Raw genomic sequence first — 72,089 nt, 5'->3', positions numbered from 1 at the left:
AAGTGAAACAAAGACATAAGTGACAAAGTGGAGAGATAGTGCACAAAGATAAGTGAAAAGACAACATAAAGGGGAAGAGAAATAAAGATACAAGTGATAGGGGGAGAACTTGACATAAGAGGAGAGATATGATAAAAGGAAAGGGATCAATGAAAACTTTGAGCACACAAGTAGGGGGAGCAAGCTCATGAACTTGTATGGTGCATTTGAATGTGCATTTCATATGTTTTCTTGCATGGCATAAGTTCTAAATTTAAAATATCCATGCTTGCGTGATGAATGCTAGTTGTAAGATTGAATGATGAAATGAGATCACTAGATAACTTTCATTTCCAAGTAAGTTTTTACAAGTGGTATCTTTTCAAAGTATGTTTCCAAGTGTTATAAAGCTAACCATGGTGCTAAGGACGGTATAATGGTGCACTCCGATTGGTATCACGCTTCAAAGGTCCATCTTTTATACCTTAGCATCATTTGGTAGACATTGTCTCCTACATTTCCTATCTAAGCATATGTGCAAGCTTCAATCCAAACTCTTAGCACATATGTAGGGGGAGCAATAGCTACCATTTGGGGTTCATGAAACTTGTCCATATTCTTTTACACATGGTAAATATGCTTGGGCAAGCAACATGGATTCAATTGAATTTCAATTCATATCTTTGTGAAAGGGTTGTCATCAATTACCAAAAAGGGGGAGATTGAAAGCTCTAGTTTAGTTTTGGTGAATTGATGAAACCCTAAGTGCTAACCTAGTTTATCAAGTGATCATGAGATAGGTAGCACACTCCAAGTGGTGAAGCAAATGAAGATCATAGCATGATGATGATGCCATGGTGATGATCAGGTGCATGGACTTGGAAAGAAGAAAGAGAAAAACAAAAAGCTCAAGGCAAAGGTATAAACCATAGGAGCTATTTTGTTTTGGTGATCAAGACACTTAGAGAGTGTGATCACATTTAGGTTTGATAGTTGTACTATTAAGAGGGGTGAAACTCGTATCGGAATGCGGTTGTCAAAGTGCCACTAGATGCTCTAACTCATTGCATATGCATTTAGGATCTAGTGGAATGCTAACACCCTTGAAAATGTTTGTGCAAATATGCTAACACATGTGCACAAGGTGATACACTTGGTGGTTGGCACATTTGAGCAAGGGTGAAGAAGTTAGAGGTGAAAAGGAGTTAGTCTTGCTGGTCACTGAGTGACCGGACGCTGGTCTCAGAGGGACTAGCGCGTCTGGTCAAGTGTGGCAGCGAAGATGCTAGCATCGGTCAAACAACCAGATGCTGGGTCTTGGACTGACCGGACGTTGAGGTCCAGGGTCCGGTCCTGTTGTCGAGTAGTGCAGAGAAAAGTCACTGAGTGATCGGAAGCTTGCAGGGTCCGGTCAAGCATGACCGGACGCGTCCGGTTGAAGAAAATTGTTTCTAGAACCTTACTAGAAATGACCGGACGTTGGAGGCTGAGCATCTGGTCAGTTTGTGTGCTGCGTCCGGTCAGCTGATGACTGTTGAAATCTAATGAATAGTATTTGAAGCAGGGGACACGTGGCGTGAATCATGTGACCGGACACTGAGGGCCAGCGTCCGGACAATCCGACCGGAGCATCCGGTCACCCCGCATTGTGCCCAGTGAAGGGGTACAACGGCTCTATTTCGTGGGGGCTTCTATTTAAGCCCCATGGCCGGTTGAACCTCATACCTTTGGCAATTTTCATTGACATAGCAACCTTGTGAGCTTAGCCAAAGCCCTCCCACTCATCTCCATCATTGATTCATCATCTTTGTGAGATTGGGAGAGAATCTAAGTGCATTGCTTGAGTGATTGCATCTAGAGGCACTTGGTGTTCGTGTTTCGCTGTGGATTTCACTTGTTACTTTTGGTGGTTGCCGCCACCTAGATGGCTTGGAGCAGCGAGGATCGTTGAGCGAAGGGTGGTGATTGTCTCCGGCTCCGATCGTGGTGATTGTGAGGGGTTCTTGACCTTTCCTCGGTGGAGAGCCAAAAGGTACTCTAGTGGATTGCTCATGGCTTGTGTGATCCTCATCTTGTGTTGGTTGTGCGGCACCCTATTGAGGGTTTGGCGTGTGAAGCCAATTAGCGCGTGAACCTCCAAGTGAGTGAATCGCTACAACGAGGACTAGCTTGCCGGCAATCAAGTGAACCTCGGTAAAAATCATTGTGTTCATCATTGATTCTGAGGTGATTGGTCTTTATTGTTATTCATCCTAGCGATTGATTGGTTCCTTCATCTACACGGTGGTATAACCCTCCTGATCACTCTCTTTACATTACCGCAAACTAGTTGTCAAGCTCTTTAGTGTAGCTAGTTGTGAGAGCTTGCTTGCTTGATTGGTGTGGCTCTTTAGTTAGCCTTTGAGAGCACACTAACATAGGGTAGTGTCATAGCTATTGTGTGAATAGATACTATCTAAACTAGAATTGTGGTAGGTGGCTTGCATTTTGAGTAGGCTAGCGCAACACTTGCTTCGCCTCATAATTGTCTAACCATTTTATTAAGTGTTGTTGTAGAAATTTTTATTAGGCTATTCACCCCCCCCCTCTAGCCATTAGGACATTTCACAAGGCTTGGTGCAAGTGTTCCCAGAAGCAAGCTATAAACTATGGCCCCCCATCTGAGATGATGGCCCTTGGTACTGCATGTAGTCTCACGATCTAAGAAACGTATAGCTCAGCGTACTTCCCAGCTAGATACCTTGTGTTAACTGGTACAAAATGTGCTGACTTAGTGAGGCGATCTACAATGACCCATATGGAATCGTGACCTTGTTATGTCAGCGGGAGGCCTATAATAAAGTCCATACTTATTTCTTCCCATTTCTAGCCTAGAATAGGAAACGGCTAAAGTAATCCAATAGATTTCAAATGAATGGCCTTGACTCTACTACAATTATCACACCTAGCAACATAGGCGGCGATCTCTTTCTTCATCTTGGTCCACCAAAAATGGGTTTTCAAATCTTGATGCATTTTGCTACTACCCGGATGGACAGAAGATCTGGATGAATGAGCTTCATCTAAAATTTGATTTCTAAGTTCTCGATCTTTTGGTACCACAAGCCGGTCCTCAAACCATAGCACACCTCTTTCATCCAACCTAAAATGCTTGGTTTCCTGTTCTTTCATCTTTCACTTGATGTGGAACACACCCACATCTGTCTTCTGTGGTTCTATGATTTTGCTCTCAAGTGAGCAACTAACAGTGATATTGTGTAGCACAACCGGATGTAACAAATTAAATCCATCTTCCAATAAGGCTTCTAAGGTGTTACAATGAGATTTCTAACTAAGTGCATCTGCTACAACATTAGCTTTTCCTGGATGGTAGTGCACTTCCAAATTATAGTCCTAGATTAGCTCTAACCACCTATGTTGTCTCATGTTTAGCTCAGGTTGAGTGAATATGTATTTGAGATTTTTGTGGTTAGTGTACATGTGACATATGTTTCCTAGCAAATAATGTCTCCATATCTTCAAGGCATGAACAACTGCTGCGAGCTCTAAATCATATGTAGGATAATTGACTTCATGCTTTCACAATTGTCGGGAAGCGTAGGCAATAACTCTTCCTTCTTGCATGAGCACACACCCCAAACCTATACCTGATGCATCATAGAACACATCGAAAGGCTTTTCAATGTCGGGTTGTGCTAGAACAGGAGCTGTAGTTAGCAAGGTCTATAGGGTGTGAAAAGTGGCTTCACACTCCGGAGTCCAATTGAACTTTTCATCCTTCTAGAGTAGTCTGGTCATGGGCTTAGCTATCTTGGAAAAATCTAGAATAAAACAACGATAGTAGCCTGCTAATCCTAGAAAACTCTGAACTTCATGAACCGAAGTCGGGGCCTTCCAATTCATGACCTCTTGTACTTTAGTCGGGTCTACAAAGATTCCATCTTTAGATAAGATATGACCCAAGAAAGGTACTTTTCTCAACCAGAATTCACACTTGCTAAATTTGGCATATAATATATTTAGGCCCTTGATGTTGCTAGTGGGCGTTAACGGTGTTCTGCGCAATGAGGCATAGTGTATCCTCCATTGCTCTCTGATTTCCCAAGAACTGTGTGAAAAACTCATTCGCAGACGATGACGGCGGTGGTGGTAAGTCACCGTCGTTGCCACCTTGGCTAGTGCCTGCCCCTGCGCGAGTGCGAGTCATCTACCAAATTGCAACAATAAGTGGTTATTGGATGCTATCAAGAGATTGCAGATGAATTGTGTAATCATGCCAACTAAAATTACTGGAGAGAATCTTAAATTCATACAATAAAATAGAGGCACAATAATTCATTCTCGCAACATACATCACCAATTTGGTCACTTATCGTACTCGCAACGCGTTAACTTGCATGTCATATTTCACCAGTAAAACGAAACTAGAATTTCATCAAAGTTCAACCCATCACGGATTAACATGCAAAGTACCAATATTACACCGAAGTTACATCACGAGTACCAAAGTTCAAACTACAAATCCGTTACATAAATAGCAGGGATACAAGTAGCGCTTTGAACCAGTCACTAAACGGCTCTACTCTTTAGCGTGCTCACAATCGACGTCGGCAATAGCATCATCTTCATCCTCTAGCTCCACTTCTTCCACCCAACCATGATCTTCAACAAACATTTTTGGATCTTCTTCTTCCTCATCTAGGATCAGGTGTAGTTGGTTGTTCAAAAAATGCACCTCATGCTGAAGATCAACCACCATGTTCTAGGTCTACACAAGTGCTGGTGTAAGTCCCTTTTGACACGGTCCTGCTGCACGGCTAAGGCTTCGGCTCTGTTTCGTTCTGCTTCTGCCAGGGCTACACGATTGTTTGCTTGGATCCACTGGCGCGTAGCTATGAGTGCCTTGGCATGAGCGGCCTCTAGCTGCTCCCATAGACCTACTAGCACTGCCTGATCATCAGCTCTTGCCACTTGGGTGATAGCTCTCTACTGATCAACTTGCTCCATCTGAGTGTGGAGATCTCCCAATGCTACATATGCCTGATCAATTTCCCATCGAGCCTCACTTGCTGCCTTCTTGTGCTTGCGAGCATGCTTCCTTAGCTTCCACTAGGCAGCTTCAGCTCTCATGAGCCTATCCATGCAAGTGGTATAGGACTCCTACTAGAAGTCTCAAGTATCTAGACGAGTAAAGAATATCTTCATCATGACAAACATTGCACTCATAGCGGGACTACAACTATCTGCCCGCTCATCCTGGTCTTGGATCAATGCATTGCGGTTGCACTATGCCCAAACTTCTATGGATGGATCCACCTGAGGAAAAGTACCAGCGGCACTGCCGGTAAGCTCATCCCCGTGCTGCTGACATATCTGGCTTAGCACCTCAAAAGCCACTACTTGGGCAGCCTCCCAAGGAGTTTTTCCTTTAAATTCTGCCTTCCACTCCTGCCACAGGGGTGCTTGGGTATGAACTGGTATGGTTAGCTGCACCTCATACCATGGTTGTCCTTCAAGGTATACCTCATTCCAAGAATATAGAGGCAGTTCGGTATATCCCAAAAAATGCAGGACCCTCCAAAGAAGGGTAGGGGTACCAAACATTTCTAGGAAAGTCTCATTCCTAGCTGATGCTGCCATCTATACCAACAAAATGGTGCAACTCTCATGAGAACAATGTTATAATAGAAAAGAATTACTTATAAGGGGAGGAACAATGCAAGTGTGTAATGAATGATTGATCATCATGCATGCACATTTCGTACATCCTTACAAACTTAGGAAAATTAAACTTCTAATGACATACATGGTGGCATACATGTGTTCTCTCATATATAACGTAGCTAGTTAGGCTACATGTTTCACTGTTAGTGTACCTGCACAAGAATTTCATTTCAACCCAACCCCACAATTATATATGCAGAAATAAAAATCTGGGCTCTAGGTTGTAAGCTAAATACTTCCATATATATACTCATATATATACTTCTGTATCAAAGCTACCTGAAAGTAAATACATCCTATATATACATATAAATATGCATATATAGCCATATCAAAGCTAATCCACAATTAAATACCTCCGTATTATATGAGACACATATATACTTTAGTATCAAAGCTAACTCTCCCCATTAGACCGCACTCTCACATCTTGCGGTCATGCCACTATGATGATGAGTGTCATCTTACCTTGGGCATAGAGGCATTTGATCCATACATTACCACTCAAGTGAATGGCATCCATACAATAGCACACCGTATGGACGACGAAAATAAACCCCCCCCAAGTTAGTACTTAATTAGCCACTTGAAATCGTTAACTAGGCATAAAGGAAGTGATCACTGGTACGCTCTAGATTCAAACTTGAGGATTAAACACCTATATATATAATCAGTTGCCAAAACTAGTTTTGGAAAAACAAAAACATTTGTTTTAAATACACATGTGGCAATTAATGTTGAATCTTGCTCTGATACCAGCTGTAGCAGAACCATCCAATTTCTAAGAACACAAGTACAATAGCAGCCCACAAGCGGTCGCACTATCATACTTGAGCTCATATAAACCCTATAGTCCATCGAGTACCACGAGGGTTTCGATTCAACCAACATACAACCAAGATCGTACATGATTCAACATACATGTCACACATTACATAAAGTTCACAAATAGAGTTCCATACATCCTAGTACGATTAAAAGTTATTATGAACCAAGTTCAGGTAAAATAGTAGCAGAAGCAAATAGAGTTTGAAACCAACGTCTCCATCATTGTTCAAATATGGTGCCAGCTCATGATCACATTTCCACAAAAGCATAAGAGAGGGATTAACAAGAGATGCCTTGCCTAGGGCCCTACTCCTCATCCACGGCAGGACAGAAGCAGTTCTTACATTAGCCATGATACATCGTATTATCTGCAATAATGGGAAATAAACCCTGAGTACAAGAAGGTACTCAGCTAGACTTACCCATCATAAACCAAAATAAAGTGACTCCAAGGATCATGCAAGGCTTTATAAGTGGAGCTAGCTTGACAACATTTTGCATAAAAAGCCACTAATTCGACTATACCTTTTATAATTTGGTCATCAAGTTAATTATAGTTATTCATTTATAGATTAGCAACTAAGATGTGCCAAACATGTGGTATATCATTTAGTAGCATACAGTAGTAACCATAGCTGGTGTAATAATTCCATGTTCATCATAACTATCATTCCATAATATATTTACTACGATGTTGGGACTAGCTAAGTTTCTCACTGTCCGAGAGAGACAGCGATTCGAATCGATTTCAACCAGCTAGGAATTTATTCCTAACACAAACCCAGGCAGAGCAGATTAACGGTCACCTTTGGTATAACTCAGGTCCACATTTTGTGGGTTCGATCAGTGCCGCATAGTCAGGGACGACCAGCTGCCAGGATGTCCTGGCCTGGCCTACCCTTGGGCTCACATCTGGCTCCCCGCACATCCTTACTACCATTCAGAGTGTGCACTCTTATAGAATGGGGCATAGCCTGAGTTGAGCTACTCGACTTTGCGATCGAAACGAGTTATCTAGCCAGCTAAGTGAGAGGCATGCGTTCAATCTCGATAGAAGTGCCAACAATGGTACGGTCCTTAATCGGCACAAATAGAATCACATGAGCCAACCTACACATACTCCATCTGACCTCCAGTCACATTACCCCATAGTTCTTTTCCATGATAGCAAATATAGCCAACCGTACTCCAGTATACACCTATATCTCGCAAGTGACAGGAAATCACCCAACTTCTACCGGTCTAAGCATGGCTAAGCATATATTTGATCCTGGACCTAGATAGGGTTAAATGTATATTTATCTAGATAAGGTAGTTCTATGCATCAAGTGTTTCCAATTCAACTCTTATAACCTAATCCATCAAACATAAAGGACTCAAGTGATATTTTGTAAAACATAGAAGGCTTAAAATGCTCTGGGGCTTGCCTTTGATAAAAGAAGATGGCCTAATGTCTAGGCACTTGTGTAAGTCTTCAAGAGTATGCTCCTCTCCTTCTAGAGCTATGGCCTAAGGTGCCTCCTATTGTTCCTCTAGCTCTTCGTCGAACTCCAACAGGGTTATCCCTTCGGCCGATCCTATATGCATGAGCAGGAAATAAGATATCACGGATGCATATATAATGACATGTATAATATGATATGATGTGATGAATGCATCCTCATAAGTGTTCTCAGTAGCATTGCACTAAGGGGACAACAAGTTATATTTTCTTTTACTAAGTAGGTGCATATCTCTTCTCTTGTAACTTAAACAAACACTTATGTAGATCATTTTCTAGACTATAAGATAGCAACCACTTGTTTTGACCATAATTGGAGTTATACACATCAAAACAATATGGTTTTGGACATTCTGCAAATATTATGAAATTTCCTACAACTTTATTTTAATCATCTTAAAGTGATTCAGCAGTTATCTAGGTCAAACAATTCAATCTTTCAGATCAGTCTAGAGAGCAAGTATTTTTGACAGCAGAATTCTAATAGCTATAATTCCCAAACCATAAGTCCTATGACTATGAAATTTAAACACAAGGTAGATAAGTAAGTTATCTACAACTTTGTTATTAACCATCTTTACAGAAAAGATCATTATCATCATGAAATCATCACCACAACAGAAACTACACATATAGTCATCTAGTTGAATTATAAAGCAATAATGAACTAGTTGCCTATAAACAAATACTTCTAAGCCTCACTAATAGTGAAACAGATTATATGCATCACACACATCATATAAAACATCATGATTAAGCATAAATAATTTGTTTATATTCATTTATTTAATTTCCTTAGATAATAAGGTGATTTACAGAGTAAATATTTCTAGTGCTCAATAAATTCCGAGAAAATTATAGTAGGCTACACAGGACCCTAAGTGTCAAACAATAGATTTAATATTTTTCTTACTTTTCTCCTAGCATGATAATACTATGTAAAAAATTTTATGATCATATGTTATGTATTTTTATCCCAATTAATTTCACTAGAATCTAGCAATTAATTAAGATTAAATAGGAAGACCATATTACAAGTATGTTGACTGTAATTTTAATATTTTTCCTAGCTAGAGCATGTCAACACAAGACTAGCAAAATTGGAATCACAATTTCATCACTTTCCTAGCTCAAGTTATGCATTTTACAAGATATAAACTACTTTCAAAGCACTTATCTTATTCAATTTAATTCTCTTAGGAAAATACCCTAAACAGTAGATTTCATATTTTTATCAGATAGTACACTTCAAGATGAATCCAACAAAATGTGGTTCACCTAATTTGGATACTCCTAGCTCTAGATATATTTTTTGCAATTTAGCAACAAAATCTGTGAAATAAACAAACAAAAATCAAATTTACTCGGGCGCTATAGTTAGGTGCACCCGGTCTATATACCCATGTGATGGCTGACAGTGGGGGCCCATAGGTCAACCCAGCCCCATGCGTAGTGAGACCGAGGCAGATGTGGCGGTTGGCCAGTGAAAAGCTCACCGACTACGAGGTGCCCTTGGTTGGCTCAGAGGCTTGCCCTTAGTTGGCTCAGAGGCTTGCCGGAGCTAGCTCAACGGCGGCCATGGTAGGCGGTGATGCTATGCTTCGGCGGGCTCATCGTCTCTAGCGATGGCAAGCCACTGTGAGCATTCTTGCGGCTTCAGGGATACCTAGTGAAGACATTGGGTTAGGTGAGGGCAACGGTGGAGCGGAGGTAAAGCTTGGCTGCGTGCAGGGCATGGCGGCGGCGAGAGCACGGCGGTGAGCAGTCGTGTTCCGGCGTTGGCTCGACGGCCAGCGGCTGTAACACCCTAAAAATTTCAATTTTGAAAATAGGTTTAAAATGATTTATTTATGAATTTTTGTGCTCATGAAATATAGGAAAATAATTTTTTTATTAAATTAAAATTCTTCATAAGGTAGCAACATGTTTGAGCATGCATGCTTCTGCATTTGGATTTTTGTACTAAGTGGTTGAATCCAATATTCAAAATGAATTCAAATTCTTTGGAAATAAAGTAGAAAATAAAAGAGTTTAAAAAGTTGCAAAATTTAGTTTTCTAAGCCTACCAAAATTGCTCATTTTTATTTGAATTGATTAGTGTATTTGAAACCATATTCAAATTCAATTTGTATTTGAATTAGGTTTTGAAATATGAAAAGAAAATAGAAAAGGAAAATGGAAAACAAACCCTCCCTTCTCCCTTTAGGCCCGAAGGCCTGCTCCTCTTTCTCTCCCGCGGCCCGCTCTCTCCTCCTCTCACTTAGGCCTGCTCTGATGTCCCTCATTCCCCGTGGCCCATTTCTTTCGCCGCGTGGCCCACACCAGGCCGGCCTAGCACCACGCCGCTCCTTTCCCTCTTCTCGGTCGCCGACCGTTGGGCCCCAGCTGTTAGTCGCTTCCCTGACCTCACGCTCGTCTTTGCGCCGGACTCCACTGTGCCATAGAAGTCCACGCTGCCCACGCCACCATGCCTTGCCGTGCAGACCAAGCCTCCTGGCCACCATAAATAGTGGGACATGTCCGCCGCATCCACCCGAGCACCCGCCGCCCCTCACATAACCCTAGCATAGCTGTCGCCTTGAGCTCGTAATGCCGCTGTCAATGCCGTCCGCCCTGCTGTGCCACGCACCACCTCGGTTCGCTCCACGCAGCGGTAATCGATCGTGGTGAGTTTGCCTTGCTCTCCTCTACCTCCCGTGCTATCGGTTCACTCTGTCGTGGCCCGTAGGCCGTTTTATGTGAACTTTGGCAAGGTTGGCCAGGTTCGGCCATGGCAACCACCGCGCGGCCACCATTCCGGTGGCCAAATCTTCCCCAACACATCGCGGCCGTCCGATCTGAGATTCATGCCCCAGATTAGAAGATATCGATTCACTTGGCAGTTATACTAAAGAGTCCCTCCCTTTTCTAGTATTAGAACCTGTCGTCCCTGATTTTATTCTAAAGATCCCCTACCCTTTCTTCTATTCATGCCCGTAGTCCCTAGCCTGAATTCAAAATCTAATTTTATTTATTTTAAATCAAAATCGAGTTCTGTTTATTTACAAAATTGTCACTATCTTCATTAGGCCATATCTTCTCCATTTTAACTCCGATTTGACCCGTTCAAGTTGCGTTAGATTCGTAATTGTGTAATCTACATGTTTATACCACTGTTAAATATATTTGCAACTTTTGAAATTCAAGATTAGATTTAATCTATTATTTTATTAAAGGAAATCTTGTTTAATCCATAACTTTTTTGTTATAGCTCCGATTAGCGTGCATTTCGTGTCTGTGTGTTCATAGCAACGTGTAGGACATCTTTAAAACCTTTTATTTGCTATTTATTATGGTTGGTGTACTGTTCTGATTTAGTTCTATTGTTTGCTTCGTGTATGATTGCATGGATGATTGTGTGGTGCTTTATGATCATGTCTAGTCGGTGAGCTTTGCATTGGTGATATAAAAGAAGTTGGTGATCCAAAAGAAGTCCTTTGGAGGTTACAATTCAATAGAAGAAGGATCGGTGTTTTAAGGCAAGTATAGCATGGGATCTTCCTTGTTGTCCTATACACCTTTAATCATTTAATTCATACTGCATGTGTCTACCTTGATTACCACTAAGGATTTCCTTGTACTTTGTACCTTGTGCCCTGTTACCTATGGGGTATTACATTGGGTAGTATGATGCTAGTGCGCAACCAAAGCCATGATCTTGTAACTTGACTAATGGTATATGAAATAAACACTGAAAGATGCTTTTTAGCAACATGGAATCAGGGGCTAGAGCATTAGGCTATTTTTATTGTGCTCTAGATTCCTCACCCTAAGGACTTATTTGTAAGTGATCATCTGAGACTTATAGTATGGCTGTGAGGGCTATATGGCTCTAGCTTTAGCTCAGTATGAGGACCTTTTCTAGCTTGTTAGTGGTTACATTTGTTGGCATAAGAATGGCTTGACGAATCGGGTAAAGGATAGCCTCTGTCCCCTTGTGTATAGGCTACGTGCCATTGTGCCATCAGGAAGGGGGGTTCCTATATCTGTTTGCTGAGTGAATCTAATGGCCCTAACTTGTTAGATGAACCTTTGAAAGGCTTCATAGTGAACCCTGCCAACCTTCCTTAGTAGTGGGTCAAGAGGATGATCACCTTGGGCAAAAGGGTAAATCACAACTCACAGTGAAAGTGTACAACCTCTACAGAGTGTAAAACTGGTATATCAGTCGTGCTCATGGTCACGAGCGGCCTTGGAACATTTATGGAATAGATGATGAACACTGATGATACGGATGATGAATATGCTCAATAATGATTACTGTTTATGCTATTCATTATTCATGTTTACTTAATCATATGTTTATATGGGCTTATGATAAACTTGTTGCTACTCCTATGCTAAAATTGTGATAATTAAAAGCTAATCACAGTTAAACTAGTGTCAACCTTTTGAGCCTTATGCACCCCATGTTATATTTGTTGAGTACGACATGTACTTTTGCTTGCTTTATTTTTCAATTATTTGGATAAAAAACCTAGATGGGTACCAGATTGCTAGAGTTTGGAGAAATTAGGCTTGTGATCAACCAGTCAGTTGTTCCTATGGAATTGGAGTCTTCACCTGAAGATCAGAGTTATCTTTCTACTATTTGTTGTCTAAGGTTAGATCCTTTATACTAAGTACGTTATATATTGAGCATTGTCTTTCGATATTACCCTTATTTGTAGCTATATGTGAGATTTGACTTCCTAGGCCCACATATGGTGTGTATCTGGTTTTGTTCTTAAAACCAGGTGCTACAAAGTGGTATCAGAGCAATGCTGACTATAGGATGCAAGCCTAGTAGAAACTGGTCGTTCTAAGGTTTAGAAGTTGCTACAAAAACCCTTGCTCTTTGAACCTTGATATTTTCTTCTCTACTATATCTCTACCTTGGTGCTTATTTTAAAGTATTTGTTCTCATCTTCACTCCTTGATTTGATATGCTTTTAGAACTATTTCTCACCACCTTCTTGCACAATCTGAAGATGAGTCTTAGGATTGTTACCCCTAGTATAATAAGGACGATAGTATCACAAGTTGAGTCAATGATTGAATTGTGCACCTTTAGTGCTTTATTGAATTGTCATTATGCTTATGATTGTTTTGCATCTTTGTAATGACTACAACGGTCTTGTTTGGTGTTCCCACAATTTCATTTAGTTTATAGGCCTAAGGTATAATGATCAGTGCAATAAATAGTTTGGTTATGGTTTTCTTATGTTCTCCCTATCCTGCCTTTCAGAGCAGCCTGCCCTCTTTAGCTTTTATCTCTTATTCTGGATGATAAAAAATCATCAAGAAATTCTGGACAATAGTAGACTTCAATATCTTTTTCCGACCACAAGAATCACCCTGATAGCTATTTTCGTAATGGAGTTATAAAAATCACAAGACGATACACATGTCTAAAATCTAGAATAGTTTCTATTGTGCACTGCTTTCGACTACCTGAACTATAGAATTTGGAAAAGTGGTCTATAAGGAAGTTGTGGATGATTCATTAAGCTTCCCAATGGTATAAGCTACAACTTCATTGGATTAATAGAATGAGAGTTACAGCTATTTTACTGTGCTATTGTTTTTCTGCTCGCGAGGAATTTTAGATTTCTTGTTCTTGCCCATATACAAGAGTACCATTGGGATGACAGAATGTCTTGATACTAGTTAGCTCATTTGGAAGGAGGTGCAAGTTACCTTTTTGTGTCCCCTAGTTTAATTGTTCTTAAGGGGGTAGCCATGTGGAAGAATTTGTAAGATGAAGTATCATACGTTTTAGTTTGCGCAGCGGAAGCGTGGTGGGCCCATAACCCACAGGTTCTAGGATCAAAACCTTTGGAGGAACAAATACCTTTGGAGGAGATCAATCAGATAGACAAACATGCTTATGCCAACTATCTAACTAAGAAGGGTCCGAATGCTCAAGGTGTCGTAAGAAGTTCAGTTATGCTCCCTAGCTCTCACTTGGAAGAATCGGTTAATCTAATAAGAAAGGTGGTACCCAGAGGATGTATATCACTTAAGGGTTTCATCATCCAGAGTAAGTATCCTTTGCTTAGTTGATAAGTTATTGGATCATCTACGAGGAATGGATGCATTCATCAATATGGCTCTGCAATTCGAGCTATCCTCAGCTAGGAGTCCAATCTTCAACATACCTAGGACAAGTAGGCGTTGATGACATAGGAATGAGATATCTGATAACTATAGATGGTTCTATGGAGTCTTAGAAAATTCCAATTATATACTAAGCATGACAAGAAGGTTTGGATTGAAGAGAGTTAATTAGAATCTACTCAAAGATGTGAGAGAAACTCAGAGTTTTTTTTGCAATGAGGTTTGGTTAGAGGTTCATGGGAGGTTTAACCAAAATTATCAAGATACTGATAATGCTACTGGAGAAGATGTCAAGTCCGTTTGGATCGAGAAACCTCAGCTAAGTATTTGAAGGAGTAAAAAAAAGAGGTTGAGGTAAAACCTATGTATTAGCTTTGCCAGATCAGGACAAGAGCTTTACATCCACTAGGATGCACCATGTTAAGGTGTGGGATGTGTCCTTATGCAAGAAGAAAAAGTAGTACCTTGTTCATTAAGTCAACTAAGGAAGCGTGAGTTGGATTACCCAACATATTATGTAGAGTTATCCATTGTGGAGCATGGAAGTGCTATCTTTTGGGCGCAAAAGTGACATCTAGGAGGATCACAAGAATCTACAGGACATCTTCACTAGGTTGGTCTTGAGCTTGTGACATCCTCGTTGGAATGAAATTGATTATGACTTGGAAAAGTGCTATCACTTCGAGGAGCAAAGTCATGGCTGATGACCTTAGCAACGGAGAATTATGCTAAGAAGGTTCGGGTGACACCAAGGACTAAGAATTGTATTCCAAGTTCGAGCAACTTGACCAAAATCATTATTGTTTTAAAGTTGATAATAGAATCTACTTTAGACCAAGAAAGTAAGGAAGCTCCGTTGGAAGGTGAACATTTTAAGAAAAATAATTGATATTATGGAGTAAAAAGGAAAGGTGGCCTAGTGATTGGAATTACCGGACTATTTTTTGGAGTACCTTTTAGAATCTTGGAATCAGTTTGACAAGTTACTTGGAGTAAGGTTAATAGGTATGCAAAGTAAAGTGGGATCCTTATCAAGATGATGGAACTACATGAGGAAGTAAAGAAGAATCTAAAGATGGAGTATCCCTATCTCCTGGTTGACATCATCCGAATCTCGAGGACGAGATTCATCTTAAGGGGGTAGAATTGTAACACCCTAAAAATTTCAATTTTGAAAATAGATTTAAAATAATGTATTTATGAATTTTTGTGCTCATGAAATATAGGAAAATAAATATTTTTCGTTAAATTAAAATTCATCATAAGGTAGCAACATGTTTGATCATACATGCTTCTGCATTTGGATTTTTGTACTAAGTGGTTGAATCCAAAATTCAAAATGATTTCAAATTCTTTGGAAATAAATTGGGAAATAAAAGAGTTTAAAAAGTTGCAAAATTTAGTTTTGAAAGCATACCAAAATTGCTCTTTTTTATTTGAATTGAAAAGTGTATTTGAAGCCATATTCAAATTCTATTTGTATTTGAATTGCGTTTTGAAATATGAATAGAAAATAGAAAAGGAAAATGGAAAAAAACCTTGGGCCTGAAGGCCTGCTCCTCTTTCTCTCCCGCGGCCCGCTCTCTCCTCCTCTCCCTTAGGCCTGCTCCATTGTCCCTCATTCCCCGCCGCCCATTTCTTTCCCTGCGCGGCCCACACTAGGCCGGCCCAGCACCGCGCCACTCCTTTCCCCCTCTCTCGGTCGCTGGCCGGTGGGCCCCAGCTATCAGTCGCTTCCCTTACCTCGTGCTTGTCTTTGCACCGGACTCCACCGCGCCATAGAAGTCTGCACTGCCCATGCCACCGTGCCTTGCCATGCGGACCAAGCCTCCTAGCCCCCATAAATAGTGGGCCATGTTCGCCGCATCCACCCGAGCACCCGCCGCCCCTCGCATAACCCTAGCACAGCCACCGCTGTCGATGTCGTCCACCCTGCTATGCCACACGCCACCTCCATTTGCTCTACGCTGCGGTAATCGATCGTGGTGAGTTTGCCCTGCTCTTCTCTACCTCCCGGTGCTATCGGTTCACTCCGCCATGGCCCGTAGGCCGTTTTACATGAACTCTGGCAAGGTTGGCCAAGTCCAGCCATGGCAACCGCCATGCGGCCACCGTTCCAGCGGCCAAATCTTCCCCAACACATCGCGGTCATCCGATATGAGATTCATGGCCGAGATTAGATGATATTGATTCACCTGGCGGTTTTACTAAAGAGTCCCTCCCTTTTCCGGTATTAGAACCCATCGTCCTTGATTTTATTCTAAAGAGCCCCTGCCCTTTCTTCTATTCATGCCCATAGTCCCTAGCCCGAATTCGAAATCTGATTTTATTTATTTTAAATCAAAATTGAGTTCTGTTTATGTACAAAATTGTCACTATCTTCATTAGGCCATATCTTCTCCATTTTAACTTCGATTTGACCCATTCAAGTTGTGTTAGATTCGTAATTGTGTAATCTACATGTTTATTCTACTATTAAATATATTTTCAACTTTTGAAATTCGAGGTTAGATTTAATCTATTATTTTCTTAAAGGAAATCTTGTTTAATCTATAACTTTTTCGTTATAGCTCCGATTAGGGTGCTTTTCGTGTCTGTGTGTTCGTAGCAACATGTAGAACATCTTTAAAACCTTTTAATTGCTATTTATTATGGTTGGTGTACTGTTCTGATTTAGTTCTATTGTTTGCTTCGTGTATGATTGCATGGATGCTTATGTGGTGCTTTATGATCATGTCTAGTCGGTGAGCTTTGCGTTGGTGATATAAAAGAAGTTGGTGATCCAAAAGAAGTCCTTTGGAGGTTACGATTCAATAGAAGAAGGATCGGTGTTTTAAGGTAAGTATAGCATGGGATCTTCTTTATTGTCCTATACACCTTTAATCATTTAATTCATAATACATGTGTCTACCTTGATTACCACTAAGGATTTCCTAGTACTTTGTACCTTCTGCCATATTACCTATGGGGTATTGCATTGGGTAGTATGATGCTAGTGCTCAACTAAAGCCATGATCTTGTAACTTGACTAATGGTATATGCAATAAACACTAAAAGATGCTTTTTAGCAACATGAAATCAGGGGGCTAGAGCATTGGGTTGTTTTTATGGTGCTCTAGATTCCTCTCCCTAAGGCTTATTTATAAGTGATCATCCGGGACTTACAGTACAACTGTAAGGGCTACATGGCTCTGGCTTTAGCTCAGTATGAGGACCTTTTCTAGCTTGTTAGTGGTTACCTTTATTGGCGTAACAATGGCTTGATGAATCGGGTATAGGACAGCCTCTATCCCCTTGTGTATAGGCTGCATGTCATTGTGCCATCGGGAAGGGGGGTTCCTACATCTGTTTGCCGTGTGAATCTAATGGCCCTAACTTGTTAGACGAACCTTTGAAAGGCTTCATAGTGAACCCTGCCGACCTTCCTTGGTAGTGGATCAAGAGGCTGATCACCTCGAGCAAAAGGGTAAATCACGACTCATAGTGAAAGTGTACAACCTCTGCAGAGTATAAAACTGGTATATCAGTCGTGCTCATGGTCATGAGCGGCCTTAGAACATTTATAGAATAGATGATGAACACTAATGATACGGATGATGAAGATGCTCACCTGATCATGTGTTTATATGGGCTTATGATAAACTTGTTGCTACTCCTATGCTAAAATTGTGATAATTAAAAGCTAATCATAGTTAATCTAGTGTTAGCCTTGTGAGCCTCATGAACCCCATGTTATATTTGTTGAGTACAACATGTACTTATGCTTGCTTTTTTCAATTTTTTGGATAAAAATCCCGGATGGGTACCAGATTGCTAAAGTTTGGAGAAATTAGGCTTGTGATCAACCAGTCAGTTGTCCCTATGGAATTGGAGTCTTCACCCGAAGATTGGAGTTGTCTTTTTGCTGTTTGTTGTCTAAGGTTATATCCTTTATACTAAGTATGTTATATATTGAGCATTATCTTTCAATATTACCCTTATTTGTAGCTATATGCGAGATTTGACTTCCTAGTCTCACTTATGGTGTGTATCTAGTTTTGTTCTTAAAACTAGGTACTACAATGGCGTGAGCTAGACGTGACCCTAGGCTAACCCTAATGAGAGAAAAGCATGAGCAAGATGGCTCGGTGGAGCATGGCCACGGCGAGCGCAAGGTCATCGGCGCTCCGGCGAGGGCACGGCTATGGCGAACTCGCCCTTAGGCGTTTACCTTGGCTTGGGTTAAGGCAATGGGTGGTTGGTAAGGTGGAGGAGGTGATGGCCGAGTGGTGGGCGAGATATGATGGATGGCAGTGCTGTGATGGTAGTGAGTGAGCACGGTGGAGGTGGGGCGGCGATGGCATGGTGCTTGACTTGCTCTGGCAGGTGAAGGAGAGGCAGAGAGAGGATGAGAGAGCGAGAGTGAGTGAGCATGGTGGCTTCGCCTCCCTTTTCTCCACCTACTAGCCCGACCAGCTGGGCCGATGCCGGTGTGCTGCCGCCACATGGCGCATGCGGTGAAGTCGATTTAGTCGACTAAAACGCCATCTTTGCTCTCCTCTATCTCCTAATCTATGGCAAATTTTTGAAAACTTCAGTAATACACAGTGTAGAGCTATGTGAGAACTACAACTTTGCTATAATGATCATGGCCTAATTTGAGATAGTTTTCAAATTATAGTGCTCCAAAGTGGGGTGCTCTAAAACTGTAAACTGGTTTAGGACTTAGCAAAATTTCCAAGTCTAGAAACAACATTTCATTGCTACTTTGGAGCTATTTTTGACCATGTTATGCACTAATTCAGCTCATGGCCCTTAAATAAAGTTTGTTACCCATAAGAAGAACTACAACTTTTATTTAGGTCACACAGCAATGCAAGCCCTCTAAACTACTGTTCAACTTTAGTCAATCTAGCATCATGAAAATGGCATTTCAAAGTAAACCAACACTTAGAAGCAAAATTGGTTCATGTCATGAATACAAAAATTGTTCCATTTACCATCCTAGATGCGTCTAAGGTGTTCTCAAGACCTCACAACCATTTCATACATTGGTCATACATTTTTACAAGCATATGCATATATAATCAACATCACATGTGATAATGTATAAAGAATGAAATGAAATTTCATATGCTCATGCTCATGAATGAATGGATGATGCTTGTGCTCATGAAATGCAAGTGTCAAATGCAATGCTTAACACTAGGGTATTACAGTATCGAAGAGGGACAGATGCGTGGGGCCAATGGGCCGGTTGGCCTACAGGTGGGGCCAGCCGGCCCCACTTATCTTGCTCTCTAGGTCTGTCGTGGAGGATTGTCTTCTAGTGTCTTCTGAGTCTTCTGAAGTTGTTTTCATCATGGATAAACATAATGAAGTCTGATGATTAGGTTTACCTTGACTGTTTTCTGGATAAACCCTACTGAAAACATAGATTCACTATAACTCATGAAATTTGTTAGTTTAAACCCCTAAACCTATGTTGGTGATCATATTTTTTCATTTATCCATGTTTTATTGATGGTTTATGATGGATGATAACTACCGTCAACAAGAAGGTATTGAGCTGCTTTGGCTATACGGATAGCAAGCCTTCTCCAACACCCTATGATTCTAGTCTAATACTTCGAAAGAATCAAAGGCTAGGAAAGGATCATCTGAGATACTCCTAGATTATTGGCTCCCTGATGTACCTAGCTAGCACAACCTGCCCTAACATCTCATTTGTAGTAAGCAAGTTGAGTAGATTCACCTCTAATCCAGGAAAAGATCATTGGTGTGGTATTGATGGGGTAATGCGCTATATGAAGGGTACAATGAGTTATGGAATTCACTATTCAAGGTACCTAGGGGTACTTGAAGGATATAGTGATTCAAATTGGATTACAGATGCTAATGAACTAAAGGCCACTAGTGGATATATATTCACATTAGGTGGTGGTGTTGTCTCTTGGAGATCTTGTAAGTAGACAATACTTACAAAATCTACCATGGAGGCAGAGCTCACGGCTCTGGATATAGCATCTACTGAAGCTGAATGGTTAAGAGAATTGTTGACGGACTTACCTGTGGTTGAGAAACCAATTCCTGCTATTCTCATAAACTGTGATAATCAAATGGTTATCACGAAGGTGAAGAATAGTTAGGATAATATGAAGTCCACCAAAAATGTGAAGTGAAGGCCAAAGTCTGTCAGGAAATTGAGAAGCTCTAGAGTAATAGCTGTGGACTACATCCAAAAACCTGGCAGATCCCTTTACTAAGGGACTATCATGTACTGTGATTAATAATGCATCGAAGGAGATGGGATTGAGACCCATGTGAGTTAACCTCAGTAGTAACCCAACCTATGTGATCAGAGATCCCATGAATTAGGACTTGGGAAGAACAAGTTGTTGGTTGACGGGAGAGTACAATCTACCTTTAACCCACTCCGTTGGAGATGTAGTACTCTCATTTTCTATAAGGAAGGCTGACTTTGTCTTAATGTGTTCTGAGGCTTTATAGCAAGATACTGTCCAACAGAGTATTCTTCTAAGAACACACCTATATGAGCCCAACTGTTAATCGCAGTTTGTAAGAATTAGGTATTCTATAAGAAGCTCATGAAGTGAGACAGGAGTATGACTTATACGCTCCGCCCACGGGGCAGGCATATGGTAGCCTACCATCAGTCAAGACATCAAGTGAAGCTCATTCGCACCAAACTACCAATTCAAGGCCTAGTCCATTGTGCAGTTGTGGATGAGTCTATCTTGTTGTTCTAGGTGGATGTTCAACCTTAATCGGTCTCCACTAAAAAGCTGGTATATTAATAGTACTTTGGTACAAGGAGGATGAAGCATGCATCTAGGATCAAGAGGGGGATTATTAAAAGATTTGGGCTAGCCCAAATAATATTCCTAAATAAATCCCAAAGGCCCACTCACACATGCATGGTATGGCGACTTTAGTCCCACATTGCTACTCTAGAAGGAGTGAGGCCAACTTAAATGACTGAGTTGTCTCCTACTTGTTGAAGCTATTGGGGAGAGAAAAAGGAAGAAATACACGCGCACGCTCGCTTGCCTCGCCTCGCTGGGCCTCAGGGCAGGGCGGAGCGATGGGCGTGGGCCCGCAACATGCGCGTGAATGGCCCCCTGATTTCTTGTCTCAACTTTGCGGGTGCGCGGCTTCCTTTCGCTACTTGATATTTTTGCATACATGGAGAAAATTGCACTGGCCTATTTTCACAGGCAATTATTCTTGCATTAATGGTGATTGCTCTAGTCGACTAACAGTAGGTCAATCACGTTAATGTTGTGATTGCGCAGATAATTACTTACCTTAGCTATGATGCGACGCGTGTATATATTGGGACGAGATGTCGTCCTCAGAACACAGAATTCATCTCTTCCGTTTGCCACTATCCTACGCTGCCACTGTCTTCCCCATCCCATCATCAACATGACATCGACACCGGGAGAGCAGGTCTCTGATGCCTACGTCTCCTGATGTTTATTGATACTTCTTAACGATTAGTGAAGGAATTCTGCAAGCACATAGAACTATCGCATAGCACTTTGCTCGGTGAGTACCGAGTGTCGAATTTATGTTTTTCCCATAGGAAGGCGGAAGTCTAGAACTTATATTTAGGTTAGGTTTGCTAAAGGAAAGCCTAAGTGTATCTTAGGTAGGTAACGATAATGGTAGGTTGTGTGTAAACTACCTACTAAACTACCAAACAAGCTACACTAAAGATTGCTAGGTGGGAGAGCGAGCAATATATCTTTTAGTAACAAAAGGTAAACTAATGACTAGGAGAAATGCGCTAGTACTTTAGGGCATAGCCTACCTACCAACTAGGAAAGTTAAATAGACAAGGTCTACCATGAGCCCTATGATTTAATAACTAGACCTAACATGGTGGAATACAAAGGATGGACAAGGCTGTCATCACTTGCCAACTACCACAACCTATCCGGAGGCCTAGCTGTATCCACAAGTAATCTATAGCCTAAGCACCTTGCTTAATCTATAGGCTTACTACTTCGATCCGAGCTTCGATGAAATGAGATCAAAGTACCCTAACTAGATAGTGGAACTAGTACTGACAAAAGACTACTAATTAAAAGATAACCTATGCTACTAGAACTCACTAAAATTACCCTAACAAGCACCTAAACTCACTAATGAAGATCAGTAATGAACTAGAACTTGAACTAAGCAGAGCAATAATACTAAATAAAGTACTAAAAGTAAAGTACTGAATGAAGTAAAAGCTAAATGAAAGAATTACAAAAGAGCTTTACCAGACCCAAAAGACTCTTCTGGACTATGAGAGAAGCTCCACTCTTGCTCTACTTCCACTACTAGACTACTACTCTAAAGCAAAGCTAAGCTAGAAAGCTTGGAGAAGCTTGGATAGCTTGGAATTGATTGGGGCACTTCTCCACTAAGCTCCACACCTCATATTTATAGTGTAGAGTGAGGGGGTACTCGTAGGTAGCTAGGAGGTCGGTGGCCACCCCTGTAACACCCCAGTGTTAAGCATTGCATTTGGCATTTGCATTTCATCAGCACAATCATCATCTAAGCATTCACGAGCATGAACATATGAAATTTCATTTCATTCTTATACCTTATCACATGAAATGTTGATTTTATATATATGTTTATGCTTGTAATCATAAGTGACCAATGTACGAAATGGTTCTGAGGTCATGAAAACACCTTAGACACATCTAGAATGATAATTGGAACAATGTTTATATTCATGACACAGACCAAATTTGTTTCTAAGTGTTGGTTTCATTTGAAATGTCATTTTCATGATACTAGTTTGATCAAAGTTGAATAGTAGCTTAGATTGTTTGTATGGCTATCAGACCTAAATAAAAGTTGTAGTTCTTGTCATGGGTAACAAACTTTATTTAAGGGTCATGAGCTGAATCAGTGCCTAACATGGTCAAAAATAGCTCCAAAGTAGCATCAAAATGTTGTTTTGTGACTTAAAATTTTTCTGTGTAGAATGCTGATTTCAGTTTCAAAGTACCTCACTTTAGAGCTTTGTAGTTTGAAAACCAGTTCGAATTAGACCATGATCATTAAAGCAAAGTTGTAGTAATCACATAGCTCTACAATTTCTATTAACGAAGTTTTTGCTAAATCACCACGGATTAGGAGATTTAGGAGCTCAAAGTAGCGCTGTTAGACGGACTAAATCGGCGCCGTGCGCGCTCGTCCTGGCCGACCGTGCGCGCCGTCCACCGATGTCGGGCCCACGCATCAAGCCAACGTGGGCAGCAAAATGGTAGCGATGCCCCTCCCTCCTCACTCGCCTCGCTCTGCCTCTCTCTCGCCTTTGCCATGCCCAAGCGAAGCCGCAGCGCGCCGTGCCATTGCCGCCGAGCTCGCACGCCACCACCGCCGCATCTCCATCCAATCCATCACGTGCATAGCTTCACCGTCAGCCGCTCTACCTCCTCGAGCCACCATTGCCACCGTTCAAGCCCAGGTAATGAGATATTTCATGTCGTCATTGCTGCCAAGATCATGGAGCGCCGCCGAGCCATGGCCTGCCTTATCCACCGCTCCTCCTACCTCTTTCTCCCTAGTTCCATCATCGCCTTAGGTCAAAGATGCTCACGTCATCGTTCATTTAACCGCTACCACTGCCATCACGCGGGAACGCGTGATGCTGCCATGCGCGTCCGCCATGGCTGCAAGCATGCGCTCACCGCTGCCGACTTCTTCGGCCGCCCTTAGCCCGCTCCGGTACCCATTACCATGTCGCCTAGAGGTGTAGCGCCTTCCCCAATGATGGAGACCTACCTTCGGCCATTGTCTCATTGGAATGGTGACACCACCGCCGTGCTATGTGCGCCGTCATACCACCATGCACGTGGCCAGAGCTCACCTCCGCTTCATCGTGGCTCGATCCGCACCGTAGAGCTCCACTAGGGTTTGTAGAAGTCATAGCCATGCTTGTTTGGTCACATCTTTGCCGGAGACGGTGAGTCTGCCACCGTGCACCACCACCGAGCTGCCATGCTCGCCGATGAGGTCGCTCTAGTGATCCGCCGGGCCAACCTAGGGTACCAGTAGGTGCGCAAGAGTGAGGGGAACACGACTCCGGTGACCTCACCGTCGGTAACCTCGCTATCGATGAGTTTGCCGCCGGTCAACCTGCTCCCCTGCTCTGTGTGTCACTGATGTGTGGGTCCTATTCACCCATGGGTCCCAGCTGTCAAGTAGTATTTGAAATGTTTTTCTTGATTTATTTTCATAGATTTGAATGCAAACTTCAAAAATTTATAACTGGAGCTAAGAATATCCAAATGGGGTGAGCTAAATTTTATTAGATTCATCTTGAAGTGTACTATCTGATAAAAATATGAAATCTACTGTTTAGGGTATTTTTTTGGAGAATTAAATTGAGTAATATAAGTGCTTTCAAAGTAGTTTACATCTTGTAAATTGCATAACTTGAGCTAGGAAGGTGATAAAATTGTGATTCCAATTTTGTTGGTCTGGTGTTGACATGCTCTAGCTAGGAAAAATATTAAATCTACATTAAACATACTTGTAGTATGGTCTTCCTATTTAATCTTAATTAATTGCTACATTCTAGTGAAATTAATTGGGGTAAAAATACATAACATATGATCATACAAATTTTTACACAGTATTCTCATGCTAGGAGAAAGTAAGAAAAATATTAAATCTGTTGTTCGACACTTTTCACTATGCTAAACTATTTTTGCTAAAATAAGCATATGTAACTTGTTATTTTTGTGGAGGTGGCTACACTTATCCAAATGGCATGCAATTTGTACAGTAGACTATTACGGTCATTTGTAGGCTACTGTAATTTTCCTAGAATTTACTAAGCATTGGAAATATTTATCCTTTAAATCACCTTATTATATAAGGAAATTGATAAATGAATATGAATAAATTAGTTAGGCATAAGCATGAGGTTTTTTGTGATGCTTGTGATGCATATGATCTGTTGATGTTATTAGTTAGGCTTAGAAGTAATTGGTTGTTTGCAACTAGTTAATTATTGTCTTATAATTCAACTAGATGGTTGCATGTATAGTTTCTATTGTGGTGATGATTTCATGATGATAATGATCTTTTCTGTAAAGATGGTTAATAACCAAGTTGTAGATAACTTAATTATCTACCTTGTGTTAAATTTTGATAGTCTTAAGCCTTATGGTTTGAGAATTATAGCTATGAGAATTCTACCATCAGAAATACCTGCTCTCTGGATAGATCTGAAATATTGAATTATTTGACCTAGATAAATGCTGAATCACATTAAGATGATTAAAAGATAGTTGTAGGAAATTTCATAAGATTTCCAGAAAGTCCACAACCATATTATTTAGATGTGTATAACTCTAGTTATGGTCAAAACAAGTGGTTGTTGTCTTGTAGTCCAAAAAATTGCTTAGGTGAGAATTTGTTTAATTACTAGAGAAGAGATGCACCTACTCAATAATAGAAAATTTGTCTTGTTATCACCTTAATGCAATGCTGTTGAGAACACTTATGAGGATGCATTCCATCACACCATATCATATCATACATGTCATTATATGTGCATCCATGATATCTTATTTCATGCTCATGCATATAGGATCGTCCGAGGGGATAACTCTTTTGGAGTTCAACGAAGAAGAAGAGGAGGAACATCAGGAGACACCTTAGTCCATAGCTCTAGAAGGAGAGGAGCAAACTCTTGAGGACCTCCCTGAGTGCCTGGATCATAGGCCAACCCCTTTCCTCAAAGGCAAGCCCCAAAGCATTTTAAGCCTCCCATGTTTTACAAAATATCACTTGAGTTCTTTATGTTTGATGCATTAGGTTATAAGAGTTGATTGGAAACACTTGATGCATAGAACTACCTTGTCCATATATATACCTTTAACCCTGTCTAGGTCTAGGATCGAATACATGCTTAGCCATGCTTAGACTAGTATAAGTCGGGTGATTTCCTATCACCTACGAGATATAGGTGGATACCGAAGCACGGTTGGCTATATTTGCTATCATAGAAAAGAACCATGGGGTAATGTAAATGGACGTCGGGTAGAGTCTATGTGTCGGTTGACTCATGTGAATCCGTCTGTGCCAATTAAGGACCGTACCATTGTTGGGCGCTTCTGACAAGATTGAGCGCATGCCTCTCACTTAGCTAGCCGGATAACTCGTTCTGACCATGAAGTCGAGTAGCTCAACTCAGGTCGGGCCCTGTTCTATAAGAGTGTGCACTCTGGATGGTATTAAGGATGTGTGGGGAGCCAGACGTGAGCCCAAGGGTAGGCTGAGCCTAAACGTCCTAGCAGCTGGTCGTCCCTGAGTGTGCGGAGCTGATCGAACCCGCGAAATGTGGACCTGAGTTGTACCAAAGGTGACCTCAGGTGACCGTTGATCTAGTATGCCTAGGTTTGTGTTAGGAATAAATTCCCAGCTAGTTGAAATTGATTCGAATCGCCGTCTCTCCCGGACAGTGAGAAACTTGACTAGTACCAACATTGTAGTAACTGTATTATGGAATGATGGTTATGATGAACATGGAATTATTATATCGGCTATAGTTACTATTGTTATGCTATTAAATGATATACCACATGTTTGGCATAGGTTTGTTGCTAATCTAGAGATGAATAGCTATAATTAACTTGATGACTGAATTATAAAATGTATAGCTGAATTAGTGGCTTTTTATGCAAAATGTTGTCAAGCTAGCTCCACTTATAAAGCCTTGCATAATCCTTGGAGTCACTTTATTTTTGGTTTATGACGAGTAAGTCTAGCTGAGTACCTTCTCATACTCAGGGTTTTATTCCCATTGTTGCAGATGGTATAGTTTATCATGGCAATTGCAAGAACTGCTTCTGTCCCACGGTGGATGAGGAGTAAGCCCTGGGAAGGCATCTCTTATTAATCCCTCTCTTATGCTTTTGTGGAAGTGTGATCGTGAGCAGGCACTATATTTAAACAATGTTGCAGATGTTGGTTTCAAACTTTTAATTTGCTTCCACTAGTATCTTACCTAAATGTGGTTTGTAATAACTTTAATTTGTACTCTGATGGATCAACTATATTTGTAATCTTTATGTAACATGTGACATGAATGTTGAATCATGTACGATCTTGGTTGTATGTTGGATGAATCGAGACTCTTCACGGTACTCGATGGACTACCGGGTTTATATGGGCTCAAGTATGACAGTGTGACCGCTTGCGAGCTGCCATTGTACTTGTGCTCTTATAAATTGGTTGGTTTTGCTACAACCCCAGGGTGTTGGGCGCTGGCATAGGGGTGCCGGCTGGCCCTAGGGTGCACCGCCTTTGCATCCTACGGTGCTGGTAGGCACCCAAAGGTGGTTGTAGGAGTGGCACATGTAGAGATTTAGACAGGAGGTTAGTTTGGAGGTCGGTTGGAGGCCTCCAAGCCTATGATGGTGGGCCGGTGGATCCATGTCCTCTCCATCGTGACCATCGGTGCAAACTGACTTAAGATCAATGCACTGGAAGGCTTCTAGAGTAGCTCCCATGGATCGGTGACATGGCAGGAGCTAGGGTGGCGTCAGGCGGCACCCATGTGGGGCCAGCCAGCGTGGTATGTGGGCCCTTGGACCCCCCTACCATGTCCACTTGCTCCCTATGTCCATATTTGTCACCATTTTGGTCCATTTTTGCTATAATTTCCTGCGTACAAATAATTCTACTAGCACAAGTGGAACTAGGTGAATTATAAATAAAATGTAACATTTGTGATGATGATTTACCTCACTTTATCATGCTTCTGGGTGGAATGTTGATGGTAAAAATAGGTGTTAGTGACCATCAACAAGCTCCACCAAGCAACCCCTTTGCTCATCCCAAGCAAAGATGCGGGCTTAGCTTGGAATAGGTGTGGGATCAGGAGTTGCTACTATGTAACACCCTGTGAAAACTTATATATGAACAAATACTATCTCTTGAATTGAACACGTTAGCACTTAGAAATCTATCATCAGTCTTAGCAATGTGGGACTTATAGCTTTCACCTTGACACAAGCAATTGCAAGAATGTGTAGCTAGACAGATACTTTTTCTCTTACTTTGGTTTAGCTCAAACTTCTAGGAGGTTTTCAATAAGTTTTGAAAAGAAAACTTGCCTAAGTTCCTCAGATGGTACACACAAGTCACCCAATGGTATTTGAATCCTCAATAAGGCCATAGATCTTAGCCTTAATATCTATTCTAAAACTTATTTGGAGCTCAACGTAGGGGATAAAAGCATAGCATACATGAATTGAATGTATTGCTAAGTCAAACACTTGGATCACAAGGAGCAACAAATCATTGATCAAGATGTGCATGTGTGTGGTATATTTGGTGGAAGAGGTACTCCTTTGAGAAGTTTTCCTGCTCTAGCTTCTTTTTGAGAGGGCATGGCTTATTTTCTTCTTTTTTGAATACTAGAGCTTTTTGCTCTTTTATTCTCTCTCTCTCTCTCTCTTTCTCTGTAGCCCATGCCTCTCTTTTTGATGAAAGATAGCTAGAGATGTAACTTTGATTCTCATAGAGCAATAATAAATAGAAAGCATATATGGTTGTGTATCCCAGTGTAGGAATAGCATAACTATGTGGGTGTACGTGCTCTTGATCAAAAGCATGATAGGTTTCTCTACTCAGATTAACAAGGCTTGAAAAGGCTCAAAACAAACAAGTAGCTTTTATAGTGGCTTTATCATGTATAAATATGTATTTGGCTCTAGTAGGAATTTATCACCATTGAGGAACTTCTAGCAAGAGAGTTTTAGCATTTTGCAAAACAAACTCTAGGTTGTTTTTACCATTCCTCAGATAGGTTCAAAGATTTACTCTAATCTAGGCTACAACACTTCTCACAAAAACATAGACTTGGTTCTAGCAATTGCAACCCACAAAAGCATTCAACTTAAGACGAACTCTAAGTTATCATGCTCAAAACTTAAGAAGTATCAGGCTATATGACAAGCTATTGCAAAGTATTACAGAGCAACTATTCATCATCTCCAAATAACTTTATTAGAGCAGAGTTTCTTTTAAGATAAATTTTAAGGCACTCCTCTCTACATTCTATGATCATGGATATAGACATGTAAAACAAACATGAATGTAAAGAGAGGGTTTAAGATTTTTCATACCTGAGCGAGGAGAGATGTCTCCCCCAAGCTTGCCTTTTGCATAGGTTGGAATGTCTTCTGACGTCTCTTTGATTCTTTCTTTATTGATTAACTACTACTACTAGAATGCATAAATGACTAAACCAATTACTACAAGATAACTTACTAAATATTTATTTATTATATATGTTTTTATAGTTTATTTTATATAAATGCAAACCCTATCCTATCATGCATAGCTACTACATACTTTATTTATTAACACAGAGTAGCTAAATGCAACTAACTAATCATGCAATGCAAAGCAATTTTATTGAAAATTGAAATATGAGATGCAACTACTTAAAATGCGGTAAATATGCAAGGGGTAGAGAACTTACCTTCTTGACGAGCTCAAGGTCATTCTTCCTTGAGCAGGGGTGTTTTCTCTTGTTTTACCTCAGAGGCCTTGTCAGGATCAGGGGATGACAAATTTGAGGACAGATCTTTCTTTTTACGCCATCTTTTTCTATTCTTCTTCTTGACAGGATTCTCTGGTTCTTCAATTGGCTTTGGTTTCTTCATCTTGATTCTCTTTGGATGCTTCTTCTTTTCCTATTTCTCATCAAAGAGGGGTTATCCAGAGGCAAAAGCAAATATTTCTTTTCTTCTAGCAAAGTGGAATTGGATTTGCCCAGAAGCCACATATATGCAAGCATTTGTAGTATTAAGGAAAGGATGATCAAGGATTAAAGGTGTATTCTTGTCGTTGCCCATGTCTAAGATCATGAAATCTATAGGAACATAAGCACTCCTAACCTTGACTAATAAGTCAGTGGCTACCCCTTCGAGATAACGTGTCGATTGGTTGGCTAGCTGTAAGTAAACTGAGGTTGGAGCTAAGGTAGTGTAAAACAATCTATCATAAGTTTCCTTAGACATAATGTTAGCACTAGACCCTAGATCACAAATGGCATTATGAGAAGTATGGGGTCCTATGAAGCAAGTAATGATAGGGTTCCCAGGATCACCTTTCTCAATAGGAAATCCCCAACCAATTACAGAAAAGTCATACCTTGCTGTGGCAAGGTTGGCTATCTCCATGGTTCCTTCAGGTTTGCTAAGAATTCTATCTTTTTCATAGGATGGTATGGCAGCAGCTATTTAGGCTAATTGGGTTTCTATCATCTTATTGAAACTAAGTTGATTCTTTAAGGCAGAAGAAAACTCATCTAATTTAGCATTTATGTTTTCCAATATCTTGTCATGAGCATGCAACTTTTATTGATACTATCAGTCATTCTACTTTGACTATAAACAAGATCTTTAAGGAAAGCATAACTATTATTACCTTGATTATTAACACATTGAGAAGAGTAATAATTGTTACCTCCTTGATTGTTGGAGCGCTAACTCCATCCTTGATGTTGTTGTGGACAAAACCCATTGTCAATGTTGACGAAGTTGAGATCCTCCTGGGTCTCGAGATAGGAATTTCCTGAATGTCCAACATCACCACAGACTTCACAAGTCTTGTGGGAATCCATGGCTTTGAGTGTCTCTTGGGCACTCATCTTATCATAATGTTCTACTCACTTTGCGAGGAGATCCATTTTAGCTGCAAGCATGTCAACTTCTTTAATTGAATGCATACCTCGTTATGGGGTTGGAGTCAATCATCGCTCCATCCTTGGTTGGAAACCATCTTCTTGATCAGTGTCTTGGCATCTGCAACACTTAGCGAAAAGAATGCTCCACCAGTAGCAGTATCTAAATGGCTTCTATCTAACAGCACTAATCCATGGTAGAAGTTCTAGATCAAAAGCCAGTCTTCCATACCATGATGTGGGCATGCAGAGACATACTCGTTCCCAAGCTTTGGGAATCGACTCATCTGCTAGTTGTTGACAACTAGAGATCCTATTGCGAAGAGCATTAGTCTTTCCCATAGGGAAAACCTTGACTAGGAAAGCGTTGGAACACTTGCCCCAGGTATCTACAGCGTTGCAGTTAGAGTAAAACCATTGCTTAGCATTTCCTAACAAAGAGAAGGGGAAAAGGTGAAGACGTATAGCCTCTTGGTTCACTCCCTTTATGGTCAATGTGCTATAAATCTCCAAAAAGTGTTGGAGGTGAGCATTTGCATCCTCATGGGCTTTCCCAGAAAATGAACTAGCTTTAACCATCATAATTAATGCTAGCTTAAGCTCCCCCATTGATAATATTGGGTCTGGTGGCTACATTAGCAGCCGAGGGTGCAGAAAAATCACGAATGGACTTGTCGCCCATGATCATGTAGGGTAGTGATTGGGTATGAGGAAAAATGATAAACTACTTAGGATAACTAAAAGCCTAGTTAGCAAAGCTAGCAAAAATATAAATCCGAGGTCAGTTGTCTTCCTCGGCAACGACGTCAGAAATGCTTGTTGATACTTCATAACGACTAGTGGAGGAATTCCGCAAGCGCACAAAACTATCGCGTAGCACTTCGCTCGGTGAGTACCAAGTGTCAAAATTATATTTTTTCCATGGGAAGGCGGAAGGCTAGAACATATATTTAGGTTAGGTTTGCTAAAGGAAAGCTAAGCTAGAAAGCTTGGAGAGCTTGGAATTGAATGGGGCACATCTCCACCGAGCTCCACACTCTATATTTATAGTGTAGAGTGAGGGGGGTACTCATAGGCAGCCAGGGGTCAGTGGCGGTAGCATAGGGGCGCCGGCCGGCCCTAGGATGCACCGCCTATGCATCCTACGATGCTGGTTGGCTCCCAAAGGCGGTTGTAGGAGTGGCACGTGCGGAGATTTGGACAGGAGGTCGGTTGGAGGCCTCTAAGCCTATGACAGTGGGCCGGTGGATCCATGACCTCTCCATCGTGACCATCAGTGCAAACCGACTTAAGATCAGCGATGGGAAGGCTTCTGGAGCAGCTCCCATAGATCGGTGATGTGGCAGGAGCTAGGGTGGCGCTGGGTGGCACCTATGTGGGGTCAGCCGGCATGGCATGTGGGCCCTTGGCCCCCCTGCCACGTCCACTTGCTCCCTATATCCATATTTGTCACCATTTTGGTCTATTTTTGCTATAATTTTCTACATACAAATAATTCTACAAGCACAAGTGGAGCTAGGTGAATTATAAACAAACTACAACATTTGTGATAATGATTTATCTCACTTTATCATGCTTTTGGGTGGAATGTTGATGGTAAAAATAGGTGTCAGTGACCATCAATAGTGTCCCTGTACAGGGTAGGAGGCGTATAAGGTTTTTGGGAAGCGCCATCGCGACTGCTCGCTGGACGCCTTCTTCCCTCTACGCCGCCGGTGTTTGCGAATCTCCATCGATAACCCCACTGTAAGAATGTCTATTCTTTTTGTGTTGTTCGTTCTTATGTTCCTACTGTTACTAGCACTAGATAGCTTGAGTTTATCTCGGATCGTAGTGCTAGTGATAAATCATACACATATGGTACATGTTGTTGTTATTTTCCTCATTGTCGGAATTAATTTCTGCGTCACTAAATTGCTATTATTTCCAACAATACATCCATCATAGCAAGGCTAATAATACAGCCAGCAGCCGGCTGTAAGGTTTTTTTATAGCCTTCTCTCTGCACACTCATATAATAGTTAGCTCTTCACTATCAATATATGACCCACATATCTCTCTCATAAAATTTCTTGGTTCTTATGCCTAAGCCGACTGTAAGCTTACAGTCGCTTCTCTCTCCCCTCTCATCTCCAGCTTATAACATGTTATTATACTTACTCTCATACATGTTTGTGTTTATTATACAAAACAAAATATAAATAAATATATTCGAAAATATAAACGTACTTGGAACTTCAACTGAGATTACACGGCTCGATCGGCATATGTGTTTCAAGGTAGTAGCTAGCCAATGCAGTTTTGCTGATTGCATGCTTGATTATATTACTGTCCAAACGCAAAGGCAGTGGCGTCAAAGGTGTCCGAGAGGCCAGTGCCGGTCTTGAAGGTGACCTTGTCTGGCGAGGCCTCGGGAACATAGACCTCGACAACGCTGAACCAGAGCATCAGTTCCTTGGTCTTCACGCCGGTGATCTTCCTCAGTTTGCTCTTCTCGGCGAATAATGCGGTCACCTCGGAGGCATAGGAAACAGTCTGCATGATCTTCTTGAATGTGTGCTCGACCTTCTTCTTCCCCTGCACCAACCACGTGAACCCTGTCTCGCCGTTGTACCCGAACTCCTGGATGTCCTCCGTTGGAAGCAGTCCCTTGGGGAAGCCGAGCTCCTCAAGCAGCTCAATCGACTTCTTCCTGCCCGCGGTATCTCCGGTGATGACATCTGCACCGGCGCGGTGGCTCTCGATGGCCTAGGACGCCATGGTTTATAAATTGAGCTGTGAGTAGTAGCGCCAGGAAAGAGACTATAGTCTATATGTAACCGTAAGCTCTATGTAGCTAGCTCTGCTCTTGAGAGTGATGAAGTGTTTGTGTGATTACGGATGGAGCAACAGCACATATAGGCAGGCAGACAACTTGTAGATACTACAGACTACAGAGAAGCAGTGCAACGAATCGTGCAGTCTTGTTTGACTTCGTTGGCAAAGGGGCGTTGAACTTGACGAGGACCATTTTGGCGTGCTTTCCATCCCGTCCGGCGTGATGAGCTACAAATTAACTTGACCGTTTCTCTACACATCTAGCTCCAATGAATTGGTACATTAAGTAAATTAGTTTAAACTCTATGAAGCCACATGTTGGTATATCATATTTTTACACTGATTGATGTCAACCATTGTAAAATTTCTCTTATTTAAATTTCATCCAGTAGGTCCATATTAATCCTTCGACTGCCACATTTTTGTCATGTGGCCAACTGCCCAGTTTAAATGGTGAAAGGTTCTGAAAACAGGGTCCAAACCACTACACTAAATTCCAAATCAGTGTCGCCCACCAGTTCACTATAAATATGGTACCGTTTGGCACGGTTTCGTTTCACCAGTGAAGCTGTTTTTCCCCAGCTCCATGAACAGCTCCCGTGTGGAGTTGGGGCTGTTTTGATGAACGGTTTGAGAAAATAGCTCCTTATAGAAGTTAAAAATGCTAAAATGTTTAGAATGCCCTTACTCCTCTTCAATCCTCGCTCTTTTTCTTACTTCTTTTCTTCTCTCTTTCTTCTTTATCTCCACATCTCCCTCATCTAGTTTCTCCCAGCGTATGCAAGCTCGCTCGTCCCTCCCCAGTGGCCCGTGTGCCTACTTCGGCGGCTTGTGTGCCTCTCCCCGGCGGCTCCCTAATGACCTGCGTGCCCTTTGTGGCGGCCACGCGCCTCGACACTCCGAGACGATCGTGCCCGGTGGGGGGAAATATGATATCAACACCCAGTGGGGCCCATAGGCGTGGGTTGGAGCCAGATGAAGCCACTGTTTTTGGCTCATCTCAGCCCAAAATCTCTGTGAGGGCAGGATTTGAGGGACTCTTTGGTAGAGTTGTTTCATTTTACCCCGTTTCGTAAAAATTGTCTGTATTTAAATTCTAGGAGCCGGTGGTGGCGCTATGCCAAATGGGGTCTATATTTAAATTTTGCCTATTATAATAACTGTATTTAAATATCACCGGTTAACTTGGCAGCATAAGTTTTTTTTGCTATTTTTTTCTAGACATTTAGTTTAGTTGTCCTCTGACTCCTTCCCCTCTTCCCTTTGTAGTATAAAAAATAAAAAGTCAACTAATGAAACATCAAAGAACAATATAATGCTATGTAGCGCCCGGTTTTAAGAACAAAACCAGATACATACCATATGTGAGCCCAGGAAGTCAAATCTCACATATAGCTACAAATAAGGGTAATATCAATAGACAATGCTTAATTACATTACATATTAGTATAAAGAATATAACCTCAGAGTATAGACCGTGGAAAGACAACTTCGATCTTCAGGCGAAGACTCCAAATCCACAGGGACAACTGACTGGTTGATCATAAGCCTAATTCCTCCAAACTCTAGCAATCTGGTACCCATCCGGGATTTTTCCAAATAATTGACAATATAGCAAGCGTAAGTACATATCGTATTTAACAAATATAATATGGGGTTCATGAGGCTCAAAAGGCTGACACTGGTTTAACTACGATTAGCTTTTAATGAGTCATCTTTTAGCAATTGGGTGGCAACAAGTTTATCACAAGCCCATAAACACATGATCAGGTAAACACGAATAATGAATAGCATAAACAATTAACCATTTGTGAGCATCTTCATCATCCATATCATTAGTGTCCATCATCTATTCCGTAAATGTTCCAAGGCCGCTCGTGACCGTGAGCACGGCTGATATACCAGTTTTACACTCTGCAGAGGTTGTATACTTTCACTGTGAGTTGTGATTTACCCTTTCGCCCGAGGTAGCTAGTCTCTTGACCCACTTCCAAGGAAGGTCGGCAGGGTTCACTATGAAGCCTTTCAAAGGTTCGTCTAACAAGTTAGGGCCATTAGATTCACTCGGCAAACAGATGTAGTGCCCCCCTTCCCGATGGCACATTGACACGCAGCCTATACACATGGGGACAGAGGCCGCACTATACCCGATTCGTCAAGCTATTCTTATGCCAATAAAGGTAACCACTAACAAGCTAGAAAAGGTCTTAATACTGAACTAAAGCCAGAGCCATATAGCCCTCACAGCTGTACTGTAAGTCCCGGATGATCACTTACAGATAAGTCCTTAGGGAGAGGAATCTAGAGCACCATAAAAACAACCCAATGCTCTAGCCCCCTTGTTCCATGTTGCTAAAAAGCATCTTTTAATGTTCATTGCATATACCATTAGTCAAGTTACAAGATCATGGCTTTAGTTGAGCACTAGCATCATACTACCCAATGCAATACCCCAAAGGTAACAAGGCACAAGTACAAAAGACAAGGATATCCTTAGTGGTAGTCAAGGTAGACACATGCAGTATGAATTAAATGATTAAAGGTGAATAGGTAACAAGGAAGATCCCATGCTATACTTGCCTTAAACACCGATCCTTCGGTAAGCTTTAATCTTTAATGTTCATCTTCTTCTTGATCACCATGTATATCTCACCGACTGGACATAATCATAAAGCACCACACAAGCATCCATACAATCATACACAAAGCAAACAATAGATCTAAATTAGAACAATACATCAATCATAAAATCAAGATGAAAAGTTTGTAAAACGAATCTACGTCTCGCTACGAACACACAGACGCGAAAAGCACACTAATCGGAAATACGGTGAAAAAGATACATCTACCGAAAGATTTGCTCATAGGAGAAAATATAAAACTATTAGCTTCATGTGTTTTAAATATATAAAAACATATATAAGATATTTCATAGAGATTATAATTTAAGTCAAATTTAGATTTGATTTATAAAACTAAAGTGAAACAAATCATATTCTATTTATAAAATCCAGTTGCATAATTGTTATTTAAGATATGATTCAAACCATGAAATTTCAGTATTAGTGACATGATAAACATTGTTACTAACATGTAGATCTTGACGCTATGAATCTAACGCAACTTGAATGGACTAAAACGGATCTAAGACGCAGAAGATATGATTTAAACAAGATTTCCTTTATTAAAATAATAGATTAAATCTAATCACGAATTTTAAAAGTTGAAAACACATCTAACAGTAGTATGAACATATAGGTTATGAAATTACTAACCTAGCGCAATTTGAACGGATCAAATCGGAGTTAAAACAGATATTTTATGACTAAAACAAAATCAGTGGCAAATCTATAAATAAGTGAAAACGTATTTTTAATGTAAAAATCAGAAATATGTGGCATGCTCAGCGTAGCTGCTAATATATATCTCACGTTAGCAAAAGCATACGGCAGAAAGAACGGATCGATCGAGTTAGAGCTAGAACATATAAACAACTTGGGATCAAAGATGCTAAGACTGGACTACAAGGATCTAGATTTGTGTGCGGAAAGACTTATTGAATGGATAGAAAGTTACGTAGTTTTTCCACATGATCTGTGCTCACGTACCTGACCAAAGACGAATTGGGCGCCCTGCCGCCCGGCCGGCTTGCTGCACCCACAAGGATGGTCGGCATTGAGTGCTAGCAATTGTCGTAATGAAGCTCCTGGCTGTGACGGGTAGGAAGGTTAGAGCGGCAATATTTAGCATGTCCGTGGTAGCTTCCTTTAAGATGCAGCAGTCTGATGCTCCATTACTCCAAGCGGCACCAGCAGATATTCATTCAGGTTTCTTCAAATGGGAAGTGCACGTGGTGTGGTCAAACGTGGGGCTAAATCGAATCGAGCAGGACTGCAGGAGACTGCACTGCAGGGCTGGTTTTGAACGTGACTGTAGAGGCTTGCTATCACCTGAAGCAGCAAAGCACAAGGAATAAGAGGAGAAGACGGCGAACTCACCTAGGCCTTTTTGTGGTCGACGGCGGGTCTTCATGGACAAAGAGCTCCAGTGATGAGTAGAAGAACGATGACGTACAGCTCGATGGGGCGACAACGGGCAGCGCGGCGGCGACGGCAACGGCGACGGCGAGAGAAAGAGGAGAAAAATATAATTTACTACACGAGGGATTTCCCAAACTAGGGGCTCCATTTACTGTAGTTTTGGTGTGCTTTGCCCAAGGGGTTGGTTGATATATATAGGAAGAAAAACTCCCCACATCCACGTCAACTAGCGATATGGTACTAATTGATGTTATCCCCTCCACATTTACTAATGGGCCTAAATAATCATTAAAGCCCATTAGTAAATAAATGCATGGGCCTTTAGGTTTTATTAGGATTATTGCACATGGGCTTTGAGCGCTGGGATAAATGAGAGATTTATTATTTTCGGAATTAATTAATTTCATGGATAAAATAATTCTAAAAAAGTCCAGAATTAATATTTAAGCCACAAAAAGTACTCCGAGACCTCCGAAAATTTGGAGAAAATTCCCGGAGACACTTTGGAACATGATGAACCCAAATAAAGTATTTGGAGCTCATAAAAAGAATGTTGGGAACTTGGAACATAAAGATTAAGGTGAAGGAGGTAGGAATTAAATTCCGGAAAGAAACTGGAAAATTCCTAGAGATAGATATTCGTTCCCTAAACGTATAAAAACACACACAATTTGCACATAGAAACACAAGGTGCGACCGGCATTAATGCAACAAACACGTTTCTACCTTATGATAAACTTTAAATTAATGAAAAAATTTATTTTCCTATGTTTTCATGTGCACATAAATTCACAAATAAATCATTTTAACCCTATTTTCAAAAGAGGCAAATTTTGGGGTGTTACATGCTACTACATCGATATAGGAACTCCGTTGTCAAAGGAATCATACAAAAATTAACACTACCATTTTCAAAAAAAAAGGATACTAAATTGTCAAAAATTCCCTTAATCCTCTTCAATCCTCGCTCTTTTCCTTGCTTTTTTCTCCCTTTTCTTCTTTCTCTCCGTTGTCTAGTTTCTCCCAGCGTTTACAACCTCGCTCGTCCCCCTCCTAGTAGCCCGTGCACCCTACTTCAGCGGCTCGGTGCCCTTTGTGGCGGGTGTGGGGAGCTCCCAGACAGCCATGCCCTATTCGTGCCCCAGTGGCCGTCGTGCGCCTTGGCCCAACAGGGAGCTATGCCCAAGCCCTTCCTCTTGCACGGTGGGGGAAGTATGACATCAACACCTAGTGGGGCCATAGGCGTGGATTGGAGCCAGATGAAGCCACTATTTTTGGCTCATCTCAGCCCAAAATGCCGTGAGGGCAGGATTCAAGGGACTCTATGGGTGGAGTTGTTTCATTTTACTCGTTTGGTATAAAATGCCTCTAAACAGCTCCAGGAACTGGTGGTGGCGCTATGCCAAATGGGGTCTGTATTTAAATTTTGCCTATTATAATGATTGTATTTAAATATCACCGGTTAACTTGGCGGCGTAAGTATATTTTGTTATGTTTTTAGACATTTAATTTAGTTGCCCTCTGACTCCTTCCACTATTCCCTTTGTAGTATAAAAAAATCAACTCATGAAGCTTCAAAGAACAATATATATAATGCTACTACATCGACGTAGGAGCTAAGTTGTCAAAGGAAAAACACAAAAATTAACAATTCCATTGGCCTCCAGAAGGCCGCGGCCATGGTGGCGCTTTTCAAAAAAAAATTAACAGTTCCATTCTCAACGCGGAAAATACTAAAATTAAAACTTACTAGTATTTAATAATACTAGCAAATATGTTTTTTACGGCAATATTAGCAAGTATGTTGGTATGTAGCAACAAAATATTGGGCTTTTTATAGGTTACCTTTGTTAGCTACCTTTATCGTGCTTGGCCTAACATGGTTTCAATTAAATCAAACAAATTTTAAGAACCACAATAAATGTTAATTAGGTGCAATAAAGAAATAATCTCATTTGGCACATTATCTAGAGATTGACTCGTCTTAAATGTGTGTCTACTGTGTGTGCAGCTGTTATAAGAGGTTTAGCAAGGTGCAAAGCGAGCAACAAGTGTTAAGAGGATGACAAGACCTACCTCCACAGGGCCTCGAGCCTCAGCCTCAGCCTCATGCTGTGAGTCAAAGGGTGGAGTGAGGTCCAAGAACCGAGTAGGACCTAAGATAGGAGTGAAAGTGATGGATGATGGACCCAAGAAATTTTGTCCTCTAATATTATTTTCAGAGCAAGAGAGGGGTTATTATGGTCCGTCTTTCGTATCCAACATGGAGATTCTATATATGATGGGAATATGAGCTAGCCTAACAGAATTCACTGAATGGTGTAAGAAATCAAATTCGATATTCTCTTGTTTTTATGTGGACTGATTCGTTTCGAAGAAGGCTGAAGCCGGAACTATTTTCTATTATTTAAAAAAAATAGAAATACTTCACGGTACAGCCTCACACACCCGATACATCATACATGTTAGGTTACAAAACAAGAGATAAATGCACACGACCATGCAGCACCAGCAACGTACAACTTTTAACTTGAACTTAGATTACTCTCCAAGCGCAAAGGCAGGGGCATCGAAGGTGTCAGACAGGCCGGTGCCGGTCTTGAAGGTGACCTTGTCCGGCGAGGCCTCGGGAACATAGACCTCGACGACGATGAGCCAGAGCATCAGCTCCTTGGTCTTCACACCGGTGATCTTCCTTAGCTTGCCCTTCTCAGCGAACGCTGTCACCTCGGAGGCATAGGACACCGTCTGCTTGATCTTCTTGAACGTGTGCTCGACCTTCTTCTTCCCCTGAACCAGACACATGAACCCTGTCTCGCGGTTGTACCCGAACTCCTGGATGTCCTCCATTGGAAGCAGGCCCTTGGGGAGGCCGAGCTCCTCCAGCAGCTCAACAGACTTCTTCCTGCATGCAGCGTCTCCGATGATGACCTCAGCACCGGCACGGTGGCTCTTGATATCCTGGGACGCCATGATTTACAAATTGAGCTGTGAGTAGCGCCAAGAAAGAGACTATAGTCTATATATGTAGCCGTAAACTGTATGTAGCTAGCTGCTCTTGAGAGCGATGAAGTGTTTGTGTGATTAGGGATGGAGCAACAGCACATATATATAGGCTGGCAGGCAGCTTGTACAGACTACAGAGAAGCAGTGCAACGAATCGTGCAGTCTTGTTTGACTTTCGTTGGCAAAGGGGCGTTGAGCTTGACAACGACCATTTTGGCGTGCTTTCCATCCCGTCCGGCGTGCTGAGCTACAAATTAACTTGGGACCGTTTCTCAATGTATCTAGCTCCAATGAATTGGTACATTATGTAAATTAGTTTAAACTCTATTCGAGGAGCCACCGGTTTAACTGGTGAAAGATACTGAAAACGGAGTCCAAACCACTACAGTAAATTCCAAATCAGCGTTGCCCACCGGTTCACTATAAATGTGGTACTATTTGACATGGCTTCACTTCACCAGTGAAGCTTTTTTTTCCCCTGCTCCACGAACAACTCCCCCAGTGGAGCTGGGGCTATTTTAGTGGACTGTTTGAGAAAATAGGTTCTTATAGTAGTTAAACATACTAAAATGTCTAGAATACCCTTACTCCTCTTCAATTCTTAATCTTTTCCTTACTTTTTTCTCCTTTTTCTTCTTTCTCTCCATACCGCCCTCGTCTAGTTTCTCCCAGCGTCTACAACCTCGCTCGTCCCCCCTCCTAGTGGCTTGTGTGCCCTACTTCAGCGGCTCTTGTACCCTCCCTGACGACCCGCGTGCCCTTTGCGGCAGCTGCGCCCCCCGGTGCTCCTAGACGGTCGTGCCCCATTCACGCCCCAGTGGCCGCCGTGCGCCTTGCCCAACAGGGAGCTATGCCCATACCCTTCCTCATGAACGGTGGGGGAAGTACGACATCAACGCCCAGTGAGGCCCATAGGCGTGGGTTGGAGCCAGATGAAGCCACTATTTTTTGCTCATCTCAGCCCAAAATGTTGTGAGGGCAGGATTCAAGGGACCCAATGGGTGGAGCTGTTTCATATTTCCTCGTTTGGTATGAAATGGCTCTAAACAGCTCTAGGAACCGGTGGTAGCGCTATGCCAGATGAGGTCTGTATTTAAATTTTGCCTATTATAATGACTGTATTTAAATATCACCGGGTAACCTGGCGGCATAAAGATATTTTATTATTTTTTAGACATTTAATTTAGTAGTCCTCTAGCTCCATCCCCTCTTCCCTTTGTAGTATAAAAAATAAAAAATCAACTCATGAAACATCAAAGAACAATATAATGCTACTGCATCGACATAGGAGCACCTTTGTCAAAGGAAAAACACAAAAGTTAACACTTCCATTCTCAATGCGGAAAATACTAAAATTAATACTTACTAGTATTTAATAATACTAGCAAATATGTGTTGTCAAAAAAATACTAGCAAATATGTTTTTTTACGGCAATACTAGCTAGTATGTTGGTACGTAGCAACAAAGTATTGGGTTTTTTGTAGGTTACCTTAGTTAGCTACCTTTATTGGGCTTGGCCTAACATGATTTCAATTAAATCAAACAAATTTTAAGAACCACAATAAATGTTAGGTGCAATAAAGAAACAATCTCATTCGGCACATTGTAGAGATTGACTCGTCCTAAATGTGTGGCTATTGTGTGTGCACCTGTTATAAGAGGTTTGCAAAGGTGCAAAGCGAACAACATGGGGTTGGGGTTTGCTGACCAAGACACCATGTGAATGGTGTGGCGTAGGGGTTTTACAACTTCAAACTATTACTGACATCATGTTGGACAAGGATATATGTCTACCTCCACTAGGTCCTATGTCTTAGACACTACTGGATTCAGGCGCTTTGCCGAGTGCCTAATGCACTCGGCAAAGGCTACTTTGCCCTTGGCAAAATCTTTGCCGAGTGCAGCACTCGGCAAAGAGCCTCCGGTAAAAAATTCGTCGGCAAAGAATTCTTTGTCGAGTGCCTTTTATCGGGCACTCGGCAAAGTCTTTGCCGAGTGCAATCTCGGCACTCGGCAAAGAAAAGTGACCGTCACGGCGTCGGTTCCGTTAGCACATGCTTTGCCGAGTGCCATGTCAGAGGTGCTCGGCAAAGATTTTTTTAATTTTTTTTCAAAATTTCTTTGCCGAGCGCCCTGCCGGGGAGGCACTCGGCAAAGATTTTTTTTATAATTTCTTTGCCGAGTGCCCTGCCAGGTCGGCACTCGGCAAAGATTTTTTAATTTTTTTCGTAATTTCTTTGCCGGGTGCCCTGTCAGGGCGGCACTCGGCAAAGATTTTTTAAAAAAAAAATCTTTGCCGAGTGCCCTGGCCCTGGCACTCGGCAAAGAGGCTAATTTTTTTTGATTCTATATTCACAAACACAGCATATAAGAGATATATATAACATCTGTGACATCACAAACACAATATAGCACATATATATCACATCCATCTCATCACAAAGGCAATACCACATATATATCACATGTCGATCACACAATATCTCACATACACGACATCACAAGCATAATAGGTCCAATATCCATCGAAACAAGTCGATAGTCGATCATAGTGCATCACATGTCCATCAAGCGGTGAAAAAGAGATACAAACTATAGGTGGGGAGGAAACTGAGTGCCTGGTGAAGGAAAAGTGTCGTCGCCTGCTTGCGCCTGAGATGGGTTATTCGAACCCGCCGATGGAGGCTGCATAAAGGACAAGAGATTGCATCTGTTAGAGTGGTCATCTAATGAAAGCACTAGTCGAAGCAATTTGGTTTCATACTCACAGGACTAGCTATAACTGGCGACAGCGGTGGAGCGAACTGCAGCACAGCTACACCGTGCATTTGCCTAAAGTTCTGCAGGAACGTCGTAATCTCCGCTAGCTGCTTGGCCTGCCTTTCCCGCTCGGCCCGCTTGGCCTGTCTTTCCCGCTCGACCTGCTCGGTCCTCGCCGCCAGGTCCCGCAGCTCCTGAGCCGTCCTCTCGTTCTCGGCCTGCAACATTTCAATCGAATGTTTCAGTAATGCAAAGGTAACTAAGTTATTTAAAGATCAATGTACGAAGAGTTAAATGGGACTAACCTGGAGTGCGTCGACCCGCTGCTGTGAAGGGGACGGCCGTTGGCGTATGGCCGGGCCTCCGCTCGGGGTCTGTGCTCGGATCTAGGAGAGGGAGGGAATCTCGCTGGGCTCGAGGGTGCCATCGCCAATCCAGTACCGCCCATGCATCTTGCCTTGTCCGAGCCTCATGACCATCGTCCCATCGATGTCGTTGGTGCTCGGATCTTAGCCTGGCCCATGGACCGACCTTGCCTCCGACACGTACGAACTGATGTGGGTGTGGACGCTCGGGTTGCTGTAGGACTCAGGTGGGTCATCCGGGGTGAAGGTGACAGCGGACGTCGCCTTACCCTTGCGGGCCAGACCATATGCCATGAAATTGGAGATGGACTAGCCACTATGTGACGCCGACTGTGAGAAAGACAACAAGATGATTAGAAGAAACATGCAGAATGGAGCGTCAGAATACTAAAAATTCACGTACCCATGCTTGCTTGTACGCGCCGAGGTTGTGGCTGCCTTGATGGTGTGTGGGGCCTGTCGCTGCCATACGCCGCTCCCGCCCTGCCTCGTGGTCCTAGATATAACCCTCCATGAACCACCTGTCCACGATCATCACCCAGCAGTCCCGATACGACTCGCACCACCATGGAATCATCTACATGTCATAAAGAATTTGAGATGTAAGAAGACCAAATTAAAGCTACTTAATCTCAAAACGAATCAGTATTATTCTTCTTCATTTACCTCAAGGTACTGTTCTCGGGTCAGCGTCCTCTGTCTTGCCTATGTCTTGGTGATCTTCTCACCAAGGTGCGTGGCGTAGTACTTGACGATGCAAGTGAGGCGCTCCTCGTAGTGCATGTCGGTGATTCATTTCCTGGCACTTTTCACCATCACCTTCTCCGCCCTATCCTCTTGTCCCTCTTCACATCTGAAAAAAGTCTACAGACAGACACAATGTATCAATTCATTATGTCAAAAAAAGTCAAATGAATGCGATGTATTGATCAAAGTTGTGCGAGCGAGACTTACCCAGAACTCTCTCCTCACCCGCTCCTGCTTATCTCCACATGCGCCGGGGGCATCTTTGTAGTGGTCCCACGATTTGGCCGGCTCAGTGTTCCCCTTGTGCGTGACAATGCCGGGGTAAAAGTGCCTGCACACAAGACCCAGGATGTGGTTGGGGTTGCGTGAGTCACCAGGCGACACAACCAGCCAGTGCCTGCACAAGTCATTAACAAACATTATTAGTTTTTCTGACAATTTTCAACAGGTTATATGAAGTAGCTGTGATAAAATCTAAAGTTACTTACCTATCCCCCTGGGGGCGGATCACTGGGCGTAGGGGAAGAAGCGGAGGCCCAGGGAGTTTCGAGGGACCTCGCAAGTAGATCCTGGCCACAGCAGAGGAGTCCGAACCAGCTGTGCCTCCAGCCTCGCCGCCCTGCTGTGCCTTGTCTCCCTCGTCATCCGTCTGCCGAACCAGCTCCTCCTCGTCCAAGGAGTCCGGGGTACGGCGCTCCTCCTCCGGCACGTCACGCGGCCTGACTAGAGGAGGCCGGCCCCTCCTGCTGCCGCTACCGCTACCGCTGCTCCTGCCTAAGTTCACTCCCCTGCTCAGGTTCGCTGCATACCCATCAGGGAACATTAACGCCTTGATCCATCGTAGTACTTCCCTCCTTTGTTTGGGTTTCAAGATGAAATCGGCCTTAGGCCTTTTCCAATTCTTGTCGTTTGCAGGAGGCCGCATCTCTTGCTGTGGTCTATCGCACAACGTTGCCAGGTCCACTCTAGCTTAGGGTTGTCCTTAGACTTGTCAGTGTCCATGAGTGTTGCCCAAAGTGCCTCGGTAATATTCTTTTCAGTGTGCATTACATCAATGTTATGGGGCAGTAGGAGGTCATCGAAATAGGGGAGCCTCGTCAAGCCGGACTTATGAGTCCACATGTGTTGCTCACCATATCCCACAAAACCACGTTCTTCATTGGGCACGAGAGCATCTATCTGAGCATGAACCTCGGCACCAGTCTTCAAGTGCGGTCTAGGGTCCGTGACTGCGACACCTTTCCTAAAGTTCTTGGTGTCTTGTTGGAATGGATGGTTGGAATCTAGGAATTGACGATGTTGATCGAACGACGAATACTTGCCACCCTCCTTCAACCAAATGAACCTCACAGCTTCCTGGCATATTGGGCATGGGAACTTCCCCTGAACACACTAGGCGCTGAATAACCCATATGCCAGGAAGTCATGCATGGAGTATTGGTACCAGACGTACATTTTGAAGCTTTGCTTTGTAGCTCGGTCGTATGTCCATACCCCTTCATTCCAAGCTTTGATCAATTCATCAATCACAGGCTCCATGAACACACCCATATTCTTCCCCGGGTGTCCAGGAATTATCAACGTCAAGATCACGTTATGTCGTTGAAAGGCGACGCCAGGGGGGAGATTGAGGGGGATAACAAACATGGGCCAACATGTGTAAGGGGCGGCCATCATGCCATAAGGATTGAACCCATCTGTTGCCAGCGCGACACGTACATTACGAGCCTCATCGGATTTTAGACGATGTTTGTCATTAAAGCTGGTCCATGCTTCACCATCAGATGGATGTACCATCTTGTCAGGATTGTACCGTTTGCCATTCTTGTGCCACGTCATCTATTTCGCGGTTTCCTCGGTCATGAATAGCCTTTGAAGCCTCGGCACGAAGGGAAGGTGCCGTAAGACTCGGGCGGGTATCTTAAGCTACCTCTTCTGGCCACCACCATCACCAGACTCTACCTCCAGGAACCTAGAGGCTTTACACTTCGGACAGTACTTTGCCTCCTTGTGTTCTTCCCGAAATAGGACACAACCGTTTGGACAAGCATGTATCTGCTCATACGTCATCTTTAGTGCTTTAAGGAGCTTATGTGCCTCGTACATGGTCTTTGGCAACATGTGGTCCTTTGGAAGCAGGGTGCCAACCACGGCCAACACCTTATCGAAGCCTTCTCGACTCATGTTCAAATTGGACTTCAACCCCATCAAGCGACTAATGGCATCCAGTTGAGAGACCTCAGAATGAGCGTGAAGGGGTTTCACCGCCGAGTCCATCATGTACTTGAACGCATCTACGGCTGCCTACATCTCCGCCTCCTCACGTCCTTCAGCAAACTGTGCTTGGTGAACGTCATCTACCATGTTTGCTACCCCGGCATCAGCATCGAAAGCCTCGACGCGTGGTCTCACCACCTCCTCTCTCATACGATCGGCTTCACCATGGTGGACCCACCGGGTGTAGTTCGGCGTAAACCCATTCTTGTGCAGATGTATACCCATGACTTCCTGGTTTTGCATTCTCCTGTTACCACACTTGCTGCAGGGACACAAAGCCATTTTCGGGTATCTAGCGGCCTTGCCAAATGCACGCTTCAAGAAACGATCGGTCTTGTTCATCCATTCAATGCTAGCATCACCCTGACTTGTCCGGCCCGTGTACATCCACTGACGGTCCTCCATCCTCTAGCATATATAACATCTCCACAGGTGACAATCAATTGCATCTACGCGGTGTCCCTACTCTCTAATAGGTGAGGATAGGTCCTAATCCCACCCGCGGATGCGTAGATGAGGTTAGTTTCCATGCTCCGCTCCTATCCCAGATAGAATTTCGGCAGCACCTCCCCGCTGTTCTCCCGATACACGTCCTGCAAGGGAGAGTGTGTATCCGGAGAACAACAGAGGGTGATGCCAAAACACCGTCTCGGGCCAGAGCGGACCATGGAAACTAACCCATCTACGCATCCGCGGGCTGTCCAAAAAACGTGGACAATTCAAAACAGATACGGTCGCAGATATGCAAAGATCTGCATACCTCCAAAGATATCTCTTTCAGACGGGAGACGCCTAACTGGGCTACACCGATCTACGACGACAGACAAGCGGAAAAAGAGGTGATTTATACCTAGGGTGTCGGTGAAGTCAGGCTAGCGGGGCAGTGGCGAGTCGACGCAGTGGCGAGGCGACGCGGTGCAGGCAGACCCGTGACGCCGACGAAGACGATCGGGGACCTCCGGGTCACCTTCGACAGGTCCTGCTCTGCAAAAGAAGAAACACGACACTATAAGTTTAAAATTTCGGCAGCACCTCCCCTGCACGGGGAGGTTTCCAAAACCTACAAAAAACAACGGCACGAAGGCCGACAATCACAAACGGCACGAAGGCCGATAAGCACAGCGGCACGAAGGCCGACATCACAACGACATGAAGGCCGACAAGCGGAGAAAGGGTGGATATACCTTGCCCACGCTCGTAGGCGGTTCGGTGACGGTAGGGGCGTCAGCGGGACGGGCACACGGAGAAGACGGCCGAGGCACCTCCTCCTCCCCTCCACGTCGGCTTCCTCCCCCTCTCCCCTTCTCCTCCTCTTTCCTCTCCTCCTCCTCCTTCCTTTTTCTTCTCTTTTTTCCTTCTCCTTCTTCTTCCTTTTCCTTCTCTTTCTTTCTCCTCTTTTTTCTTCCTTCTTCTTCCTTCTTCTCCTCCCTTCTTCTTCTTACTGCTGCTTCCTCATCCTTCTTCCAAGTCAGCGGCAAGACCAGGGGAGCACGGGGGCGCGCGGGGCCGGCGCGTGCAGGGGAGGACGGTTGCGCGCGGCGGCGGTGGCAGCACACGAGGACGGCGGTGGCGGGCCGCGCTGACGGCGGCGGGCAGCGCTGACGGCGGCGGGCAGCGCTGACGGCGGCGGCGCGCGCCTGGGAGCCACGCAGCCGGGCGGCGTGGCCGGGCTAGGGGTGCTCGGGGGGCAGGGGATGCAGGGGCGGGGGCGCGCAGTGGCGGGGGCTCGCCGGCGTGGGCGCGCCGGCGCGGAGGAGTGGGGGTGGCGGCGACGCGCGCGTGTGAGAGCTTCGCGTGCGGGCGGCGCTACCGGGCAACGCTTGCGCGGGCAGGCGGGTGGGGGCGGCGTGGGCGAGCGGGCGGGCAGGCGGCGCTGGCGGGCCGGGGATGCGCGGCGGATCGGGGGTGGCGGCGGCGCGCGCGTGTGCAAGCTGCGCAGGCGGGCGGCGCTGCCGGCGGCGGGCGGGGGCTGCGTGGGCGGGCGTACGGCGCTGGCGGGCCGGGGATGCGCGGCGGAGCGGCGGCGGGCGTCGGGACTTGCTCGAAACTTGCTCTGGTTCACATGTGGAGATGTCTGGGTTTTAGGCATCCGACGTCACAACTTGCTCGAAACTTTCTCAATTTTTTACCACGGCCTCCGCATGTGATAACAAGACACCTCGACAAGTTTCGTGATTTTCGGACTTCGTTTGGATTTTATATAATTTAAATACACTTTCCCCGCAAGTACCTCGTCATGTTACGACAACAAGATGCTCGTAATTTCATATGAGTTCCTGGATACGGCCTCAACATACGCTAAACATCATGAATACCATTTTTTGAATGACCAAATTCCATTATTGCATGTACCTGCAGTTCAAATTTGGAATATTCGAAAAAATTCAACGAAACAAAAATAATTAAGGAAATATAGTAAAAAACTCAAAATTGTTCCAAATTTTGAAATGGAGATATAATTACTGTAGCAAGGCCCCACAAAAAAATGGGACCAAAAAAACAAAAAAAAATTGCCGAGTGCCACCCTTGGCACTCGGCAAAGAATTAAAAAAAATAAAAAAAATTCTTTGCCTAGCGCCAAACGGCGGTGCGCTCGGCAAAGGCTGACGGCAGGTGGCCACCGTCACGCCGGCCACCTTTGCCGACGGCCGGAATTTGCCGAGCGCCCAGCACTCGGCAAATTTTTTTTGCCGGCGACCAATCTTTGCCGAGCGTCCAGCACTCGGCAAAGGCAGATTTTTGCCGACGGCCAATCGGCACTCGGCAAAGGCAGATTTGCCAACGGCATTTCTTTGCCGAGTGCCGCTGGGTCTGGCTCTCGGCAAAGACTGTCTTTGCCGAGTGCCCGATGGAATACACTCGGCAAAGTAGTTCTCTCCGGTAGTGAGACTCCTACCATGGGTCTACATTTGCCATCCATAACTTACAGTGTTAGAGGATGACAAGATCTACCTCCGCAGGGACTCGAGCCTCAGCCTCATGCTGTGAGTCAAAGGGTGGAATTAGGTCCAAGAACCGAGTAGGACCTAAGATAGGAGTGAAAGTGATGGATGATGGACCCAAGGAATTTTGTACTCTAATCTTATATAGAGATTCGTTGACATGTTTCCAAAACAAGAGAGGGGCTATTATGGTCCATCGGTCCTATCCAACATGGAGATTCTATATATGATGGGAATACGAGCTAGCCTAACACAATTCACTGAATTGTATAAGAAAGCAAATCAGATGTTCTCTCGTTTTATGTGGACTGATGCTTCTTTTTGAAGAAGGCTGAAGCCGGAACTATTTCCCATTATTTTAAAAAAAAATCGAAATACTCTATGGTACAGACTCACACACGATATATCATACATTAGTTACAAAACAAGAGATAAATACACACGGCCATGCAGCACTAGCAACGTACAACTTTTAACTTGAACTAGATTACTCTCCGAGCGCAAAGGCAGCACCATCGAAGGTGTCAGAGAGGCCGGTGCTGGTCTTGAAGGTGACCTTCTCCGGCATGGCCTCCGGAATATAAACCTCGACGACGCTGAGCCAGGGCATCAGCTCTTTGGTCTTCACGCCGGTGATCTTTCTCAGCTTGCCCTTCTCAGCGATCGCCGTGACCTCAGAGGCATAGGACACCGTTTGTTTGATCTTCTTGAACGTGTCACTAAGTCAAATAGTATTTGTAGGGGCGGCTCTACCAGCTTTGTAGGGGCGATTTGCTCAGCCGCCCCTACCAAACGCTTCTACAAATCATATATTTATAGAGACGGTTCCCACACCATTCCTACAAATCGATTTGTAGAGACGGTCGGGGACGGCTGTATATTGAGCCGCCCCTAGAAAAAAGGGGCAAAAAATAGCAATTTTTTTTAATCCGAGAAGGTCCCCACCGGGAGCCACACAACAACTCTATGGTTGCAGCATTTTTTCACGATTTTTACATACTTTGCGTCCGCTGGGATTCGAACCCACAATCTCTCACTCGAGCGCAAACTCCTCTGTACCTCACGATGACTTGTGTCTACGATTCATTTTAGTTCCCCACATATTATACAAAACTGAGCATAAATTGATTGTTTGAGGCCATAAACTAATTCAAATGAAAAAGTTGTCACCTACAAAGTTTTATAACTTTTTAAGATCTACAACTTTCATTTTGGTAGTTTCTCCATCCGAGGTCACTTATAAAATTTGAATTTCAAATTTAAGAAATTCGAACGTAGTTTTTCATGACAAGATTATTTCAAATGAGAAAGTTATCAACTACAAAGTTTCATAACTTTTTAAGATCTACAACTTTCATTTTTACTGTTTGTCCATCCGAGGTCGTTTAAAAAATTAAAATTTTAAAATTTTAGAAATTCAAACATAGTTTTTCTTGACAAGATGATTTTAAATCAAAAAGTTGTCAACTACAAAATTTCATAACTTTTTGAGATCTACAACTTTCATTTTGGTTGTTTCTCAATCCGAGGTTATTTACAAAATTTCAATTTTAGTGCTTAATTTTTAATACTCGGTGTCTATTTGTAGGAGTTGTTCAATATTGAGCCGCCCCTATAAATCTAATTTGTAGGATCGGCTGGGTATAGAGCCGCCCCTATAAATCGGGTCATTTGTAGGGGCGACTGATAACACCGGACGCTCCTACAAATCTATTTGTAAGGGCGGCTCATTTGACAACCATTTGTAGGGGCGGCTCAATATAGAGCCACCCCTACGAAGAAAAAGAGACGTTGCCACAAATCGTTTTTGTAGTAGTATGCGCTCGACCTTCTTCTTCATCTGCACTAGCCAAACCCTGTCTCTCGGTTGTACCCGAACTCTTGGATGTCCTCCATTGGAAGCAGGCCCTTGGGGAGGCTGAGCTCCTCCAGCAGCTCAACAGACTTCTTCCTGCATGCCGCGTCTCCTGCGTTGACCTCTGCACCGGCACGGTGGCTCTCGATATCCTGGGACGCCATGATTTACAAATGGAGCTGTCAGCTGTGTGTAGCGCCTAGAAGAGACTATACGTAGTCGTATACTGTATGTAGCTGGCTGCTCTTGAGAGTGATGAAGTGTTTCTGTGATTGGAGATGGAGCAACAGCAGCACATATATAGGCAGACACAGGCAAGCTTGTACAAACTACAGAGAAGCAGTCCAAGACGACGGACGTGCAGTCTTGTTTGACTTGGTTGGCAAAGGGCGTTGAACTTGACGAGGACCATTTTGGTGTGCTTTCCATCAGGTCTGGCAAACTTGACCGTTTCTCTACGCACCTGAAAAAATCTAGCTCCAATGAATTGGTGCTTGTAAATTAGTTTAAACTCTATGCGAGTAGGCATGTTGGTTCCTCATATTTTTACACCGTTCCATGTCTCCCAATAACTGGTTATTAATATTTTTAACCATGGTAAAATTTCTCTTATTTAAATTGAACCAAGTAGGTCCATATTAATCTTTGGGCTGCCGCATTTTTGTCATCATGTCGCCTTCTGCGGGTTTAACTGGTGAAAGGTACAGGGGCCCAAATCACTAAAAATTCCTAATCAGTGTCGCCCACCTGTTCATCATAATGTTTTTAAATTTCGCTGATTATAAAGGTTGTATTTAAATATCTCCAGTGAACTTGGCGTCAAAAGTAAATTTTGCTATTTTTTCTAGACATTTATTTTAGCCATCCTCTACTCCTCCCCCTCTTCCCTTGTCTTATTGCAAAGCACGAATTTGTTTGCTAACATAAGTAAATTTTTTAAACTTCTCCATGCATCATTTGAGTACTCGTTCTAGGATCCAGCATTACAAAACTATTGCATGGTGCTACTGAGGCTTGGTTACCTTCAAGCAATTTCATGTAATATGTACAAGATGTTGGACCAAATAAAACTAATTTTATGTAACAACCGGGCATATAAAATTTCAGATTTTAATTTATTATTAGACACACTTTCTTTAGAATAAAATTTTTCCGAGAACTAGATAAGATATTAGAACAAACAAAGTATACATTTTTTTCAGAAATTCTTTCAAAACAACAGTACTGACGTACACTTATATAGACAGGCAGGTTCGTCTAAACCTGTTCCCAACAATGAATCTGATAACAAGTTTAAGAGAAACAATACGCTCTTCAACAGGACACAGAAACCCTAAAGGCCAGCGTATAGGAGTACCATCCATTTTTCATGTATTATTAGAAGCACCCATACTTGGCCCCTCATCGATGGCGGCTGCTCTTAATGCTGCAGAAATACACAAATTTTGTAAATATGAATACATTGGGTTGTCAAACCAATAATCTGCACTCGAAGAACAAGTAAAACCAAACACACAGAGCAACAAATTGCTTTAGAAAACAAAGCAGGCAAATGTATACTGACTTGTTATATGCATCTCCTATCATTTAACAACCAGCCAACCACACTTTTTTATTGGAAGAAGACTGACTCATAATTCAGAAAAACATCTCCCATCTCAAAAAAAAAAAAAATTCAGAAAAGCATCTCCGTTTACTTAGCATAATATATCATCCTAAATTCTTATATTGTTATTATACCAAAATTGACAGATCATAGACATTAGCAATGTTCATGTAGGTGGTGTCAATTTAGTCTCCCAGCTCATCCTTCATAACAGGTCCTCCTAGGCGAACAGGTTTCTTGATAGATCTAACCAATTTTACGAATAGAATGATCCATAACAAAAAAGAATTTTTTGCACAACTTTATGTTATATTGCAATAATTTACTCTCAAAAAATGATAATTCTTGTACATACGAGGGCGGCATGGACTCGATGAGGCGCAGGCACGCGAGTTTGTCCGGCGGGAGGCGGAGGAGGATCTCTTCCACGTCCATCAGTTCCGGCGGCCAACGTGGTTTGCGTGGTGACGGTGGCGCGGCCATGCTGTTCGATGGGCGAGCGTTTGGTCAGGGGTTCCGTGGGTGCGAGGGGTTATTAACTTATTATATGGTCCGTCCGATTCAACCAGGTCGTATACTCGTCCAACACGGAGATTCTATATACGATGGGAACACGAGAATTCACTGAATTGTATACGAAATCAAAAAATTAAGAAATACTCCACGGTACAGTACAAACTCACACAAATGATACATCATAAATGTTTGGTTACAAAACAAGAGATAAATACACACGGTCATGCGGCACTAGCAACGTAGTGCTTTTAACTCACTAGATTACTCTCCAAGCGCAAAGGCAGGGGCATCGAAGGTGTCAGACAGGCCGGTGCCGGTCTTGAAGGTGACCTTGTCCGGCGAGGTCTCGGGAACATAGACCTCGACGACGCTGAGCCAGAGCATCAGCTCCTTGGTCTTCACACCGGTGATCTTCCTTAGCTTGCCCTTCTCAGCGAACGCTGTCACCTCGGAGGCATAGGACACCGTCTGCTTAATCTTCTTGAACGTGTGCTCGACCTTCTTCTTCCCCTGAACCAGCCACATGAACCCTGTCTCGCGGTTGTACCCGAACTCCTGGATGTCCTCCATTGGAAGCAGGCCCTTGGGGAGGCCGAGCTCCTCCAGCAGCTCAACAGACTTCTTCCTGCATGCAGCGTCTCCGATGATGACCTCAGCACCGGCACGGTGGCTCTTGATATCCTGGGACGCCATGATTTACAAATTGAGCTGTGAGTAGCGCCAAGAAAGAGACTATAGTCTATATATGTAGCCGTAAACTGTATGTAGCTAGCTGCTCTTGAGAGTGATGAAGTGTTTGTGTGATTAGGGATGGAGCAACAGCACTTATATATAGGCTGGCAGGCAGCTTGTACAGACTAGAGAGAAGCAGTGCAACGAATCGTGCAGTCTTGTTTGACTTCGTTGGCAAACGAATCGTGCAGTCTTGTTTGACTTCGTTTGGCAAAGGGGCGTTGAACTTGACAAGGACGATTTTGGCGTGCTTTCCATCCCGTCCAGCACGCTGAGCTACAAATTAGCTTGACCATTTTTCTACCAATGAATTGGTACATTATGTAAATTAGTTTAAACTCTATACGAGTAGCCAAGATACTGAAAACAGGGTCCAAAACACTAAGGTCCTGTTTGGCACGGCTCCACTTCACCGGTGAAGCTATTTTTTTTTTTTGGCTTCGGCTCCATAAACGGTTCTTCTGGTGGAGCTACAGCCGTTTGGGTACCCCGTTTGGCAAAACAACTTCTTGTCGTGGAATGCCCTTCTTTTTCCAATCCAATCCCTATCTTCTTCCCCTGTCTCCCAGAGACTGAATGCGAGGATCGACGGGACGTGTCCATTCCTTTGACAAATGCGAGTATGCGACTACTCCTACGACCCCGTTCCCCTACGGTCGCGGGGCATGGACGACCTCGCGCGTCGGCGGCCACGCCCCTAGCGGCTCGCTTGCCCCGACCGGGCCCCGATAGCCCACGCGGCCCGGTCGTGCCCCGGCAACTCATTCACCCGGTGGTGCCCCAACGGCCAGCGCACCCCTCCCCTCAGCCGTGCCCCGGCGGCCTGCGCGCCCCATGCCCCAGCCATGCCCCGGCGGTCTGCGCGCCTCAGCCGTGCCCTGGCGGCCGCATGGCCCGGCTGTGCCCCGGCGGCTCGCTCGCCCAGTGGCCCTCTGGTCCCGGCCACGCTTCCCAGTAGCTCGCTCGCCCAGGCAGCCGCGCGCTCGGGCGGTTCGCACGACCTTTTCTTCTCTCAGCGCGCTTCTTTCTGGGCAGGGGTAGAATGGGCTCGGTCCTAGCCGGCGTCCACGTGTACGAGGTGAAGCCGAGTGAAGTCACTATTTTTGGCTCCATCCCTCCTCAACCCTGTGTGAGAGTAGGTTTTTAGGGGCTTCACTAGTGGAGCCATTTTATTTTACTCTGTTTGACAGAAAACGGCTCTAAACGGCTCCTGAAGCCGATGGAGAAGCCGTGTCAAACGAGGCCTAAATGTGGTACCGTTTGGCACGGCTTCACTTTATTAGTCCAGCTCCACGAACAGCTCCCCAGTGGAGCTAGGGCTGTTTTAGCGAACTGTTTGAGAAAATAACACCTTATAGTAGTTAAAATGCTAAAATGTCTAGAATATTCTTACTCCTCTTCAATCCTGACTTATTTCTCCTTTTCCTTCTTACTCTCGAAACCTCCCACGTCTAGTTTCTCCTGGCTTCTACAACCTCGCTCGTCCCTCCAAGTGGCCCGTGTGCCCTACTTCGGCGGCTCACGTGCCCACCCCGATGACCCTCGTGCCCTTTGTGGTGGCTGCGCGCCCCGCCGCTCCTAGACTGTCGTGCCCCATTCACGACCCGGTGGCCGCCGTGCGCCTTGGCCCAACAGGGAGCTGTGTCCATGCCCTTCCTCAAGCACGGTGGGGGAAGTATGACATCAACACTCAATAGGACTCAAAGGCGTGGGTTGGAGCCAGTTGAAGCAACTATTTTTGGCTCATCTCAGCCCAAAACGCTGTGAGGGCAGGATTTGAGGGGCTCTATGGGTGGAGTTGTTTCTCATTTTACCTCGTTTGGTATAAAATGGCTCTAAGAACATCTTCAAGAGTGCCCAATAATCCTTCCCAATCCATGATTTTTGGAAAAAAAATGAAAAAAAAATCATCTCCAACAACTCCAACAACTCACCTCCCAATCGTTTGGCACTTGGGAAAAAACCAGCCCTTAAACGTAAAGATGCGCGGACTCAAGGTTGCTCCCACACCCGTATACTGAGGCTATTCTAAAGGTGGAAGGGCGGGAAAAGAATAAAGAGTAGAAAAAGGCATTCTGATGCAATGTACAAGGGAGAAAAAATATATACAAGTGGTTAGGATAATTTAGATATAGTATAGGATTCCAAATGTAAAATTGTCTTCTATATTTTAGGTTAGGGTGAGCATTCAATTCTCGGTTCAGTTTCAGTTTGGTTCCCTCGGTTATTGATGAAATTCGGTTCCTAGAAAATGGGAACCGATCGGTTCCAAAAAGTTTTAGGAACCAAGCATTTTGGTTCTCGGTTATTTCGGTTCGGTTCTGGTTCTAACCGAAGTTTTTCAGCAAAGGTTAATACAACAAAAAAATATGCAGGTTTTAAAGCAAATTTAGGCAACACTGCCTCTAATTTAGATAATAATAATTGATAAGGGAACCATAGTAATATAGTAACAGAAATACATAGCAATTCAGTATGAGACATTACACAAAAATCAAACATAGTCTTACAAAATACAAGTAAGTGAAGTACAATTCATGAATTCTTTCGGTTAATTCGGTTATACGAGAGTAGGAACTGAAATTTTCCCGGTTATTTTGGTTCCTCAAAATTTGGAACCGAATAAGGAACCGATTTTTTCAGTTTGGTTTCGGTTGTTTCGGTTCAGTTTCTCGGTTTCGGTTAGTTATGCCCATCCTGAATTTTAGGAGTAAACTATTGGAAATTGTTGGAGATGTTCTTATTCATTCCACCCAATACTTTTTGGCGAGTTGGAAAATTCCATGATTTTGGGAAAAAAAATTTTGGGAACTCGAGATGCTCATAGAAAAGCCGTGCTCATTTCCTGTTAAACATGTTTTGCTCCTAGCAGCGGAAAATATGTAGCTAACAACGTTCATTTTATGTTTGTGGAGTAGTATCATATAGCTTGCAAATTATCCTGGCACATATGTACACCAAAATAGTCTCGTTTACAGATTGTTCAGAAGCTAAACATGTGTTGATTCAATATGTCAAGTAGACCATTATAGTATCTTGTTTTATAGACACTTCTGGAAAATAAAATTTCCCTACAAGGAAATACGAGATACCGACAGGGAAATTAGGAAATGAATTTTTCTGTCGGTTTACTGACAGGAAAACACCGACAGAACAAAGGCGACAGAGAAATAGAATTTGGCTGTCGGTTGTTCAAATTTTCTGCCGCTAGAGCCATTTTCTTGTCGGTACGGCGTCGATAGAAAATTTTGAGGATGTCGACAGGATAATTCAGACATATCAGATTTAGATTTCCAGAACTGTCGTAGCAACCCGACAAGGAAATTGGCGGCCATCGTTAGAACAACACATGAACCAACAAGAAAAATATGATATATAAAACAATTTCAGTTTTAATTTAAATCAATCATACAGTAGGTCACAGGTGCATCAATGAGACCATCAGTTAGAAATATTAAATATATGATAATTGGCACAAACCATCAACATTATATACAGAATCTATACATATATTCTCTAAATATTTGGCATCCATACAAGAGCTTCACTATGGGCGCTGGTTTTATGCGTCTGCGGAACAACGCGCACATTTTTGGGCCGGCTGAGAGGTTAGTGTAGCCCAGGCCCAAGTTGGCTGCACGATTGGGTCCCCAGACCTCGTTGAACTGAATTTTTCTATCGGTGAGACTAAGACACACATGGAAATTAGATATTTTCTGTCGGTGGTATAAAAATGACAGAGAAATAGATTTACTCTGTAGGTTTTCTTATTTTTCTGTCGGTGTCTAGAACCTGACAGAAAAAGTCATAATTTTTCTGTCGGTGCAAGTCAAACCGAAAGGGAAATCTTAGTTTCCAGTAGTGAGAGCACTTAAAAGTGGATACAAGTCATATCAAGCTTTCAGCAAAGGCACATTATGTTAATTTTTATTATCAGAACTTTCAGCAGATAGGATCCCTAAATAATTTATAATGGAAGCAAAGGCACATTATGTTAATTTCACCCTTGTTACTCTATGGAAGTAGGAAAAATATATGCAATCAAATTAGTAATTAGTAGAATCTGAAACAAACCTAAAATTTTGGTTTAAAGTTCTTGAGCTCCTTGTTTAGAGATTGTTGGTTGTTATTACATAATAGCATTGAGGCCTTAATGCAATTAGCTAAATGTATAACTCGACAGGCAATTTGATTGATCGCTAGAGCTTGCCTGCCCCTTTGTCCCGTGTACCTACCATTCAGTTTACACACAAAGGAGATCTAAGGTTCAGAACCATTCAAATCACATAAAGGAGGTCATAAGGTTCAGAGAACAATATGGTAGACTACATGTATCCATGCACTCAATCGTTTGGCAAGCAAGAAATAATTGTTTCCAAGTATACTAAAATAAATCAAGCAAGTTATCAGATTAATTCATAGGTTTGGCACTTCAAACACAGTTTTGAATAAATAAACAGTAAGCCTGCTTGGCTGCTGTGTGGACGTGTGGTACAGAGCAAGTACAGGATATTCCTGAGTCCTCTGTAGTAACCTGGAACTATTGAGCAATAACTTTTACTGAACAACAGCTTGCACTTGCCAATGCTGCGTGCCATCAATACTCTCTGTTGCTGGCTTGCTGCGCATCCCTCTGATTCACCGCTTCATATAGCAGTCTGTCGCTTCTCTATTGGCACCTTCAGACACCAGCCACTGAATCTCTGCTTCTTTTTCTCTATTTGCATGGGAAATGCTTATTAAATCACTTCAAATTAGAAAATACAGTTCTGATTCTGTGAAATTTTGCTTGCAATATATGTTAAATTGTGACCTATATTTTAAGGGGGTTCTCTGTTCTCAAGTTATAGTTGTGCTGTTTTAGATAGGTCTTGGCATATCTCTGAGAAATTTTGAAGATTTGTTAGTGGATTTGGTCGGATGAGCCATGGATAGGATTATTTCGGTTGCCATTGCGGTGTTACTGGTATTAGGAAACGGTTTTGGTGTGGTTATCTTTCTGCACTTGGTACAAAAAAATATTCTTAGCCTGAACTGACAGCTAGCTGTAAACACGATGATAACTACTCTAGGGCCTCAGACAACACAAGTGTTCATTTTCATTTTCTTTTTCTGTTAATTGCAGAGAGTTTGGTGGAGGCAATGCATGATTTGAGAGAAGATAAGTGTGGTCACTTTTGGTAGTGAGTGTTGGACATTTCAGGCTTCTATGTAGGCGTGCAAAGATTTGATTTTAGATATGACTTTTCTATATATTTTTTTATGGAGAGACTTATTCGTGACATGTTTCACATTTATGTGACGCTAACATTGATCTGTATTGACTTTGTTATATTATTTATTTACTTCTTCTGAATTTTCTTGATTTTTCCTGATTGTTTGAAATATTTTTTGAACTATCAAAATAGCATAAGGCCTTGATTGGATTTTTTTAAATTTTAACACTTTTTGTAAACTAATTTTAAATCTAACCCTATTTTTTTTTTAAACTAACACTTTTGGCCGTGCCTATTGCCATGGCGCGACGAAAAGCATATGCCGCGCCATGCATGGTGGCGCGGCGGGTGGCTGACGTGGCGACGACCGGAAAGGCTGACCGGTGACGTGGCAGGGCCTGCCGCGCCACCGATCTTCGCGCGGCAGTGCCGCGCCCTGATCCGTGGCGCGGCAGAACCGAATAAAAGCCCCGCGGCCAGTCCCGCCTGCCCGAGCAGCAAGCTCGCATGGCCGTCGCGCCCGCCCGCTCTAGCCCGCCGCCGAGCACGCCGGCCGCCGCGCCACGAACGCCAGCACGCCACGGCCGCCAGCCGCCCGGTGTGGCCGCCGCACCCTCACGCCGGCGCGCCACCCCCTCCGGCCACGCACGGCGGCTGCCCGCCGAGGCCAGCGCCCGCGCCTCCCGGCCCGGTCTAGCGCGCCACCGCCGCGAGGACGAGCGCCGCTGCCGCGAGGTACTCCGCTAGTGTATTTGTTGATTGAATCGACATTGTTAGTATAGTAAGTTAGTAAAATAAATAAAGTTAGTATAATTAGTAAAGTATAGTTAGTATAGTTAGTAAAGTTGGTTAGTTTAGTTAGTATAGGTAATATAGTAAGTTAGTATAGATAGTAAAGTTAGGTAGTTTAGTTAGTATAGTTAGTGAGTCTAGTTATACATTGGATTTAGTCTAATTAGTTGTTGTAGTTAGCCTTGTATAGATGTTCATATTAGATTAGTTAGTATAGTTATAGTTAGAATAGGTATTAATATTACTTTGGACATTACGTACGATGATTTCGACAACTTTTTTTAAGTTTCTTGAAATGCTTTTGCATATGGATTGTTGTGTTAGAGTTTTATACGGAGGAAGTGTTAGGAGAGAAGATGGTATGTTTGAGTATATGTAAGAAGAATTGGAATGGTTTGATGAACCTCCTAGCTTCAATAACCTTTGTGTCTGTTTGAATGCAAAGTTTGGCGGTGATTTCACACTGAAGGAGAGGTTTGATACTAGGAAGACTAGGGCACGCTATGTCCTCATGCCCTTGCGCGACTCTGCTCACTGGTCCCGCTACACTAAGGTGCTTCAAGGTTCCAATGTGCCTATAGCTGAGGTGGTGGTGGAGAATAGGTACAGGATGCAGGGTGTTCAGGACGGCCCATCCATTGATGGTTTTGGAGGCAATGAACAAGAATTAGGGATCGAAGGGGAAGCAACTCAGGATACCATGGATTTGGATGGTCAGTTGACGCAGGAGCAGTTTCATTCAACTGCAGTAGGCTGTATAAGCAATGACTTCGATGTGAATAAGTTCGAACGGGAAGAGGAGGAGCAGGAGGAGGACAGGATCGGTGATGTAGTTACCAGTGATTTAGATGATTTTGATGATGACCAAGGAGGTACAGATGCTATGCCAACACCGGTTGATGCCATGCCTGTACCGGTTCATACTATGCCATTACCAGTACCAACTGAGGTTTTGCATGGTATCTAGGCTCAGGGTAGACTAGTCACAAATTTGACAGCAGATGATACCCCCTATGATTCATGGGCCAGAATTAGTGAAGCGCAGCAGTATATTCCACCACCACCTTACACAGCGACTGAGCTTGAGCAACTAAGGTTGATGAACATACCTTTCAGGTGTGTTCCGAACTATAGGGATGTCATCATGACGGATATGGCAGTTTGTGACACCGGTCTCTAGATGTGTAGGAAATCATTGTATCACCATGAGAAAGAAACCCTTAGGAAGGGAATGATATTCAATACAATGTTAGAGATGAAGCTCTTCCTTCAAGACTATGTTGTGTACCACCATAGGCCGTACACCGTCACTCATTCAGACTAGGAGTTGAGGTACCACGTGATATGCAAAAATGGTTGTATGTGGAGGTTAAATGCACGAAAGAGATAGAGTGATGGCAAGTGGAGGATAAGTAAAGTTGTCAAACCCCACACTTGCCTATCAAATAGGGGGAAGGAAAATCATCAGCAGCTCACTGCACGTTACCTTGTGTGTCGTATATTGGGGCTCGTTGATGACAATAATGACATTTCGGTGTCTTCTTTACAACAGTCCATATCTGGATTCGTTAAGTACGATGTGAAGTACGGAAAGGCTTGGCGTGCTAAGCAAATTGCCCTAGCGATTCAATGGGGTAGTTGGGAGGAAGCGTACAATATGGTGCCTCGCATCTTATGTGCAATGCATTACTACAGCCCTGGCTTGAAATGGTTTGTTGACACTGGAGGGATGTGTTTTTGGGACCCGTTGAGGCATGTCCTCTATCGTGTGTTCTGATCGTTCGCGCAAACGGAACATGCATTCCAGTTTTGTCGGCCAGTCATACTTATTGATGGCACTTTCCTGATAGGAAAGTACAGATGCACCTTGATGATGGTTGCTGCTGTTGATCCTAAGGACCAGATAGTACCTATGGCTTTTGCTTTGGCAGAGGGAGAGAACAATGAATCGTGGTCATGGTTCATGCGGCTTCTATGTGTACAAGTGCTTGGCCCATCTCGCACTATATGTTTGATCTCGGACCATCACCAGGGCTTCTTAATGCTATAGATGGGTTCCTGCCTCTAGTGCATAGATGGTGCATGAGACACTTTGTCGCTAATATCTAGTGGTGTCAGCGGAAGCAGGAGGTATGTGACAAGGTAAAGGCTCTATGTTGTGTACGTACAGAGCACCAGTTCAAGGAGACAAAGAGAGAACTAGACAAGATGGTAAATAAAGTGGGAAAGGCCTGGTTAAAGGCGTAGATGGAACAGAAGGCTCAGTGGGCGTTAGCATATGACGAGGGGGGTTTCAGGTATGGCATCATGACCACTAACTCCTCGGAGTCCTTCAACCGTGTATTCATCAGAGTTTGATCATTGTCTGTGTCTAGAATTGTTGAGTTCTCCTTTCATAAGTGCAACGAATATTTTGTGAAGAGGTGGGAACTTGCACAGAGGAATATAGTTGAGCAGGGGTGTTTTGGAAAGGCCAGAGCTGAACATTTGAAGGAGGCCAAGGAATTGGCCAAGCAGCACACCGTCGAGCCATATGGACCCCGCCGCCATATCTTTAGTGTACGAGGCAAGGGTGGCACAAGTTTGGGCGGTGAATGTTATGGTGGACGAAACTACCGAGTTGATCTTGAAAAGGTAGAGTGCAGTTGCAACGTCCCTCATATCATGCATGCCCCTTGCTCTCATATGATCACGGCCTGCAGGGTTCGTGGGTACAACTATGAGGATCTACCATATATGTCACTCTTGTATCTCCGTTCGAACACCGTTAGTATTTGGGAGATGAGCTTCGAGCCATGCCTTGACCCGACATAGTGGCCACCTTATAATGGTTATGACTACGTGCCCCATCCAGTTCTAATGAAGGTAGGGAAGGGTAGGAGGAAGAAGAAGTGACTCAAGGGAGACATGGACGCTATGAGAGGGTACGGCGAAGACATGTACGGTGGGGGAGACTTCAACGAGATCCATGGCAGGAATCTTTGCTCCGTTTGCAAAGAATCTGGTCACAAGGCTAGCGGGCATAGAAGACGAGGGTAGCAGGTGCTTTCATATTGTGTTCGTATTGCATAACAAGTAGATCAAATTTTGTAATGCTACATAATGTTAATTTGAATATTATTAATTTGAATACTCTAACCCTTTGTTTATCAAATTGTAATAGGATGGCCCCTCCCACGCCACACCAGATGTACCCCCTTCTTGAGGTGGAGCACGATGACCCCCTTCTTCCACTGGACGACGAGGTTTCCAAGAGGCGTTCGAGGGATCCTTACATTCCTGGGACTTAGTTTGTTACGTCGAACTTATGTCGAACGAATATTGTCGTCCAAAACTTGCAGACTCATGAACCAATGAAAATGTTATGTGTCGACTTGTCGTCCATTTATTAGCTTCATATTCATTTCCACTTGCACACAGTCGCAGTAGTACTTGTAGTTGTTTACAGCACCGACAACAGCTCAATTGAGGCTGGTCAGTTTCTGTCCATGTCACTGCCGCGCCGTGGACTATGGCACGACAGAACCTGGGCTATGGCGCGGCAGAACCAATGGGCTATGGCACTGTATTCGAGATAATTTCACTCGATTATGTTTGTTTTAGAAATTCTCAATGCATGATACAAACAGATGGGATCACTTAAGATCGACCATGGGTAATCCGAGTACATGATACATGGGTACAATACATTAATAGTTCAAATGGAATATAAGACAACACAATGGAATTTCTAGTACATAGTTAAATTGATCATTAATAAAGCATGAAACTAATAGATGGTGTAATAAAAACCCTCAGTCAGAAACATACTGAGTAAGCAACTCATCGTTCGAGTACCAATCCTCAACCACAACCCTGTTGTCGTGGCTAGGCTCACCTACATTGCCCTGATCTGCCTTTCGACTATAGTAAGCAGCCTCCTCTTCATCTGCGGCCTAAGACAAGAATGCGTTCTCTTCCTCCTCGTTCATGTGGCTAGGCTCACCTGCATTGCTCTAACCTCTGTGTCGCCTGTCGCAAGCGGCCTCTGCTTCATTTGTGGCCTCTGCGGCCTGAGTGAAGAATGCATCGTCATCCTCCTCCGCCTGCAAGCCCACCTCTGCTAGAGCGAGGAGCTCGCTCAGTCTGCTAGTGTCATCCTCAGCCTCGTCCGCCTGCAAGCTTGCCTCTACTAGAGCGATGAGCTCGTTGAGTCTAGCAGTGTTGTCCTCATCCTCGTCACCCACATCAGACAACTCAATCGGTGATTCAACGGTGCGACCAGCTTGCTTTCTGTGCTCATCTAACTTCTTTTTCTCATACCTTGCACGAGCCACCTCTGCAGCATGTTCCTCGCTGCATCCAATCCCTTCATGTATAAAATGCAATCAGTTAGCAACACGATTATATTACATTTAAAATCAGGCAACAAAAAAAGGCTTTCAAGCACTCACTGGCACATAATGCAACAACATGCTCGTTCAAGACCTGCATCTATACTCTTGTCTCCTCCCTTGCCTCCTTACTTGCCCTCTCCTCCTCTAACGTCATTCGTCTCTCCAATCCCCATTTGTCAAGCCCAACATCGATCGGGTTACAAATACCGCGTTGTCTAGCAAACTCACTATAACAAACCAAAAATCCACACACCAAAAATCACAACTACAAATTTTTTGTTGTAACCCCATGCAATGTTGATGAGTGTCATGTATAGAAACCCAACCTAAGAGATGCATTAGGTCTAACTCCAACCTAAGTCAACACATAAGCATGGCATAACTCTTGGCATAAACATGTGAATAAGTTCCCTAAATAAATGAACCTTGCATGCATATTAATACCACTTGTGAGTTGGATTCCTCTTTTGCCTTATGTTATGATAATTAAAAATCACCAAACAACTATTAAGCTTGCTAATTAATCCTTTGATGAGCAAATGCCTTGAGCAAACAAACAGAGAACAAAAGAAAAGGAAAAAGAGAGATGAAGAGAGAGGGCCTCGCAGCCAGCAGCTCGGCCCAAGCTAGCCAGCCTAGCCGAGCCTCGCCTGCCCTTCCACGCGCGCAGCCGCTGACAAGCCGACCCCGCTCGTCAGCCATCACGCGCCGCGCGCAGCCACATCGCGCCAAGTGCCTGATGACCTGACCCCACTTGTCAGCATAGTAGCATCTTCTTCCCCTCGCCCACGCATCCTCCCCGCGCGACCGGAAGCCGACTAGTGTGGTAGGCATGGGCCCAGGGTCACGCAAATCGCATGACCTTGTTCCCCTTGCGCCGCGCCTACGCTACCGCACGCGGGCCGTTGGATGCGTTGCACGTATCACCACCGCCCGATCGCCGTCCGCCATTGGAGCCCTTGGAGCTCGGCTATAAAAGCCAACGTCCGTGAGCCCTAACCCTTAGCCCGTTCGCCGCCGCCATTGGTGGCACAACACCACATAGCGTCAAGCTGAGAGAGAGAGGGAGAAGGGAGAAGCAAGGAGGAGAAGGAAGCCACTGCGGGGAGGACCTCGCCGGAGCTAGGAGCGCCGCCCCGATCAGCTACAGCGACGTAGCTGCTCCGCACAGCACTCACCACGGCCTCACCTCGCCACTACACCACCATCCTACCACCACGAACCCTATGATGAGCCATCTTGCTGAGACCACCTCCCTAGCCAAAAGGAACATGCACCGCCATGATCGAAACCTTGCTGAAGCTTCGAGCTCCAGCCTAGCCCAACTGGTTAGCTAGGGAGACCGCCATGGCCACGCTTGCCGAGACCTAGGATGTGCTGTGCGCGCTGCCATCAGCCAAAAGGAGGACCCCAGCCATGACGTTGTACATCAGAGCAGGAGCGCACATGCACGGACACGCTCACCATGGCCGAGAGCACAACCATGGCGAGACCACCACGTCTTCTACGTCGCGGTAAAGGCGATGTTGACACCTCGATTGGTTCCACCATGGCGAGAGACACACTATGCTCACCTTAGCCAAGGAAGGAGCCCACCAGAGCCCTGCGTTGCCGCACCGCACCTCGTCGGAGCATCACCGCCTCTGTTTTTCCCCCACCACCATGGTCGGAACCACTGGGAGCACCAGGAGCTCCTCCAACACGCCCACCATGGCCGTAGAAGCACTGTGGAGCTCACACGCTCCTCCAACTAGGCTCTCGCTACCACTGCAGCCCTAACCAGGCACGCCGACGAACCCACGCCGCCATTCACCGTGGCCAGAGCCCTAGGAAGCCCTAGCCGCCACCTTGACCCCACCACCGCACTCACCAAGGCTTGGCGATGCCTTTGCCTACCTTAATCGTGCACCAGTACCACCTGAAAGGCTCGCCAGTGACCTCACCGCCGGCGGGAGCCCCATCGGGGAAGAGCAGGGGAATTTCCCCTCGACGATCGCGCCGACCACGACCGCACCGACCACGACCGCACCGACCATGATCGCGCCGACCATGATCGCGTCGACCACATCCCGAGCAGCTCCGCCGAGCAGCTCCGACCATGACCTCGCCGACCACGTCCCGAGTGGCTCTGCCGAGCAGCGCCGACCACGACCACATCGTGCACGTGAACCAAACCCTAGGAAGGAGTTAGTGGACCAAGTCCTTCATAGACCGGCCCTGCGGTCTATGGACCAACACAGGCGGGTTCACCATGAACCGCGCCTCACCTGCACCCGTGGATCACGGCCCGTTAGTGGCCTAGTAAGACGACGTGGCCGCACCAGCGCGCGCCACGTGGCGGGCCAAAGGCCAGGCCGTATACAGGCCCAACCGGCCCAGTATGGGTCCGGACTGTATTGACCAATGACCGGTCAACGTTGGCTTTGACCGAACCCACATGTCAGCGACCCAAGAGCCCTGGCCCCACTTATCGGAATTGATGACGTTGATGATGTCATGCTGATGTCGCGATGATGTCAGCGGGAACCACCTGTCAGCCACAGTTTTAGCTCTGATGACGTCATGCTGACGTTAGCATGCCACATGGACCAGTCACAGCGTGACACATGTCAGCCCAGGAGTAATTCAGCCTTTTTCTATTTTCAGAGATGAATTAAACTTTGGAAATTCATAACTAATTCATACGACCTCGGAAAAATACAAAACCAGGACCAAAATTCATTTAAAATCGAGCTTTACGCAATGAACCCATGTTTGAGTGCATTTGGCTCTTTTGAATTATCATTGCTTCTTTGTGCTATTCTATAGACGTCGCTAACGCGACTAAAATGCGAACGTTGCAGACTCGGAGGAGAACCAGACGGACGAGGATCGTGAGGAGAATGGAGACGACTACACTGAAGGTGCCACATCCCACCCAATCTCGTAGCACCTATTACGCATGGCTAATATAGAACTACTATTGCTTTACTTTACTGCTATAATCAGACTATGATAGGACTTGCATGGAAGTATGCTTACTTGATGGCCTTTACCTTGACGCAACCTTACCCCTGCATAACCTGCTATTAGGCTAGACACACGCTTGCTGCTATATTTCATTGCTCATACTTCTACTATGCTTATACTACATTGACGCGTGGTGGAAACTGGTGTTATCTGGACTATGGGGAGAGTGCTGCATGTGTGACTTGGGTGTGTGGAGGGTGAGGGTTGTGTCGACCAAGTTGGAGTATACGATGAGCCTAGGGCAAGTCATGCCATGGGGTGCTACATGGGCACCCCTAGAAAAGAATACCTGTGGTGGGTAAATGGTATATGAGGTGGACCTGGGTGTGAACCTATGATGGGAGGAGCCCGGGGTGGAGGTGCTGTGGTGGCACGATGAATGGAAACCCTGATGAAGACATTCTAGCTTGGTCATCCCTAAGGACTTACTAGTACTCAGATTCACCAGGAAGCCTTACATACCACTCGCCCTATATGGTGCGGGACGGCCGGACTACTTGGTAGGATATTGCCACTACTGCTAGGTTGATAGCGGACAGTGTAAGGATGTACAGGGCGCGGAGGATTTCCCCCACACCCTTCCGAGACTTCATGGAGACCTTGTGGACCCGGCTCATGACTCATAGTTTCAGCCACCCCACACTAGACTTGGGGTGAACCAGGGCTGAATGGTAGAGTGGCATTATCCTAGGCTAGCAAGCGGCCGGAATTAGCCTAGTTGACGATGGCCAGCGAGGAAGGCGGATCTTGTGGTTATGTAAAACCTCTGCAGAGTGTATGGTTGATCGATCGATACATGTGCTGACTTGTCAGCTATGGACCTTTCCTGGGTTTCGCTTAAACTAGATAGAGAGATGAGTCCTTCTCTTCTTCCCCCGTGAGAGAGTGTCGGCCGTAGCCAGGGGCTATGGGCCTTGAGACAGTGCCGAGAGGGAGTTGTCCTGTCGACTGAGCGATGGTATGGTAATGGTATGGAGATGGTGGTATATCGATCCCAGGATCAAAACCTGGCTTGGAAAAGGGAATGGGGTGGAATGTGTGTGGGAATGGTGTTAAAACTTGACTATACTTATATATATACTGGATATGCTAAATGCATAGGAAACCCCAGCCTTATAGGTTCCTTTTGACTATATTCAACTTGCATCCAATTTCCACAAAGCAATGCTCATAGGGTTGGGAGTGGCCAGTACAAATCGTACTGATAAATTTTGGCATACAGGTTCTGCTGAGTAGTATAGCTCTGAGGAGTTTGACGGTTGAGGGGTTTGTGCCTACGCTCGAGTTTGGCGATCTTATCTTCAAGCTGTTCTGAATGAATGCTACTTTTGATTCCGCCAATGCGGTGATGTAATAATTCATGTAATTCCGCACTATTTATACTCTGATATTATCGTTGTATGGATATGATATTCGACTGGAATTTGGGTAATATGATCTACAACGGTCTTATTACACTTCGACGCTGTGGATTTCCCTTCGTGGAAATCGGGGTCGTTTCAGTTGGTATCAGAGCCATACTTGACCATACAACGAAACCCTTAGAAACGGACGATAGAATAGGACGTGAACAGCCCTTCTTTCGGTTATATACCGACCCTGCATTTACTTTTATGCAAGGCTTATCTATTATTGACCTGCTAACACCCATTCCTTAAAACATGCAGATGGCAACGAACGTCGACTGGCCGCCTCTAGGACCGCTACCCCTAGACCACGCCAAGCTTACCTTTGACCTACGTGAGCTCGAGGGTTTTGCACAGACCCTCTGCCGAGTTCTCGTCACGTTAGGTGTCCCCGACGAGCTTGTCAAGGTCACCTACACCAGGAAGCCAGCTCAGGAAGGAGGAGTTGAAGGACCGATTGTCACCACAGTCGAGTTCCCAGCTAGCACTACCTTACCTTCTGTCCTAGCTTCCACCGAGTTGACTATAGAGGACACAGTCGAGGAGGGACTGCGAGCTATCTCACACAAGGCACTTTGCAGAGTGATGAGGGACCACTACGAGCACCTAAAGACGACAGAGTTCCGTCTACTTCCCTAGGCCCTCGACCTCAGCCTTACCCCTAGTGAGCATAGTTTCGCAGCCGGCAGAGTTATCCTTGCCGAGGAGGACAGATGCCTTCGTGTCTCAGCTATCCACCTACTGGAGCAGGACAGGTACGTGACCCAGCTGGAGCTGAGGAGACGTCAGGACCAGGCCCTTCAGTGGGAGTACCAGGAGCGAGACTCGTAGAGAGCACAGGAGCGAGCTAGTCTACTAGAGACAGTTGCCAAGCTACAGGACAAGCTCAACCGTCGTGAAGAAGTCCATAGAACCGAGGTCACGGACTTACAGGACAAAGCCGCTGACCTAGGCAACAGAAACTGCTACCTCGATAGCAAGGTCCTGGAGTTGTAGAGAGAGTTGGACGACAGGAAGGCCGAGTTCAACCGCAGAGGAGACAGAGAGAGATCCAAGGGGATTGATATGCTGAAGATCTAATCTCAGAACAAGACCATGACTCAAGAGCTAGAGGAGTTCAGGAAGAAGGCAGTTCGCAACCAGGGTCACCTGATCGAGGCACTCAGGCAGACCGAGTACCTATAGGACAAGTGTGAGAGGACATGGCAGGCTTGGCAGAAGTCTGACAAGAAGTGCCTCAGGGAGATGAAGGGAATGTGGGATCAGCTACCCAAGGAGATTCGCAGCAAGACGAAGCCTAGGATAGAGGAGTTTGAGTTAGCACTGACTCGCCTCAACCTAGATGCTTGCCCTACCCTACCTAGAGCCAAGCTTACTGAGGAGCTCACCGAGGCCTTGAAGTACGTGTCCCGACTTCATAAGTCAGACGAGGAGATCGAGATCGAGAACAGTCATATCCCAGCTGCGGTGTACGAGTTAGACTAGATGACCCTGCGTGGTCATGAGTCATGTCAGTGGCTTCCATAAGTTGTACCCCATGATGTACCCCTTATGAGATGTATTATGAGACATTATGTGTAGTACGATTCTCGCACGTCTTCAAGTGTAGCTACTGGAGATGATGCTATGTAATAAAACCCATGTAATGAATGTTTTGGATCTTATTGCATTTTATGGATCTTATTGCTTCCTTGTAATGAGTGTTGGATAGTATAAATGATTTTCTTTAAATCGTCAAAAGCATGTAATCATACTAAATTATAAGCACTTATGGCACGAACACTAAAATTCCTATGATCTATGTTGCAGATGCCGAACCGCTGATCTGATCGCCTAATGAACCGTGGACGTGCGCCCACCCCTGAACTAGTTGAACCAAATGGGGGGCGTGGTAGCAACAACCGTGGCCGTGGCCGTGGCCATGGATGTGGGGGGATACCCTTCAACCTGGAGAATACCCCACCACCTGAGGAGAACATTCCGCCACCACCACCACCGAACCTAGCAGAAGTGATGGCTCAACAGACCCAACTTCTTGCAGCCCTTGTGAATGGAGCAAACCATCGCTAGGGAGGTCAGCAGAATGACTTCCAAAGGAAGCTGGAAGGATTTCTGAAGCTAAGGCCACCTACCTATGATGGCACCGACCCTGACCCGCTTGTGGCCGATGACTGGCTCAAGGAGATGGAGAAGAAGCTTGATCTCACTACTTTCACCGACGATGAGTGTGTTGGAGCTGCCACACACCAGCTCATAGGTGCAGCACGTGCCTGGTGGGATAGTTTTAGTGATTCCCATGAGGACCCTGCCAACATCTCGTGGGATGAGTTCGCCAAAGCATTCACTGAGTATCACATTCCCAAGGGTGTCATGGAGGCCAAAGCTGAGGAGTTCCGCAACATCAAGATGGGAAAGGACAGGGTGACTGAGTACACTACTCGTTTCACCAATCTTCTGCGCTATGCACCTTCCTATGTTGTGAACTCTGAGAAGGAGAAGCTGTACTATTACCACAAGGGACTTAACCCGCACATCAAGCTGAAGTTTGGCGATATTGAGAGTAACATGTTGCGTGCTCTGGTGGATCGCTGCATCCAGATTGAGAAGGACCATGCTGAAGCTGAAGAAGAGTACAGGGAGAGGAAGCATAAGCCTGAGGAGTCCTTCCGTGGACGTGAACGCAAGAGGTTCCACGGAGATGCACCATCTAGGGAACGCTCTCGCCACAACAGTGAT

General features: G+C 44.2%; 5 protein-coding genes across 5 annotated transcripts; all 5 read right to left on the bottom strand.

Moving 5' to 3' along the window:
* Positions 1–33,215: 33,215 nt before the first annotated feature.
* Positions 33,216–37,383, bottom strand: LOC136525966 (uncharacterized). Its single transcript, XM_066518775.1, has 3 exons — positions 37,316–37,383; positions 34,245–34,320; positions 33,216–33,638 (listed from the first exon to the last, which is right to left on the bottom strand). Exons 1-3 carry the CDS (start codon positions 37,381–37,383, stop codon positions 33,216–33,218), a joined length of 567 nt encoding a protein of 188 aa, XP_066374872.1.
* A 2,905-nt stretch (positions 37,384–40,288) lies between these two features.
* Positions 40,289–40,793, bottom strand: LOC136525218 (uncharacterized protein At5g01610-like). Its single transcript, XM_066518207.1, has one exon. The coding sequence runs from the start codon at positions 40,718–40,720 to the stop codon at positions 40,289–40,291; it is 432 nt and encodes a 143-aa protein (XP_066374304.1). The 5' UTR covers positions 40,721–40,793.
* Positions 40,794–48,371: 7,578 nt separating this feature from the next.
* LOC136525965 (actin-binding protein wsp1-like) lies at positions 48,372–48,992 on the bottom strand. Its single transcript, XM_066518774.1, has one exon. The coding sequence runs from the start codon at positions 48,990–48,992 to the stop codon at positions 48,372–48,374; it is 621 nt and encodes a 206-aa protein (XP_066374871.1).
* Positions 48,993–50,332: 1,340 nt separating this feature from the next.
* Positions 50,333–51,864, bottom strand: LOC136525964 (uncharacterized). The gene is made up of 2 exons (XM_066518773.1): positions 51,701–51,864; positions 50,333–50,564 (listed from the first exon to the last, which is right to left on the bottom strand). The coding sequence occupies exons 1-2, from the start codon at positions 51,862–51,864 to the stop codon at positions 50,333–50,335; spliced, it is 396 nt and encodes a 131-aa protein (XP_066374870.1).
* A 2,178-nt stretch (positions 51,865–54,042) lies between these two features.
* LOC136529796 (uncharacterized protein At5g01610-like) lies at positions 54,043–54,595 on the bottom strand. The gene has a single exon (XM_066522860.1). The coding sequence runs from the start codon at positions 54,513–54,515 to the stop codon at positions 54,084–54,086; it is 432 nt and encodes a 143-aa protein (XP_066378957.1). The 5' UTR covers positions 54,516–54,595; the 3' UTR covers positions 54,043–54,083.
* Between the last annotated feature and the right edge of the window lie 17,494 nt (positions 54,596–72,089).

Source organism: Miscanthus floridulus, chromosome 19 (assembly GCF_019320115.1).
Source record: "Miscanthus floridulus cultivar M001 chromosome 19, ASM1932011v1, whole genome shotgun sequence".
NCBI lineage: Eukaryota > Viridiplantae > Streptophyta > Magnoliopsida > Poales > Poaceae > Miscanthus > Miscanthus floridulus.
The sequence above is the reverse complement of the archived record's forward strand: the minus strand, read 5'-3'. Positions and strand labels throughout refer to the sequence as shown.

Bases quoted from the DNA above. Each gene is read 5' to 3' on its own strand.
- LOC136525966 (XM_066518775.1), bottom strand. From the start codon at position 37,383: ATGCCGACCATCCTTGTGGGTGCAGCAAGCCGGCCGGGCGGCAGGGCG. The intron at 34,321-37,315 runs GTACGTGAGCAC...TCATCAAAACAG, and splicing joins CCCAATTCGTCTTTGGTCAG to CCCCAACTCCACACGGGAGC. The intron at 33,639-34,244 runs GTACCATATTTA...ATGGCGTCCTAG, and splicing joins AAACGAAACCGTGCCAAACG to GCCATCGAGAGCCACCGCGC.
- LOC136525218 (XM_066518207.1), bottom strand. From the start codon at position 40,720: ATGGCGTCCCAGGATATCAAGAGCCACCGTGCCGGTGCTGAGGTCATC.
- LOC136525965 (XM_066518774.1), bottom strand. From the start codon at position 48,992: ATGCCTAAAACCCAGACATCTCCACATGTGAACCAGAGCAAGTTTCGA.
- LOC136525964 (XM_066518773.1), bottom strand. From the start codon at position 51,864: ATGGCGTCCCAGGATATCGAGAGCCACCGTGCCGGTGCAGAGGTCAAC. The intron at 50,565-51,700 runs GTTTGGCTAGTG...TATTTGACTTAG, and splicing joins GGGTACAACCGAGAGACAGG to TGACACGTTCAAGAAGATCA.
- LOC136529796 (XM_066522860.1), bottom strand. From the start codon at position 54,515: ATGGCGTCCCAGGATATCAAGAGCCACCGTGCCGGTGCTGAGGTCATC.